Below are 71,685 nucleotides of genomic sequence, written 5' to 3'. Positions count from 1 at the left end.
CAAACTAAGGCAAACACAACTAAAATAGTTGGAACGTAGTTGGATGTTTATATTATTACACATTATGGCATATCTTATATATCAAAAAAACATTTTGAAAATATTAAGTCCTAAAACATTATTTGGAGAATATGCACATAGTTTCCTTGCTAATATTATAATTTATTATGATCGTTGCAATGCAATGGCTATATCTCCCCGGAGTATGCATTAGAAGGAATTTTTTCAATCAAATCTGATGTTTTTAGTTTTGGTGGTGTTCTACTTGAGATTATAAGTGGAAAAAAGAACACAAGTTTTTATCAGTCAAAACAAGCAATGAGCCTTCTAGGTTATGTAAGTGTGCATAATTTTTCTTAATTATTGGATCTTGTTTTTTTCACTTCATTATATTAGCTAGATTGTGTACCAGCTACGCTTTGGTCATTTTTTTATTCATACCAATTTTATTGTCACAGGCATGGAGACTGTGGACAGAAAAAGGTTTTGGATTTAATGGACGAGACCCTACAAGATACTTGTATTGCAAATCAATTTGTAAAGTGCCTAAATATTGGTCTATTATGTGTACAAGAGAATCCAGGTGATCGCCCTACTATGATGAAGGTTATCAAGATGTTTGATATTGAAACTGTGAACCTGCCAACTACCAAAGGACCAGCCTTTTCATAAGGAGAGACCAGTCCAAGGCAACTTCTTCTAATCAAACAGAATCAAATGATGAATTAACGAATACTCTAGAAGGACGATGATGCATGGTAAAGATTCTCATGAGTCTTGTAAATCTCTTAATTACTTATGCAAATTTTTTTGTGCACCCACAAATAGAAATATAATGTTTTCTTATTAACATTTCTTGAAAAGTTTGGGGGTCATAGCCCCCAGGCTTGTATATACCTTTGCCCCTGATTTGACTTGTAAGTAATTTTATTTTTGTTGTCTTATAATCTCTCTATGGTATAAATTTTTAATTATTTTTCTATTCAAAGTAAAATTAATAAATTTAACATTTTCCTTTTAGAAATAAGGAAAATATGGACCTTGAAACGATGACATTGACATGTACATGTGGCCCTACTCATTCATGGGAAGCTGAAAATACTATTGAAATTTTATGACTCTTAACTCATAGATGCCTTTTTTTCATATTATTTAGCTATAAACAAATCAAGTTGCTTGGGTTTGGCTAATTTAAAACTCAATTCATTATTTTTATCGAACTGATGAGTTGAGTCCAAGTCTTGCTTTCAAAATTGTTTGTCAAACATGCCAACTAAAATAAAAAAATAAAAATTAGCTTTTCAACAGTAAATAAATAAATAACTTGGCTGAATCAATTTATAATAAGAACCTTGACCATTATAGTAATGGGATAGGTGACATCATTGGATTGGGCCATGTGAAAGTAAATTTTTTTTTCACTATTTTTGTGGGCAAGAATTAGATGTGGGAGGAAAGAAACGTAGATCATATGTCAAAAACGTGCTTGTGTTGATGTGATGGTATTGAAGGTGCAATTATATGTCACTTGGGATCACTTGCATGGCAATGATGTAGCAGTTGATTTGGTAGATACTTTTGTGTCAATTATATGAGCGTTTGGGGAGTGCTTATTCTTGCGTTTTCAATTCCACGTTTTTTTTTTTTTTTTTCTGCAGGTGAAAAGTAATCTCACATGGGTTGACTGTTCATGTACTGTTTATGTACTGTTCATGTACTGTTCACGCATTAAAAATATTAAAAATGGGTCTCATGATACTATTCACACGTTTAAAAATTATTTTGCTACAGTACTTTCAGTTTTCAGTTTCAGCAACAATAAACTCAATCCAAACGGACTCATGGCTGACGTGGCTAAGCAAGTGATCCCAAGTGAGCAACGTTGTGTCTTAACGAGCGGTGGCTATATGAATAACCAGCATGGGTGGGTGTGTGACTAAAGTTGGGGCATGGTACGACAAGCAAAATCTTCTGAAGGGTTGTAAGAATGGGAGATCCTCAAAATTGACTTTGGTTTGATCGAGCTGATTGCTCACTCTACCTTTTGGACAAAAGTTGATCAATTATGATGAGTAAGGTGCTGGAAAGGGTCGATCTCATTGAAAAATGTACAGGAATGGTCCTTGAGACTTGAGTAGCTAGGTTTGGTGTGTTGCTAGAGTAGAGCAGAGAAAAACACCAAAGCATGCTCTGAGTATAGGAATTTGGAACAACTGAAGAAACACTACTAATTAAAAGCTACAAAAACGTAATTCTAATATACCATCTTTAAAAAATCCAAAACAAAAAAGAAAGTTCTGAATAAAACCTATGTATTTTCAATGTATTGTTTGTATGGTGTAGGTTTATATTTATATACTAAAGAATTAATCCATGGAAACCTTAGTAAGATTTGATTCAAGAATGGTTGGTATGTCTTGATTCAAGCCACAATCAAGTGGATGAAAAGGCAATAGAAAAACGTGAAATATACCGCTGATAAGATCATAAGGCAACACAAAGTTCTAAATAATTGTCAGAAACCCCATTAACCCAACGTTTTCAACACTATTTCCTGCTGAATATATAGTGTCCAGTATATACATGTACAATAGCAACAGTGTCTAACTATGAAAAAGCTACTAGACATCTAATTGCGATTTGCGAGCAACAACAAATTATTGTAATTTCTTTGCAAAATAGGAAACATTTTATTGTAGCAAGCCAGCCAAAGAGGAACCTGTCATTGATGAACTGAACAGTCTCGAGGTAAATGTGGGGCAGCTGGACTACGAGCAGGTGGCTTGTAAAGAGATTCTTTTTCGTTTATGTTATTCTCTTCCACATTTGCCTTCTGCAATCCTGCTGCTTCAAATACATAATCCTTCACCTCTTGAAACCTTGCTTCTGATAAAGAAACCTCAGCAAGAAGTCTCCATGCATACGCCTCTGATGCATCATCAAAATCCTTCCTTCTTTTCAACACTATGTGTCCGCTGATCTCCCATACTGCCGGGTTTACTTGAGTGTCCAATATCTCCTGGCTTACTTCTCCAAGTGCTTGTTTCTCAGCAAAACACTGAACATACACGTGAAGCAACAATATCAGTTCTTTCGCCAAAAAAAAAAAAAAAACACAAGTATTAATATTATTATGTAATTCAGTTGTTATAACTAGTGGGGAGGGGGATTACAAATCCTGCTTCTCCTTTTAAGAAAGACCAAAAATTGACACTTGAGTTATAAGAGTCTTGACAAAAGCACAAATATTATTGAGAAACACTCAACAAAGTATCACCTTTGGGCATGTCGTGGGCCTCGTGGCACAAAACATACAGAACCCAAGTAATTTTAACAATAAATTTAGGTACACAATGTTTTTCAAAATGATTAACATGAAATGTTGTGATAGGTGTATAATAAAAACAACATCAATGATTATATCAAGTAAAAAGAATGTTGTTCCAATCACAACAAATTATTTCAAAATTTGTGAAAAAATGTTATATCCTTAACATTAGTCTAATTTTAATGAGTCACAAATGAGCGTTTCAATAAAAGGAGAAGCCTGAACTGAAGTCTGATTTAAACCCCACAAAGCCACTAAGAACATACACGAAGTCAGCAAATGTGGTTATAAGAAAGAAATAACAATACCTGAGGAAACAAAAAGATCCTTTTCCCACAATCAGAGATGAGCACATTGAAAGGGACATTTTTTTTCTGCAGGCAAATGCAAGAACTAGCAGCTACATCAGATAAATCGCTTATCGTATTTCCACCCTCAAAAACAAGACCTCGTGTTGGATAATTCCACAGCTCTGAAACAACCACTCCTTTATCGCACGGCCCTTTCTCCCCACCTACTCTTCGGTTTGAAGCTTTCTCAACTGGTAAGGGCACTGCCAAGTAATATGCCTGTAATCAAGTAGAACAATAACAAAATTTGAATCTATTTGATCTTGTATCAGAAATTAATAAATAGGCCAATTGGATAGGAAAAGATAGATATATACTTGGTAGTGCAGGTGGTTAATAGTGGCAAAAGCACCCAAGCTGTTGTAACCCACTCTAAACAAGGGATCTGCTGCTTCTCTAGCCATATGAACTGCAAATAAGAAGCTCTTATGGTCGATCCTCTGTGGCAAGTAGTCGAGAAGCCGAGGTATCATTAGAACATGTCCATACTCAATAGGGCTCACCTGAAAAACAAATTAAGTTCATACCCCAGTTAGTCAAGACAAGTACTAAAAGAATTCGTTCAAACACAAAGTAAAGATCCAAGTAGAACATTAAAAAGCATATAAATAAGGTCATATATATCTGCGCTAGGGAAGAAGTGGCTCTTGTTGTCATTGCTTGGTTCAAACCTGAACAGCACTTCTTCTTGGCCAACTTTGGTGAAGTTGAATTTACTGTCATTAAAGGGCTGAAGAACCTGGTCGACCCGAAATTCAGTGAGCCGTTTCTTCAGGTGGCGACCTTCGTTTAGCTGGGCAATAAATCCGTATTTCCCAGGGATAACCTTTGTCTCACAATTGGTTACGTCGTAGCGAAAAAGACCACGCCTCATTCGATCCTCCCACTGTCCAAGCAACAAATTGTGAAGGAAAAATACCTGAGGTAGCTCTTCAGACGAATTCACATTCACATTTCCATCTTCAATAGGATGCTCTCTGTCTATCTTGAACGTATATAGAGGAAGCTTTGAGACTGAAAACCAGAAATAATTAAGACCCAATAAACAAACAATTTGCTAAGAAAAAATTAACATAACAATGAACATGGTATATGCTTGTTTCGCCAAAAACGTAATTTTAAAAATGTCTTTTGCAATCATTTTCAGTATGTTCTTTTGCTTGCTTATCATATTTAACTTATTATTCATAAATAAAAATTTATTGGAAATAACCCTTCCATATTTCCAATTTAATTAAATGGATAACATCACTAAATTCAATTTTATTTTTCTAATTTTTTCCTCGGATACCAAACAACCAGACCCTTAGCTTAGTTTATGTACAAATATATGGTTTTCCTGAAAGAAGTTTAAACATAAGTTAAGCTAAAAGTCTCTTTGGCATGCTGACTAGTCAAATTTGAAAAATAAGTAAATGCTTAATCAGTAATAGCTTTATTTTCATTTAAATTTTTAGTTTATTTGTTAATGTTATTTTTTTCCTTAATTAGCTATAAGTCTATAACTATATATACTTTAACATTTTCAACAAATCAATAATAATTTTTCCAAAAAATAAAAACCTTCAAATGGACTTTATATTATTATAATAGTAATAATAAAAATTTTACAATAAAAAAAAATAAAATTAACAATAAAATTAAAAGCTTCCTTAAAATCCAATTAAATGATAAATCTTTCTCCACCTAAGTTTTCTCTTCCTCTTAGACTTTTTTCTTTAAGAGCAAGACTCATATTTAAAAAACTAAAAAAAAAAAAAAAAATACTAACAATTAATCAAATAACTTATTTTGAGGGCAGCAAACAAATAACTTAATCCAGAAGTGACTTTGCTCCAAAAAAATCAAAGAGAAATAACTTATACAATAAAATTAAAAAGCACATGCAATCATGCATTATTTTATACATACATACCAGGTAAGCAGCACTTTCCCAGACAATTCCTTGTGCACCCTAAGGCTCTCTCAGAATTATTATCTTCATTATTACTGTCCTCCTGGTAATTCGAAACCACTGTTGGAACCCTCTTGATAGTCAGCACCCTCGTCATCATCTTGAACCCTTCTCAATTACACACACCAAAACCAAGACTTCCGACTCTCCCTCTTCTTGTGTGTATATATTTGTAATATAACACAAAAAATAAGTACATGTATATATGGATATTTGTGAACAAAACGAGTAGGCACTAAAAAGAAAGATGCCCAAAGAGGAAAAAAAAAAAAAAGTTTCACAGTTTCTACTACTTAAAAACAAGAGAAGGGTCTCTTGTGCCTAATGGGAAGGGTTTCTTTTTCTGGGTTTCTGTGAGTTATTAGAGTTCTTTTCTCCCTGCGGCTGCGAGCAACCAAGTCTCTGCTATTTTCTCAAAGTCTCTTAGCGCCTGCCTTTCCGTGTCTTTCTCTGCTTCTCTTCTTCTTCTTGGTCTTTCAATGGTTTGTGTGGCGGTGCGGTTGCCCTCCTTTTTTTTATAGAGTACCACAAGTCCCGAAGAAAATTACTACTTCATATTTATAGTCTTTGGGATGGGAAAGTATTAGAATGGGTTAGGGAGCACTTTAACTTAAGATGTCAACTACGTGTTTCGTAATCGCCAGAGATCATCCAGCGTTTGTTGGACCTTTGATCTTCATTTTTTTTTTTTTTTTTTTTTTTTTTTTTTTGAGAAAAACCTTTGATCTTTCTTTAAGCGGTGGACAGGCATATGAGTTGCTGTTTCTTTCTTTTTCTTTTCTTTTTTTTTTTTTTATTTTTTTAAAGAGAATTTCAACTTATGGCATCTGCTCTACTTCTTTATCATCAAACCAAAACATCAATTAGTTTTTGATATAGGTGGGGATTGAACCCAAATTTCTTATTCAACCATCAGAGAATTTATTAATTGCTTTTTATTTCAATTATTATTATTTTCTCTCCTATACCTCACATTATATCATATCATATACAGTATTTACTATATAATAAAAATTGAACTTAAAAGTTATGGTTGCACCAAATGACTACTCTCATTAATTAGTAAATTAATTTTATAAATAAAAAAACAGCTCACCTTTTAACTAAGGTTTTAAATTTAAATTCTATTTAAACTAAAAGTCTATTATTAAAAATTTCTAAACTTAAATCCCACACAACCCATGTTTTTGTTTTTGTTTATGTTTTTTCCTCAAGTATAATAAAAGTTGGGTTTAGAAGGCCAAGTGGCTACTCTCACTAATTAGTAAATTAATTTTATAAAATATATATATATATATATATATATAAAACCCACGTTTTGACTAAGGAATAATATTTAACAATAATTTTAAACAAATTTAAATTCTATTCAAACTAAAAGTCTATTATCAAAATTTTTTAAACTTAAATCCTACACAACCCATGTTTTTGTTTTTGGTTTTTTTCCCCTCAAGTTGCATGATTTATTAATAATTAAAAAAATTAAAATTCTATTCGAAATAGAAGTCTATTATAAAAAATTTCTAAACAATAAATCTCACACAACCTATGATTTTTTTTCCCCTCAAGTTGCATCTTATTATGCTACAAAGCTGTTGACTAAAGGATAAGATTTAACAATAATTTAATTTAAATAAAGTTTTATCACCTAATTAACAGCATCCTACTTCCATGTGACTAATTAATTAAAATTGTGGTTTTTGAGTTTGGGGTTTCATGTTTAGAGTTTAGAGTTTGAGGCTTAAGATCTTGTGTTTAACCATTTTAAGGTTTAGGATTTGGGTTTTACATGTTTGCTTTTCAAGTTTGTGGTTTTGATTTTACGTATGGGATTTACGGTGGTTTTTTTTTTTTTTTTGTTTTTTTCTTTTTTTAAGGGTTGTGGGTTTTGTGCTTATATTTTCATTTATGGTTCAACAAGTTTTGGGTTTTGCATTTTTGGGTTCAGACTTGGGTTTTAGGGTTTTATGTTTTCATGTTAAGGTTTGATTTTGAGTTTTGGATTCAATGTCTTTGTGTTAGGGATTTTTTTATTTTGCATTTTTGTGTTTAGAATTTTGGGTATTGTGGCTTAATTTTTGTGTTTAATATTTGAGGTAGAATTTGAGGGTTTTGTATTTAGTGCAAGGTTTTTGGATTTCACCCTTTCATGTTTACGGGGGAAAAGTATTAGTGCCTTATTCTAAAGATAAAGAGTAATTATTATAGAATGAAGGTCTATCTTATGGTTTTTTTTTTTTTTTTTCTATTAACTTTATTCAACCATCAGGTAGGCTAATAACTAAGATCGGTAATCCTTATTTTCTTTTGCTTTTTGCTAAGTTCGTAATTTTTTTAATCATATTGTTTTTTTTAATTAAAAAAAAAGGGTTTTATATCATATTGTATCATGGAAGAAAGAGGGGGAAAATAATATATATATATATATATATATATAAAGTTTTCACTAAATTAATTGGTTGAGTCTATAGGCTACCTCACCTGGGTCCATTTGTGTAGATTAATATTGTAGATTAATATTAAAAGTATCTGATAAAATGCATTTTACACCCTATTTTAATCAAGTCATTTTAATCTACAATTTTAAAAATTGTTATTTTAGTCCATTAACTTTGATAACGCACACTCTCAAAAAAAAAAACTTTTATAACACAATCACTTTATTTTTTTGATCTACTACCACTAATAATTTTCAGTTAACACCCTTAAAACAACGTTATTTCACATTGTTAACAATAAAAAAATTGAAGGGGTATGAGATCACACGACATTGGGTCTGACGAATTCAGGCCCATGGGCCGACTTTGAGGAAGGGCCCAGGGCTTAGCATCACTTGAAATACTTGGTATACACGTTTGAAATCTGAAGGGATCCTAGGGAAATCAAAATGTCCGCACAAGGATAATTCTAGAAGAACCCACTCTACAAGGAAATGTTTGTCCATCACGTTTGGGATTGCTCGAAGTAGAGTGCCATAAGGAAAAGACTTCTAGTCCAAGGAGGAGAAGTTGACTTTCTTCTACTATAAAAACTTCAGTACCCTCGCAAATCAAGGTACGCATAATTTACCCTCTCTAACACTCTAGAGTTGTGAGAATAATTCTAACTTGACCTTCGGAGGGTATTTGGCCGGCACCACACTGGTGCTCTCTAAGGTCTTCTGTTATTTTGTTGTGCAGGTTCGCTTTGAGTCGCGAGTGCTGTGTACCTATTGGTGATATTTTCGGCATCATCAAAAATCATTTCAAAGATTATTTTATTAGGTTATTCTATGGACTAAAATGACAATTTTTTAAACTTAGCAAAATAAAATGATAGTTGTTAAAAGTTAAAGGACTAAAATGACAATTTATCTAAGTTAATAAACTAAAATGATAATTTTTAAACACAATGGACTAATAAAATGATATTTGATCAAAGCTATAGGGCCTAAAGTGTATTTTTAACCCAGAATAATGAGGCAGAGCATGATCTAGCCCAATAATGCTAGGATCACAACAAAACCCAAAACTCGTTTGTATAACAAGTCGTGAGTATTGAAGTTATAGACCTACCATTTTTACTTCATCACTTAGAGCATCCATATTGGTAGTTTAAAATAACTATATTGTTATTTTTAGCGCCACCAAATACCAAAATGTGCCCTACAATGATGGAACCAAAACTATATTTTTTGGCATCCACATTGATTGCTAAAAGTAGCTGTGCACTGTAACTAAAGATTAAAAAAATATATATATTTGTGTTCACATTACTTTTGATTATTTTACTCATTTTATTTTTTTTCATTTATTCTTATTTCTCTTTTTCTACGTTCACACTATCGTTTGTGCATTCACACTTCTTTTACTCATTTTTATTTCTTTTTTTATATAGCGTTCACACTGTTATATATGGTTTGTACGTTCACACTATTGTTATTTTTTCTTATATTTTTTTCTTTTCTTATATATTTTTTTTATTTGTGTGTTCACACTGCTATAGAGTAATAGATATATTATTTTATTGTGATATTTATATTATTTTATTGTATTGAAACTTAAAATAAATCTACTGATATTAGATGTTTTGTAAAGTAAATAGGTAAAATAGATAAAATAATGTTTTATAAAGTAAGTAAATAAAATAGATAAAATAGTTTGTTATGATACCAAATAGTTAAAAAAATGGTTTCACCAATGTTGATGCTTTTACGACTTATCACGTGCTGAAATCGTGGGTTTTGCTGTGCTACTAGGAATTTGTGTGGGCTACTGCGGTAAAGTTTCAACTGGGTCAGGACAATAGATGGCAGATCGGGCCGAGGCCCATGTCCAACAAGACAACTGATTCGTGTCTCAGAATCGAAGAAACCAGAAGGAGACACACACACGTACACACATAAACGAAAATGGGGGAAGTGTTATTGGGAGTGGGTGTTTGTCAGAGTCAGTCCTCTTTACTAGTGGTGCGACCCAAGGTTGGATTTCGATCACTGCGTAAAACCCACAACAACAGTGTTAGCAGAAGTACCATTCGTTGTTCAACCCCAACCCAGCTCTCGAAATCGCCATCTTCCTGTGGATTTGGTGGTGTCAGATTGGATCTTCAACGACACTGCGTTTTGGCTTCTGGGGCTGTCTCTTCTGACCCTCTTCAAGCGTCCACTGTCTTTACTGTCGACTCCATACAACCTGACATCGGTGGTGGCGGAGACAGAGGCGGTTTTGGTGACAAAGGCGGTGGCGGTGGCGGTGGTGGAGGCGACGGTGACAACAACAGCAAGGGCGACGACGAAGGCGAAGAACAAAACAGCAAGAAAATGGGGTCCATGTCCATGTCTCAGAAATTAACTCTTGGATATGCTGCACTTGTTGGAGGTACAAATAAAATTTTATGTATTTGTATTTCAAAATTTCCCTAGCAGTTGATACATGAGATATCTGTTTATATTAGGATTGAGTTGGAAATGGAATTAGTTTCCTAAAGTTGTTAGATTACTCGATTGCATAAAGGTTTACTGCTTTGTACCATTTCGGACCGCCAAATTTGGTCTTGGGTTGATCACTGATCTTTTTGATAGGTACTATAGGATTTGAACTTATGGTGTCTACTCTATGATGATTACCTTTTATTATTTGGGTGAGGCATGACTTGGTTTTTGGTGTGGGCGAGATTTGAACCCGAGACACTTATTCAAGCTAAGGGGAACTCACCATGCAGGATTGATCTTGATCATCATGGCCTTTGTAGATTATTTTTGAGGCATATCTCACTTATGGAATAATTTATGTAGTCGTATATCTCTTTCGTTATAGTCTGTTTGCCTTGATTATATGTTCAGCTATCGAGGTAAAAATAAAATTTTAAAAAATAAAGATTGTGTGTGCATGTAATTGAATGGGGGAAGATAGGGGTGGATGGTGTACAAAAGTTGGTCGAGGGAGCATGGGTTTAGTTTATGGTGGAGTATCAGAGCATGGTGGGATAGTTTTTTTTCTGGCATATGGCTTTTAAGGCAGGCGAGGGAAATCAAATAATATTTTGGTATGATCTTTAGAGTGGACACCTTTTTCCAGAGGATTTATACCCTGATCTGTTCGAGTGTGCAGTCGACAAGGAAGCTTTAGTAGCTGATGTGTTGGATTCTCTGTTGAACAAGGAGGTTAGGAGTTGGAATTTGCAGTTCCATAGTGACTTTCATGATCAGGACAGCGTATTCCTTTCTTGATCACATTAATTCCCCTGATCTGTTCGAGTGTGCAGTCGACAAGGAAGCTTTAGTTGCTGATGTGTTGGATTCTCTGTTGAACAAGGAGGTTAGGAGTTGGAATTTGCAGTTCCATAGTGACTTTCATGATCAGGACAGTGTATTCCTTTCTTGATCACATTAATTCCCCTGGTGCCTAGGGAAGAAGGAGATGATAGAATGACATGGATGTTGAATGGGAGTGGGAAGAAGAAGAAGAAGCCTTTGATCGGTTTATGGGGTTGGTCTATTCTTCGACAGTGCGGGGGTTTGGCCCAGATAAGGTTTGTTGGAAGCCTGCTAGGAACAGAGGTTTTGAGGTTAGAGGATATTATAGCTATTTCTACCCTCCTACCCTTGTTTCATTCCCATGGAGAATGATATGGAAATCAAAGGTTCCTCCAAGGGTGGCTTTCTTTTCTTGGTCGGCTTCCTTAGGTAAGATCTTAACAACAGACAACCTTCGTAAAAGACGTGTGATAGTGCTTGACTGGTGCTATATGTGTAAGAGATGTGGGGAGTCGGTAGATCATCTTCTACTTCATTGCCCCGTAGCTTGGGAGTTGTGGTCTTTGGTTTTCTGCTTGTTTGGTGTCCAATGGGTTATGCCTCATACTGTTCTTGAGTTGTTTGAGGCTTGGCAAGGAAAGTTTGCACGACATCGTCACATTGATGTTTGGAGATTAGTGCCTCACTGCTTGATTTGGTGCATTTGGCGTGAAAGGAATGCTAGAAGTTTTGAGGGCTGTGAACGTTCTTTGTTGGAGATTAAGTCTTTTTTCTTGCGCACTCTCTTTGAATGGAGTGTGGTTTTTTCTCATTTTTCTTGTTCTTCTTTTCCTATTTTTCTTGATCGTTGTACTTTTGTTTCTTAATTTGTGCCCCCATAGTACATCCCCAATGTACTCGGCTTGGCACTTTTTCTATTATTAATAATATTCTTACGTTACTTATCAAAAAAAAAAGAATGGGAGTGGCAATTTTGCTGTTCTGTCTTGCTACAAGATCATTCGTGGCATCCGCAATCATTCTTTTCCCTGTAAGAGTATTTCGTGTGTTAAGCCCCAAAAGAGTCTTGTTCTTCTTGTGGAGAGCGTTTCTCATTAGTAAGTTTGTGTTGTATATGCCAGTGTAGTGGGGAAACGTTGAACCATCTTTTACTTCAATGTGATGTGGCAAATGCTTTGTGAAGTGAAATGTTTCGGATGCTTTGGATTTAGTGGTTGATGCAGATGAATTTTGCAAATCTATTATTTGGTTGGAGAAATTGGTTTGGGAAACATTCTTTGGATGTAAGGAATTTGATGCTGGCATGCATGAGGTGGATAGCGTGAAGAGAGCAAAATAGTCGTATGTTTAAGGATGTTGAGAGATTTCTTGATCACTTGAAGTCCTTGTTGATGCGTACTTTGTTTGATTGGTCTCAGTCTTGGGGTTTTACACATTGTTCTTCTATTCTTGAGTTCTAAAACCCTTTAAGATCTTCTATTTGATATCCATGTAATTTATTAAGATATTTTGTGTTCACCATTGCGACCATAAAGTATTTTTCATTTTCAACAAAACTCTTATTACTTATCAAAAAAATGTGCATGTAATAGAATTTTGGTTTACATTTCGACAGTGGGTGGTGTTATGGGCTATTTGAAGAGTGGCAGCCAGAAGTCACTGTTGGCAGGAGGAATATCTGCCTCACTGCTATATTATGTTTTTTCTCAGCTTCCTGTGAGACCTGTTCTTGCATCATCCGTGGGGCTTGGTAAGACACAATTATACTCTTCTTAGTTATCTTAAATTTTCTATATTCGATAGTTCAACAGATGATGCTATGAATTAATGGATAAGACCTGCTTATTGGTGTTTTTCACCAGCATTTTCCTTTTAATCTTCTTATAAATAATGCACAATTAGTCCCCAGTGTACCAGAGCTTTACCTCCTTCTCTGTTCTATAAATTAACTATTACTTTTCGGGAAAAAGAGTGCACAATTAGTGACTTCACTTTGATTAGAATTTTGATGTAAGACTCTTGAGAACAAATATCAACGCATTCACTTTCAAAAAAAAAAAAAAAAAAGAGAAAGAGGTGTAATGGCTATTATTGGTTATTTTACTTTTTAATGGTTCTGTTAGTCCCTATAAACATCTGTTATAATATCTTATTAATTATAAGTAAATAATGCTTTTCTCTTGCAAAAAAAGTATCATTATTCATTAATTCCCCTTATTTAGACCTGAAGAAACTGCATACTTAATAACTGATCACTTAAAAAATAGAAATTAAAGAAAAGGACCTAAAATTTAAATATTAAAAAGATAAGAAGTTAGTGAATATATAGGCAAATACAATGAAGAGATGCCATTTGGTTCAAAGACCATTGGCACATTCTGAATTGAAATATTTAATATGCCTAGCGAAGCATGGAACTTTTGGGCAAACTACCATTTAACAAATAAGGTACAATCTTCTAGAGACACATTTTGTTACATGTAAAAAAATTAGTAACTCCACTACACAGTACACACATATTTCTATAATCCCCTTATGCATCAAACAATAGGTCATTCATTTAATGATCCAAGCTCGAGCAACATAGCTATAGAACCCATTTAGGAAGGACTCCAAAGTCAAACAGAGTGTAATTTCATCACATCATCATACACGGAATAAGCAACAAGTTATCAAGATATGCAGTGCTAATGCAATGGCTGTGTAAAACCCATCACCAATGCTCATTAGCAAAAGCAATACCAATTTACAGAGTGTTGTATTGCATTGTACCCCATTTTTTTATATACTTATTAACAAATCTGTTAAAACAAGAAAGCATAGGGTTTTACCCTAGTACATGGGATTTATGCTAAAATAAAACTGAAAATTCAAATTCAATGTAAACTTCCAAAAATTTAACAAATTTATAAATTCATGAAAACTTGATGAAAAATCTGAGGTCAGTCGGTCACGGCCTGCATCCACTCAAAGACAGTCTTAGGAATAGATGCTTCAAATTCTCTATTGTTGTCTCCTTTTCCTCAAAGGTACACCCATTTCTCTCTTTCCAAATATGCAACTTCAAACATTTATGAATAACTTTTGGACTTTACAAATCTTGATGCATTCCCCAACATCCTTTCCAAAATGCCAGCAATTCAATCACCATTTGTGGCATAACCCAATTAATTCCAACCAAACAGAAGACCGTACTCCATTACAAATTAGCTATTAGGCAATGTAGGAACAGATAATAAATCAATTTCCCATCCTCCTTTTTTTTTTTTATAGGAAATAAAAGTTTTATTGATAGCAAAATTGCAATGTGTTTACGATTGTAAACTCACAGCAATGAAAAAAATACATTCAAATCAAAAGGAAAATCTAACAGAAATAATGAAATCAAACAAGGAAATACAATGTGTGAGACTCTAAATACGAGACCACTCAAATAAAGTCCTAGCTAGCAAAGTCTTCAACAAATCAATAGGTCTCTCAATGTCCTCAAAAGTTCGGCATTGTGTTCCTTCCATACTAACTGCATTAGACATACTGGTACCTTATTCCAAACATTTGAAAAATAATTCCCCAAACATTTGAAAAATAATTCCCCAACCAATTCCTCCAAGCGAAAAGAAGAGAGACAACTGTTCATTCAATATTTACAAGTACAACGAGAGAGGGGAGATTTGAGTCTTCGATGTCTCTATTGGAAACACCAAAAGGTGCCCAATCAGTTGAGCTACAAGGCTCTTTGGCTTTAATTAGCAATTATTAACTTTACTAACCAGAGAGATTATTTTGGTGTAATGAGGTAGTTTGAGAAGTAGCATTTGGTATTATGTCACAACCCCTACTAAAATACAATTGTGTTGATTGACATGCATTTGGTGAGATATAACGGTTGAGATAGGTAAATTCGTGAGAGGAAGATGGGGGAGGAACTTGAGAGAAGAAAGAGGAGAAGAGTCGTTGGTTTACCTCATGGAATTTATTTGTGGGTCTAGAGGTTGAAACAAAATAATTAACAAGGATGAGAAGCTTTTTATTTTAATTGAGAATGAAAGATTTGAAAATTATCTAATCCTGGCTTATTTGTAGAGGTTATAGAGAACTTATTTGATGAATTTAGTACAAAGTGTAATTAACAAACAAGGGGAAAAATGCATTATGCATTCTCACGCCTCAAAAACAGACTGTACATTTTTTTTTAGAGTTGCCAAACATAGATTCAACACACTCAAAAAATTCAAAGAATTGATTAATAGAAAATCTTAGCATTTTGAGTATTGAGGTATATTGTCTTTACTGTGTTCTTTTCTCCCTTTCTAACCAACCAAACCCCCCCCCCCCCCCCCCCCCCAAAAGAAAACCCCTGTTCTTCTTCGGCATTCTGTCATTATTCACTGTATTGTTTACATCACTGTTCAGATGCATTGTTCACACTACACTACAGTTCATAACCTGTGAACAAATTCAATCTCGGTCTCTTCTCACATCTTTTATAACCATAAATCAAATCTTTACCTTGTCTTTTCTCGACCAAAATTCTATTCATTCTTTTAATCCTAGCCCTTTTTTCTAAATTTTTAAAGCCTAAATCCACAAATTCTCCTAACCCCTAAGCCCTACCACAAACACACGTAGATGAATTCCCCAAATTTTCCTACGTCACATTCATGGGTTGATTTTTATTTTTTAGTATCAAATATATTTATCAAAAAATTTAGGATTAGTAATCCTTTTTAGAAATTGAATGGCAATGGAGCACTTATAGTAGGTGAATTGCAATTTGTTAACTACAGAGTGATAAATTGCAGAGGAAGTAAATTTGTGGTTGCACCATGATAATCATATAATTGTACCTTTTTTATTTCTTGATGTGAGGCCTAACCAGAAGTGCTTTTCTGAAAGGGAACTTTGCTTCATTTTCAATCTGCTTTTTGCTTAAGCTAATCTCTATGGTTTTCTCCAAATTTGCAGGCATTTCTGCTGCTCTTCTGGGAGTGATGGGTGCTCGTTTTAAGAAATCAGGGAAGATATTTCCAGCAGGTGTTGTATCTTTAGTTTCACTTATTATGACCGGTGGTTACTTACATGGAATTATGCGAAGTCTACACTAAAAGGTACACGAGTGAGATTCCTGAAGCTATATGGTAGTCGCCAAGATCTCTAACATATCTCATTTGGTAAAAAGGATCAGTCGTTTGGCATGTAGACCAGTGCTATAAGAGCAGTTTGAAGTTTTTGTTTGGACCATTGTTCATCTTTTTATGATGTGTGATATCATCTTTAGGCGTGACAAAATAAAGTTTGGACCTTGATTTTTAGGCGGCTTTTGATAACTCTGCTCACAGAATGCATTCCCGTTCTAATAATGTGTTATGATAGAATGCATTTTTATTTTTTGTTTTTAAAGAAATTGCATTTGGTATTATGTTGACTTTTAATGAAATGTAATTATTTGGAATGGTATTGTGTTATGATAAAATATTTTGTTCCCTTGACCATACTGAAACGAATCCTAGTACTGTATTGAGTCCTTTAGTTTAAAGGAAGTTTAGTAGTTAGAGGTCCGCCCTAGCATGTTTGTTGATGAGCTTATTGCCTCTTAATGCAAAGGAGCAAGAACTAAGTGCTAGAATATTGGAGCATTGTTAGGTCTTTCAATGAATCCTTCTACGGTTAGAATATAGATGCAAATTTGAAAATCCAACATGGCAAGGATTCTTGTCCTTAAGGAAGGCAGCTCGAAGGCATTACTTAGACATACAACCGGTGTTCTCTCTCTCTCTCTCTCTCTCTCTCTCTCTCTCTCTCTCTCTCTCTCTCTCTCTCTCTCATATATCTATATTGTTAATAAGAGGATTTTCTGTTTGGTTTTCAACATTTTACATACTAAAATATTTTCACACAAATTCTTAAACTTTCTAAAATACTCCTATCTTTTAGTTAAATAATTTTAATTAAAAAAAATAACTGATTAAAGAGTAATTTACTATTTTTAAAAGAGTTCCTAACTAAAGGCTTTCAAACTTTTATCAAAATCCTAAAAATTAAAACATTATCTCTATCTCACTTTTAAACATTATTTCACTAAACTTAAAATATAAAATATAAAATAGTCTTATTGCACGCGCAGAACGCATGTAATGAGTCTAGTATATATATAAAACATTGAAATGATATGCTAGTAATTACTGGAATTAGAATTTTTTGTTCTCCTGATCAAACCAAAACGGTCTCTGATATTGTATTGTCTACTTTGGTTTAAAGGAAGTTAAAGTAATGGGAGTAGCCCTAAGTCTATTACACCTTATGTGTGCCGATGAGCTTCTTATTATACTCTTAATGCAAAAGAGAAAGAACTAATTACTATGTTAAAATCCTTGAGCATTGATAGGTCTTTTATAAATTTGTTATTTTCTTAGGTTCAAATGTAGATGCAAATTTGTAAATCCAACATGGCAAGGATTCTTATCCTCAAGGAAGGCAGCTCGAAAGCCAAATAATAAGGCATTCAACTAGTGTATTAGAATGGCAGATTAAAAAAGCAGTTTTTGAAGAAGTCTTGTCCAAAATCAAAGGCAAAACAGAAGGGTGGAAAGCTTTACAGGAGAATAGCCCAAGATCCGGACCTCCTCATTTCCGAAACCTTAAAACAAAGATACTCCCCTCATACAAGGCTAAACCAAATGCCTCATGGCCATGGGTCTGGAGAAATATAAGTACAGTTTAAAGACTTGTCCATTTATCATGCTAAGTGGAGGGACATCCCACTTGATCACCTCCTCTAGTTCCCAGAGTCAGCAATGATGGAACTAACCTTGTTGGACAGTTTAACAAGGTGACTAACCTCATTGACATCAAAACCACAAGCTCTAAAGTCTGGAGAACTAACGTGATCTCTCTCTTGTACAACCAAGAACAGGCCACACAGATCCAACAAATCCAGCTTGGTAAGGTTTCAGATGGGCCAGATCAACTCATATGGCCATGCTGAAACTCTGGTCAAGAATGAGTAAAAGCAGGGGCAGCTTGATGTATTTGGAAGCATAAGGTTAAAACTTTGAGGCCTTATATAAAATTTAAGGAAAAGTAAATGACAAAAACAGTACCAACCAACACAAAAGACAAAACATGAATAGTGTTGCAGCTACGCTATTCTTTTCAGATTTCCGTTTACTTTCATGTGGAAAATGTTTTCAATCTCAAGAAAAGCAAACTACCCCTAGAATTTCAGGAATCAATTTCAGGAATTTTCAGAGGATCCTAAGCTCCTCCCAGTATATATATATATAACTTAAAAAATTAAATATTACTTAAACTCTATTATCATGTTTTATATGCAAAATTATTACTAATTAGTAATTAACATGAATCACGTAAAAAAAATTTAGAAAATCTATAGACAAAAAAATTTGACAAAACTTTTCACAATTATTGATGTGGTAGATTAATAATGGTAAGTAAAAGAATGATGTTAGTAGTGAACCTAAGTGAGAACTAATAAAAATTTGTCAACTCAACTATTGTGAAAAATATTGTGAACTTTTTTTTGTGTATTGCTCTATTTTTTTATTTTTTGAGAAGTATTACATTTATAATATTTTTCACAACAAATTCTAAGTGTTAAATTGTTATTGATTTTAATTTGAACCTACTACTAGAATTATTTTTTTTTTGCCATCAATAACAGCCTGTAACAATTTGCTACTGACGATTTTTTGTAAAAATATTGTGAAAAATGTTGTAAGCGTAGCATTTTTCTCTTTTTTTTTTCTTATTTTTCATTTAATAAAAAAAATTATTTTATTTGTTAGCTAATATTTAGGTTTAATTAATTAAAAAAAGTTATCCTATTGATTAAAATTTGGGCTTCTTTTTTCTACTTGGAGCTTTACACGACCGTATCAACTGCATCTATAGGGCCGGCACTGAGTTAAAAGTTAGAGGAATCCAGTGTGATGACACTTGTGTCATATGTAGAGGAGCTGGAGAATTTTTTTGAAGCAAACCTTTTACAATTTGCATCTCTACAAAGAAATCTAAAAATGAATTGGCTCTACAAGCGATATGAGCCTGAATGGAGCCATTTTACAAATAATCTCTAGTGGCTTTATTGGCGCTGCAATGCATGAACAAAACAAAAGGAAGCCAATGCAATATACACCTTACTAACAACAAAATCTTTGATTGACAGGTACTAACAATATACACCTTACAAATAAATATTAGGATAATTCATACGACCTCTTTTAAGGTTACATAAAATGACACTAGCTCCCAAACATTTCTATCAAATGATAATATCTCATTTATGTTTGAACAAATGTAATAGACAAGTTAATGCATCTAACATTGAGATTTTTTTTTAAAAGAATAATTCAGTTTTGAAAAATATTCCTATCTAAACTATAGATGAAATAAGTAATAATACTCTCCTTTTTTAAGGTTTAGGGGACAAATGGCATTCCCCCTTTAAGGTTTGTATGAATTAGTATGAATTTTTTTTTTTTTAAATATAATGTTTTAATAAGGAAGTCGTGTTGTGAGAGGGAATTTATTTATTTGTTGCTTAGTGTTATTTTCTGAAACTTTTGAGGGTGGGTGCCATTTTATGAAATGCCAAGGAAGGTTGGTGTAATTTACCCTAATTTTATTTATCATAGGGCAAATTTCACCCTTAAAAATTTGAAGTAATTTTGATATTAATGACCTTAAATTTAATATATATTTTTTAGTATCTAACATTTTTATGAATGATTGGAATATTTTTAAAAGAATAGAATATTCTGTAATAGAAGTCGCAGTGTACGGTAATTTTTTTTTTTTTTTTTTGAGAAATGTGTAGGGTAATTTTGATATTAATGACCTTAAAGTTTAATATTTTCTATTTTAGTTCCTAATATTTTTATGATTGATTTGAATATCTTTTAAAAAAATATAATATTCCATGAGGGAAGTCACGGTGTGAGAACTGAGAAGGCAAGTACGCATCCATTGCTTTGTGTCATTTTGTGAAACATTTAGGGGTAATTGTCATGAAATTTCAAGAAAGTTTGGTCTAATTTACCCTAAATTTGATTCATCATAGTGCAAATCACTCTTTTAAGTTTAGGGTAATTCTGTTTCTCAAAAAAAGTTTAGGGTAATTGTGATTTGTCTCTAATTGAGTTTATGACATGACACTTAAACGTTATTAAGTGGATATGTTAGGGAACTTATAGTTAAGACTTAAGAAGAGGACATTTAAAAAATTTAAAAGAGAGAGAGAGAGATATCACTTTTATTTTGTTTATATTTTTTGTTTCTTTATTAAAGTACACTTAAGGCCTTCTTCCCTTAAAACTTGGGACTTTTTCTTTTCACATTAGCCATTCATATTTTATTTCTTTTTACGTTTTCTTAATTTATTAAAGAGATATCACTTTATATATATATACACACACATACTAGACTTATCACACATGTTTTACGCGTGCAATATTACTCTTTTTTATTTATTTGTTTGTTTGGTTCAGTGTTTGTTTGGTTTAGTGTTATAATGCTTAAAAGTGATAATAACCATATGTATTTTTTTTTTTTTTTAAATGAGGTAAGATAATGTGGAATAATATTTAAAAATGAGATAGAGAACTGTAAGAAGTTGAAAGCTAATGGGACATTTGAATTTATTGATTGGGATAAAAATTGTAATAAGTAAAAAAAAAATTGAGATTTGAATAAAAGAAAGATGATATACGTTAGTGTGGATGGATAGAGATTTATGATAACTGTATAAAATTTGGATAATAAAAATTTTAAAATGTTTTAACGAATTTAAAAAAAAAAAAAAAACCATAGAAATTTCAGGATAAGAATGAGTAGTTTTTACTTGAGGTAGTGGGTTTATTTTTTAGAAGAAATAATTTTGTATATTTTTTTTATAAGGATAATTGAAATACTTGAATTCAAATAGATAGCAAATGCAAATAGGAATCAAACATCTGAATACAAATGGGTGATGACAATAACGGTTTTTTTTCCCTTTTGTAAGTGAGATAATATTACTGTTTTAACATTTTTCTCTTTTTTGTAGGAAAAAAATTAAAGGGTATGTTGTTTTAGAATTTGTATGAGGATATTTTGGTATGCCAAAAATTGAAGACGATAGGATTCTCTTCATTCAACTTGACTTTTATGTGGTTAAAAAATACCCTTATTAATGAATCATAACTTCATTTAAAAAGAAGGTTATAAATGTTAAATAACAAATTTCATTTTGAATTCAACAAGAGAATTCCTAAAATTTAGGATTTTTTCCCTTCACCTTTAAAAAAGAAATTACAGTTACTGCTTATCTTTAAAGTTTATCATTTTTATTTATTTGAAAAATAAAAAATATATATTTCTAAATTATAATAGATTAAATTATTAACCTTCACCCAAAAAAATAGAAGAACTTTTGAGCACGTGTATTAATATAAATTATTAACCTTTTATAATTTGCATCTCTACAGAGAAATCTGAAAATGAATTGGCTCTATAAGCCATATGGGCCTGAATGGAGCCATTATTGATTATACACATAATCTCTAATGGCTTTATTGGCGCTGCACTTCATGAACAAAACAAAAGGAAGCCAATGCAATTTACACCTTACTAACAACAAAACCTTTGATTGACAAGTACTAACAATATACACCTCACAAATAATCTCCCATGGCTTTACTGAATTCCTGTTAGAAAATAAATATCAGGATAATTCATACGACCCCTTTTAAGGTTTCATAAAATGACACTATCTCCCAAACATTTCTATCAAATGATAATATCTCATTTATGTTTGTACAAATGTAATAGACAAGTTAGAGCATCTAACATTGAGAATTTTTTTAAAAAAATATTTCAGTTTTGAAAAATATCCCTATCTAAACTTTGGATGAAATAAGTAATAATATTCCCCCCTTTAAGGTTTGTATGAATTAGTATGAATGTTTTTTTTAAAAAAATATATAATGTTTTAATAAGGAAGTCTTGGTGTGAGAGCGCATTTACTTATTTGTCGCTTAGTGTTATTTTGTGAAACGTTTGTGGGTGGGTGCCATTTTATGAAATCCCAAGAAAGGTTTGTGTAATTTACCTTAATTTTATTTATCATAGTGCAAATTTCACCCTTAAAAATTTGAAGTAATTTTGATATTAATGACCTTAAATTTTAATATATATATTTTTAGTATCTAACGTTCTTATGAATGATTGGAATTTTTTTAAAAGAATAGAATATTCCGTTATAGAAGTCGCAATGTAGGGTAATTTTGATATTAATGACCTTAAAGTTTAATTTTTCGTATTTTTGTCTCTAATATTTTTATGATTGATTTGAATTTTTTTTTTAATAAATATAATATAATATCATTAGGGAAGTCGAAGGCAAGTACGCATCCATTGCTTTGTGTCATTTTGTGAAACATTTAGGGGTAATTGTCATGAAATTTCAACAAAGCTTGGTTTAATTTACCCTAAATTTGATTCATCATTGAGCAAATCACTCTTCTAAGTTTAGGGTAATTGTGATTTGTCTCCAATTGCGTTTATGACATGACACTTAAGCGTTATTAAATGGATATGTTAGGGAAGTTATAGTTAAGACTTAAGAGGACATTTTTTTAAAAAAAATTAAAGAGAGAGAGACTTTTATTTTGTTTATATTTTTTGTTTCTTTATTGAAGTACACTTACGGCCTTCTTCCCTTAAAACTTAGGACTTTTTTTTTTTCATATTAGCCATTCATATTTTATTTCATTTTTACGTTTTTTTTTTTTAATTTTATTAAAGAGATATCACTTTTTATCCAATCTATATACACACACACTTTACGCGTGCAATATTACTCTTTTTTATTTATTTGTTTTAGTGTTATAATACTTAAAAGTGATATATAATAACCGTGTGTTTTTTTATATAAAAAAAAAAAGAAAAAAAAAAAAGAGGTAAGGTAATGTGGAATAATGTTTAAAAATAAGATAGAGAACCGTAAGAAGTTGAAAGCCAATGGGACATTTGAATTTATTGATTGGGATAAAAATTGTAATAAGTAAAAATAAAAAATAAAAAATTTGAGATTTGAACAAAAGAAAGATGATATACATTAGTGTGGATGGATAGAGATTTATTTTAACTGTATAAAATTTGGATAACAAAAATTTTGGAATGTTTTAAAGAATTTAAAAAAAAATAGAAATTTCGGGATAAAAATGAGTAGTTTTTACCAGAGGTAGTGGGTTTTTTTTTTGGAAGAAGTAATTTTGTTCTTTTTTTTTTATAAAGATAATTGAAGTATTTGATTTCAAATAGATAGCAAATGCATATAGGAATCAGACTTTTGAATATAAATGGGTGGTGAGAATAACGGTTTTTTTCCCCTTTTGTACTTAAGATAGTATTATTGTTTTAACATTTTTCTCTTTTTTATAGGAAAAAACTAAAAAAAAAAAATGGTATGTTATTTCAGAATTTGTATGGGGATATTTTGATACGCAAAAAATTGAAGACGAAATAGGAGAATCCTATTATTAATAGTGTGTGTATATATATATATTAATAGGTAAAGCTGAAAGAAAATCCAATTAAATTTCAAATTGGAATTCAATTAGAGTTTAATTTTGCGTCATGTGTCCCATATAATCTAAGTTTTTAAATTTTTGTGATTAATTCAGTCTAAAAATTGGAATTCAATTAGAGTTTAATTTTGCACTACATGTCTCATCTAATGTAAGGTTTTTTTTTTTTTTTTTTTTTTTTTATAATAATTTTTGTGCCAAGTGAGTTAATTCAATATAGAAAATGAGGAGTTCAATATACATAAACCATAAAAAAATCTAATCATATATATATATTCAATACTTAGAGATTATTTAATTAGATTCAAAATTAAATTTTGGTTTTGTTAGCTTTCCATTTTTAGTGTTATTTTTTATCTAAACTAATGAGCATATTTTTTATACTATTTCTATTTAGGTATTTTGTATCCCAGGATCTTGAACATAACAAATTGTAATTGAGTTGAACGATCTCATGCACCTATTCCCATTCAATTTAGAAGATACTATTGGATCAATGTATTCTTTTTATTTTTATGTTGTATTTAGTAAAATTTCACAAACAATGACTATGAATTGATATTGTATATGTTGTATCCAATAGTGATTTTCAAAATTATATATGTAATAGCAGTGTAATGAAAAACTTGGCATAAGCAATACCATGAAAATTGCAAGAAAAAACTATTTTAGTACCTCTAAATGTTTTGGTCGAATTTATAATCTATATGTTTTATAACTCAAGTTAACAACAATAGCACCAATACAATTCATCATTCTCATGCATGAGCATGGGTAAAGTTGAGAGAAAATCAAATTAGGTTTTAAATTGAATTCCAATTGTTGTCTAATTTTGCGCTACATGTCATATTTAAGTTTTATAATTTTTGTTCTAGGTGAGTTAATGAGGTGCAAAAAAATGAAGAGCATAATATAAATAAATCATCAAAACCCAATATTATAATAATAATAATAATAAAAGAGTAAACTCATGTGTGAATCTAAAAGAAATTAAAATAAAAAAATAAAGAGAAAAGGAGTATAATTTGAATCTATATATGTGTGTAGTTGTAATTGTTTTTTTAATTGTACCGTGCATATGCTCGGATTATACACTAGTTTATATTAATAAGCAAAACTCAGAGAAAGTTAAATTAGAATCCAGTTTTGCACCATGTGTTTAAATTTATGTGGAGACCACATCATAATTATGCGTGTCATGTGTCCATTTAAATTTTTTAATCTTTGTGTCAAGTGAGTTAATGAGTATAAAATACTAAAAATCTAATATTAATGAACTATAAAATTAAAAAAAAAAAACTAATCACATATACTCAATAAAAATTACCACACAATAAAGATCACCACACATTCTATCTTATTAAAAATTAGAGAAAAAAATGATTAAAAGTAGTATTAAATCTAGGTAAGAATTTTAAATGTCACTAATTACGTTTACTTTAAAAAAATTGACTAATTATTTATATTTTTATGATAAAAATTGTGTTTAATTTTAAATGTATCCATGTGTTACATGGTATTTTCATAAAAATAATTTGGCAAATTATTTATATTTTTATAATAAAAATTGTGTTTAATTTTAAATGCACTGATGCATTTGCATAGGTTACATACTAGTTCTATTAATAGTTTTATCTTTTGTGTAAGATAAATATAGCCCACACATCACTATATTTTTGTTTGTTTGTTTGTTAGAGCATTTAGATCAACTTATGCAAAAGTCATCGTCTATTTAAAAATATAAACCAACTTTTTCTATTTTTAGCTAACAAATTTTCAAAATATATACATCTAATTATCTAATTTTCTTTATTTTTACATCTAAAATGTCAATCCTTATTTATTTTTAAATTGTTTATTTTTCTTCACACACAATAACCACTGTCTACTAAGAATCAATTCATGATTTGTAGCAAAATCCGATCTTGTATAACTAATTTATAATCCGATGATTTTTGGGCTTCATTAACTATATTTTAGGGCTTTATGTTATTTTAGCATACCTAATGCAAAATGCCTAGATTACTAAATTGAAACGGAAATGCATAACTGGGAAAAAATAAAAATTTGGAAACTTAAGGACTTGCTTGGTAGCAAAATTTAAATACATTTTTTTTTTTGAAACCAAAAAATATTGAGTACCACACTTGAATTTATTGTTTTCTATTTTTCCAATTCAAAACAAGATTTTGAAAAAATGAGATGTTTCTTAAATTAAGCCGCTTATCTTTATCACAAAAAAAATTCTCACACTTCAAATTTGAAACTTATCGTTAAAAAAAAGTACATGAGTTTTATTCCTTTATCATTATCCACAAAAAAAAAAAAAAAAAAAAATCTACATATTACTTTTTATAAAAAAAAAATTTAAAAACTCAAAAATAGATATGATCTCCTAATCATTTTTTTTCTTCAGTATTTTAAAAATCTACATATTACTTATGATGTAAAAATTATTTAGTTTCAATTCAATTTTTTGAAAATTGTTAAAAACAAAAAACAAAATTCTTTCTACCATACATAACCTTAAAATAAATGAATAAATAAATAAAACCCTTAAATTTTAGAGTAAAAAGTATACTTTATACAAGTCAGGAGTGCGCCTAGTAACTTTTATTTTCCACTTTTTCTTTCTTAATCGTACAGTTGGAATTCTGGATCGCTTTCAAGCTTTGAGGAGAAGAACGACAAATGAGGTTGGAGGTGAATCTCTGAAACAATTCGAAACAAAGATCGGTTGGGAATTGGAACTAAGAATAATATCAGCAAGAAATCAAAGATTTCTATCTCAACAGTATTACTATTATGTCATTGGAGCCTCCCCCTTTCCAGGAAGCAGCGCGCTGCGACGTCTGCAAATGCAGCTTCAACACTTTCCGGCGAAGGGTAAATCTCTTTTTTATTAGATTTTTGTGATTTTGATTTTACATGCAATTCATGTAATCCATTATTATAATATTCATCGATCTCTAATCCTATTTAGAATTAGGAATTTACTTTTTTTGCATAGTAATTATTTAGTGGATGGAGGCTTGGGATGAGTTGTAGACCCAGACGTCTCGGGTTTGATCCCCATTAGGAGTTTCCATGGGGAGAATACAACCGATACGTCGCGTATCGGTTGTATTCTTAAAGGGCCCTGTCTTGGTGAGGTACCATGTCGTCTATATAATAAGAGAAAATGGGGAATTACATGGACAAAATGATTCATTTAGCTCAATTGGTAAAGTCTAATAATTATTTGGTGGATGGAGGGTTGGGATGAGTTGTAGATTCTGACGTCCCGGGTTCGATCCCCATTAGGAGTTTCCATGGGGAGAATACAACCGATACATTCCCCATGGGTGGGATTAAGGGGTCCTGTCTTGGTGAGGTTCCATGTTGTCTATATAATAAGAGAAAATGGGGAATTAGATAGATAAAATGATTCATTTAGTTCAACTGGTAAAGTTTCTTATAGTTAAATAAGGGATCTGGAGTCAAAAACTGATTGATATCTTAGTCTGATGATAAAGAGTTATTATTAAGAGCGGATGCCATAAGTTGAAAATATCTGCAGAAAAAATGAAGAAAAAAGATCAACATATTGACCAATTGTCTTTGTCTATGCTAATTATGTTTTAAATATCAATTGACAGCATCACTGCCGTTGTTGTGGGAGGACATTGTGTCATGAACATTCGTCAGATCAATTGGTATGATTTTTTTTTTTTTTTCTAGTGTTTTGTTCTGTGCTGAAAGTGGTATTGTTTTAAGGAGAAATTTAACCGATAGCAGATTGATTGACTGTTGTTTTGAACAAATGCAGGCGTTACCGCAATTTGGCATTTACACGCCTGTTAGAGTTTGCGCTGAATGTTTTAATGACCGCTCTCGGTAAATCACTGAATTATTGATTTTCGCTAATGAAATTTGGGTGGAAATTGAATCCCATATGTTTAAATGGAAAATGAGGCATAAGTTGTGATGTGTTGTGTTAGCAAATTCACTGTGATAAAATACCGATTGTCCCAAATGCTTAAACGTTTAGAAAATTGTGAATGCAATCATTTAATTAATATTCTAACACATTGCAACATGACTACTTTCAAGTTTTTCTTCTATGTTTTCTTTTTTAATTTTTTTGCCAATATGTACTTTCTAGTCAATTATACTCGTTTGAGTTAAGATATAGCTTACTGATGTATCATGGAGAGTGTTAAGATTGCTAGAACTCTAATGTGGAATTCATAGTTAAGGTTCACCTCATGAATATCTATTGTCAATGGGAGTTTTCTTGATCTGGTGATTGAGCACAAAGATTTTGGGTTATTATGTGGGCAATTACTTAGGGTATGACTGTTATTCAGATTTTACTGTTGTGTTTGTGGGCCTAATGGAGATCAATTGTATACCAACAAGGATAGTAACGTTATCCTTGTTCCTATAGATTCATAATGAGAGCAGTTGCCATATTATTTTATTTTTAAAGGGGATGCTATGTGTGCAAGAGGATTTGTTCTATACGCTCTTATCTCTGTTATATGCATATGGATCCTTTTGATTTGGGGCTTGCCAAAATGTTGATCCTAGGTTTTCTGTCGGAGTGGAGAGGTTAATATATAGTGGTTATAGCATGCAGATTTTATATTTTCAATTTTGGAGATTTTTTTGATAAGTTGAGAAATGAGTCTCATTTTTGTGGGATTTATGTCTCATCGGAGCATAAAACAGGAGCGATGGGATTCCCCTCTATCACCGAAATTTATGTCTCATTCTGCAAAATGTTGATCTCAAGAGAAATGTGCTTTAGGATATGTACTTGGTTAATGTAACCTAGTCTAGGGGTACAACTTTCTTCAAATACAATGGTGTATAGCCTAGTCCCATATATGCAGTGCAGAAATCTCAGGGAATTGAGCATAAAAAAAAGATAGAAATATAAAGTAAACCAAGGTATAGGTACCAAGGGTTGCCTGGAATCAACACCAAGACATTGGAAAAATTCCAATAGAAATTTATTCATCATAAACGTATTTCCATTAAATCCCAATCTCCAGTAGTGTGGCTCACTATTTGGAAAAATTGCAGCGGGGCATTTTGTTACCAGGGGGAGGGGGCTGGGTATTGGGAGTTTCACTCATTTTAACACTGCATTATTGGCTAAGTGGTTATGGCGGTTTGCTGTGGAGATGAATGCTATGTGGAGAATTGTAATAGCTTACAAGTATGATTTGATTTTTGGGAGGAGAAGGGGGGGTGGGGAACCCATGTGATTTCTTTGTGGAAGTATATTAGAGGTGGTTCGTGGTTGGGGGACTTTTTCTCAAAATATCAGATTTGAGGTGGGAAGGGGTTTTTTGATCCATTTTTGGGATGTGTGGTGTGGGGAACTACCTCTTAAGGAAGCGTTTTAGCTTCTGTATCGCATTGTAAGGAATAAGGATGCATCTGTGGCTGAGCATTTGTGTTGGCAAAATGGAAATTGCCCATTGGAATGTGCTTTTTGTTAGACTGATATAAGATTGGGAATTGGAGAGCTTGGAATTTTTTTTGCTCCTCTACTCTACTGAGGTGGGTCATAATGAGGAAGATAAAGTGCTGTGGTTAGTTGCCCAGAGAGGTTCTTTTGAAGTTAAGTTGTATTATACAACTCTGTTGAGTAGAGGTAGTCATTCCTTCACTTGGATAGGCATTTGGAAGGTGAAAGCTTCTTCTAAGGTAGCTTTTTTTCACTTGGACAACTGCAAAGGGGAAGATTCTCACATTGGATAATTTGAGGAAGAGGAATATTTGTGTTATTAACAGGTTACATGTGTAAGAATGATCGGGAATCAGTGGACCACCTACTCCTCTGATGTTCCTATACCTCTAACTAGTGGTCTTTTTTGTTTAGTTTGTTTGGTATTTCTTGGGTTATGCCCAAACAATTGCTTCAGTTGCTAGCTTGTTGGCATGGAGGTGTTGGGCAACAGAGCAGCTTCTGTTTGGGGTTCCATTCCACAGTGGATTATGTGGATTGGAGGAAGCAGAACAACTGAAGTTTTGAAGGGAAGGAGTATTCTATCTTTGTGTTGAAGCACATTTTCATTCTGTCCTTTTTTGATTGGATGACTGCTTTGAGTGGTCTTGCCATACCTTCTTAGCTGGATTTTCTAGATTTATGTAGTTTTGGGTAGTTTTTTGTTTCCCTTGTACACTTCCGGTGTACCAGGGTAATGTTTTTTTGCTGTACTATTATTTATTTTTTCAATAATTGACTTCAGTCAAAGCGCAATTATTGAATTACAAAAAATAGCATCGACTCTAGGAAATTAACTAAACTACTAATAACATAATTAGCTAATAGGACATAAAATGAAATCCGAAAAAGTAATAGTTAATATACAATTTCCTTCTAAACTTAAATCAAGATAAAATTATTTTCATGCTCCCTATGTCTTTTGCTTATGTAGGGGATTAATACTTTGAATATGCCTCAGCATAACAGCTCATAAAGCTTCTATGTTTTATTTTCTAGAGGCATGTAATTAAGTTTGGCATTCATTTTGGCACAGGTCTGGGAAAGATGATCCACAAGCTTCTTTAAATGGTATTGGTCGTGTAACAGATAAAGTTTCTAAATTAGACATAGATGCAGATGTAGATTTGAAGGATGGACCAACTGCAGAGCATCAATCTGTGTCAGTCATTCCAGAGTGCAAGTGTGGAATGCCTCTATGTATTTGTGAAGCAGCCCCTTCCACTGATGCACTTCCTCTTCAGGTATAAATTCTTTAATCTTCAAATGCAATCTCCTATGTTGTCCTTGCATCTCATAAATTTGATTCCCTTTTGTGGCAGAGAGAAAATACTTCAACCTTCACTCAGACAAACCCAAAACCAAAGAAGCAGGACCCTATTCCAAGAAATAAAGGCACCACATCTAATAACAAGTTGAGGTATGTGCCTTAACGTTTAAATATCCAATCTCTGTTCTTCCTTACACAGTGGATGCTTTTAAACTTTGGTTTTATGCATGAGCTCTCTGTAAATAGTTTAAGATATGAAGTAGCAGTTGTCCTCTGCAGTTCAGAGTTTGGACTTTAACCTTTCTAATTGCTACTATAGTATTCAGGTGTGAGTTGTTTGAAACCTAATTTCAGTTCAGGAAACTTTATCCGTGGTTTACCCCCCAGGGGGTGGGTCCAATGGACTGCCTTGGTGAGGTTCCATGTAGCACCAGAAGAGAAATTTTACTCTTATATTAATTGTTCTCTCAGCTGGATGGTGTTTAGTATGCTCTGGATACTCAGGTCTCAATTATGAAGCACCAATGAGCTATAGCTCAACTGACACTTCCTCCTCCCGTTATAATGGGATGGTGAGGGTTCAAAACTAATGGTGTGGATGTGTAACCTTTTCTGATAAGTAATGGTTTTTATTAAGAGTATATTTTTTTCATGGTCACAATGATAAACACAAAGTAACTAAAACAATTACAAAGAATTATGCAAAACAATTAAGTGATTATTTGAAATCTAACATGGAACTGTTATGTGTAAGTCCCCATGCACGATACCAATCAAACATAGTTAGAATCAACAAAGATTCCAACTGAGCCTTTAATCTTTCAGTATCTCCATAAGTGCAACTGCTCCATTCCCTCTATAATATCCACATCAAACACGACAAAACGAGGTTCCAAATATCTCGAGTGCTTCCCTAACCAATTCCTCCACTTATACAAGAGGTCTGCTACCCTCCTTGGCAACATCCATTGAATCCCTAACGCTACCTCCCACAATACAAATACCTCATCACAGTGGACAACAAATGATCCATTGGCACATACAACAACAATCAACTAAGAGAAACCTCTCTTGATAAGATTATCATAGGTAAGAATCTTCCCCCAAGTAGCTGTCCAGACACTCTTCCAAGGGAAGCAATTAACATTGGTACCTCGGATAACATCATGGTAAGAGCGAATGTCAAAGATACCACTCCCATTCAATCTCCATCTCATCTTCTCATCATCAAAGCATCTATGAAACCTCACATTCCAACTTTGTTCCTCCCCATTTAAATGGCTATTCAAGACTGTGTGAACTGAGGAGTCTTTGTCAACTGAGCATGCATACAGGTCAGGATACAAACCCTTTAAAGAATGGTTTCAGTGCCATTTTTCATGCCAAAATCATACTTGTGTAACTTATTTAAAAATTAAAAAAAAAGGTTTCCATCTCTGTAGGGTATAAAAACCGTTCCTGCTGCATGTCTGTTTTGACTTTGACACTAGTGGAAGTCCAATTTATTCAATCTAGTTTTAGGAACTTGATGTCTTAATACAGCGTATGCCTTTCTAGTTTTCAAGTGACTTGTTTTCTTTAATATAGTCACATGATGATTTTTTTTTTTTTTTTTTTTTTTTTTTTTTTTCTGCAAAATGTATTTTGTTTAAATTTAAGTGCTGAATGATGGTTTTTCTTCCTTTTTGTCAATCAATGGATCTTCTCTTTACAACCTTTATTTAGCTTGTCTCTTTAGTTCTCCCAAATTTTTACAACCCTCAATTAATGCAAATTTATTAAAATGTGAACTTCTAGTGGGAACATGCATGTCTTTCTAGTTGGCTAGAACTGGAAAGACTAATTGGGTATCACAATTAAAATAAGGGAAAAAAATGTCAATATGCATTGAGGATGTTTTGATTCTTTTCCTATATTGCTATTGCCTGTTCCATTGTACAAGAACTACTTACCACATCTCCGTTAGGTATTTATTATTTGTTTCTCTTATTTATATTTATGGGACTAAGACTTAGTTGTTATTCTCTTATCTATATATTAGATACTTCTAAATGCTTTTGAGGAAGCCATCATGTTTCTCAGTTTCTCATTATATGTAGATGATAAACTGGTAATTTTTTAACACATTGCCATTGTTCTCTCCTAAATTTTATGTTATTAATTGGTAGTTGTTTTGCAGTTCTGTTTTTAATCTTGGTCAAGCAACCAGCGATACTTTGAATAAGCCTCAGATGGATTATGAACCCAATGGGGAGGTATATATTCTGGATCATCTATTTAAAGTCCAACTATGCAGAAGGATATATATATATATATATATATATTGTTGCTGTAGATTACTTACTTATTCAGCATGAGCTTTTGTTAGGGTTTAAGAGAAGCTATAAAGAATGGTGACACTGCTGCAGTCAAGAAACTTCTGAGTGAGGTATTCAACATTTTAATGCAGAGCTAAAATTTGAAATGGATTTAAGCTTTGTCACATTTGCAGGGTGTGGATGCAAATTACCACGATAAGCAAGGATTATCTTTGCTACATTTGGTACTGATCTCTCTCTCTCTCTCTCTCTCTCTCTCTCACACACACACACACATACACATACACATAAAATAAGTAAATTGCCATTGTTTAAGATGTTTGATTCTAACATCAGGATTTATTGGGTGCAGGCAGCACTCTTTAATCGAACTGATATAGTCTTCATCCTCATGGAATCTGGAGCAAGCATGGATTACAAGAATGCACAGGGTAATTAATCCTTGGCCAACTTACAAAATTTGTTTGACTTACTGACTAGTGGAAGTGCGTACTAAAGATATTGAAGGCATTGCCTGGTTTGTTCAGATGAAACGGTTTCTGTACATCTGTGAAATGAAGCTAATTATAGAATTGCCAGATAATATTTAAAGGTGTTTAAAGTTCTGAGTGTGTTTGGATTTGTCTGGGTCAAAACAATCTGGGAGGGCAGTGTTGTTGAATTTGTCTGGTACATTTCAATAAAACCCTCCTAAACATTTGCCAAAATGAGGAAGAAGAGAGAAAAGGGTTCATATATCAAGAAAAATATACCTTGTACCCTACATGCTCACCTTGCATATTGGTGCTTGTCCCTTGTGCAGCCATTTCAGAATGAGGTGCATATCTGGTGTAAAAATAATAATAATAATGATTCTGTTATAACTTATAACAGAATGCTCTCCTTTGCTTTGTTCCTTTCTATCTTTTTCACCATGTGGGGGTGGATATTATCATGATTATGATTATGTAGCCAAGAATACTGCTAGTTACAAATTTTTGTTAGCAGCCAATCTTAGTTTTCAATTCTAACTGCCTGCTTCTTCTTCAGGAGAAACACCATTGGATTGTGCTCCTGCTACTTTGCAACACAAGATGCGAAAGAAGCTGGAAGAAGGTGAGGCTCTGCATGAGCACATTCCAGAGTAGTATATTCATTTTATCTTTAAGCTGTGTTCAAGTTGTCTGTAACTCAAGAAAGCGTTTGATAAACTACTCAATGGTTTTGTACTAAATATACTGTATGAATGGTGGCAATCAAGGCTACAATTCAAGAATGTTAATAAGATTTCCTTTCCACGGTGTTTGATGTTTATGAGTTAGAGTTCAAAGTTCAAACTATAAATTCATCTCCTGTATGTAAAGGCCCGCTTGGATGCACAGATAAGATGGAACTAAGAAGAGATTGACCCATATTGTGCATCTTGTTTCTGATCATGCGATACATTTTAGTGTGGATAAAGGAATAGCATGGGAGCAGCTTAGTTACCTGCTAGTTCTGTTAAGCCAAACTATAAATTCAGCTACTGTTTGCAAGGGCCCATTATTTTTTTTTTTGGGGATGGATGCAAAGGCCCACTTGGATGCACAGAAAAGAAGAGGTTGACCCATTCCCCGGTGGTTGAGGTCCAAGCATCAAAATACGTCTCACAAGATTGATAACGAAGGAAGAAAAGAAAGGAGCCTTTGGACACTAAGTTTATTCAAAAGATTTTTCAATCTATTAACCACTAATGTGTTGTGTACTAGACCGTTTATTATCTCTGGTGTATACAACAAAATTGCCTCTGTTCACCACAGAAGATTGCAAAACCACATCATTTCTTGGACATGAAACCCTCTTACGCTTATTAGTCATCCATTCCTCACCACTTCTTTGCCATTGCGACGAGCCTTCTTGGGTTGATCATGGTTGTAGATTAGAGTGAGGATTCAGAACAACCAACAAGTAGGAGGAAGCTCCAGTGATGGTTCTCAAAACCTGGATCTTGTGCTGTGTAGAAAGCCATAGATGGTTATGACTTCTGACTTACGAGCTATATCTATTCACAAGGTTAGACAGGATCACACTTTGTCGTTTTCATTTTATTTTTTATTTTTGTTAAGTGGATATAATGCATAGCGATGGGATTATGAAACCAAACGGATTGTTGGGATTTTGGACATGTATGGTTTCTGTCGAGCATTTCCTTTAAGGTTCCTTTAATGTTTCTTGTTGCTTAAGTTGTTTGCTTCTACCAAATGCATGTAACATTTTGGCCCACCAATATGCTATCACCAATTCGTCACCACTTTTACATTATTGTAATTAGCATACCACCGTGGGGGTGACTTGATGATAAGAGTATAGTTATAAAAACCATATCGGAAGTTGACCCGGTTGAAGAATTGGTTCACTTGTTCATTGGTTCAACTAGTGATTCATTAGTTAATTTGTAGGTTTATTAATTAATTAAATAATATATTTTATAATTATAAAAAGCAGCTAAAGTAAATAAAACCACTCAATTTAGGTATATTAATAAATAATAATAATTACATCATATGACATAAAGTTAGAAAAAAAAAATACATCATTCACATAAATCATCCAATAACCAAGTTATATAGTCCCAAAGTATAGAAACAACGTATCTCATAGAAATTCAAAATAAAATTTTAGTTTAATAATTAAATCCTAGGGATTTTACATTGGTGAGATGTTGGAGTAGGCCGTAGGATTGCTTTCTAACTTTTTAGTATGACAAATTTTGACTTTGTTAGTGCAAAAGTTCTTCCATTTTTGTCTCAATTTTCTTTTTAAGTTCATCACTTTATCACCTACATCTATAATTTTATCACTATCTCTTTATTTCTTTTGGTCTCATCACTATCTTTTAGTCTCTTTAATCTCAACTCTCATCTCATGACTTAACTCTTACTTTATCTGTTTAGTCCTTTAGTCTTTAATCTTTATCACTTTATATCTTTATCAGATTATCTTTTCAATCCTCAGTGGTTAGTAAATACACTTTAAAAAAAAAAAAAGTTTTATTTGCAAGTTAAAAAGATTAATTCATGCAATCCGTCAGTTTACCCAATTTGATAATGGGTCATTGCATATTTGGTATTTTATGCCAAACTATTCCGGATAATTTTTTGGTTCACAGTTTAACTAGTCATTTTTATACTTTTTATAACTACGGGTAAGAATTCTCTTATCATTTTACATGATGCTTGGCATGAGTTAAGTAGTGGCACTTCAACGAATGTCTTGTGCCCACAACGATAGTATCATCAAGGCCTCAATGGTTCACATGGTATTACCTTTACTATCATAAGAGTGGGATCAATGAGTTCACACTGAAAACCTTTCCTTCTTCTTCTTCTTCTTCTTCTTTCCTTTTTTTTCTTCTTCTTCTTTTTTTTTTTTTTTTTTTTTTTTTTTTAACATTCAGCAAAATATATATAACATATCTGTTAACAATATCATATCATAGGCAACATTTTTCAATATTAAATTGTTAAAAAGCCAAAAAGGGGCATTAAATTTTTTTTTTCTAGATCTTGTTCCTATTTTTAGAAAAAGAAACAACTATATTTTTATTTTCCCTAGTTTATTATGTAGACTAATTACAGGGACAGGCTCATTCTCACATCCAATTATGCATTCTTATGTGCTATTATTAATGGATACTTTCTATCCACTCCTATTTGCATGAACCCACCAATTCTAATCAATCACTCACAATCATAAAAGTCAACAAACTAACTATATTGATTTTGATAATTGTATTCTTATATATAATGACATTGAGTCAAGTTAAAATATTATTGTACAACAGTAGTATGAGAAATGTTTAATTCATTATTATACATTCAATTATAAAAAATGTGTCTTTTTAAAAAAAAAGAAAAAGGGAAAATGCTCTAATTAGTTACTATCAATAATTTCACTACAAAATACTTATAAATTGACGTGAAAGTAAACATAATTGGTAATAATTTAATAACATAATTAATGAATATATCTAAACTTCTTTTATATGATTGGCGTCATAATATAGTGAGATTTTTATTTAGACCCCATTTATTCTAGTCTAGTGAGATAAGAAAAAAGAGAGAGAATCTGAGCGAGAGAGAATAGTAACGGTCAATAACAAAATGCTCAAAACGATGTCGTTGCCTCAACAGTATTTTATACAAGCCCTAAAACGACGTCACACCATCTTAGATAGAGACGCACAAACACACCCGCGTGTTAATGCTCGCTCAACTAGAGAACGATGCCGTTTCATACTTATCCAAGACGCCACCACCGTTAACAGAATTTGTGAAAATCGGTTATAAAATTAGTTAGTTAAGAGTTTTCCCGCCTCTTTGGAGTTTCGCTTTACTCTGTTTCTTTGTATATAAAAGGAAAAGGCTCATCTTCTCTTCTTATTGTACTGTACACAGATTGCTCATTTTGATAATCCAGTTTCAAAGTTACGTTTTGCGGCAATGTTCTCTTCTCCCGAGAATAGTGGTGATTTTGATAATTCACCACCACCGCCGCCGCCACCACCACCACCACCTCCGTACACAACAAGTCCATTTTATCATGATGATCATGATGAGGAAAAAGAACCTGCATACCAAGAAGGGTACGCATCAAATTCATTTTATCATGATGAGGACAAAGAAGCTGACCAAGAAGAACGAGAAAAAGAAGAAGAAGAAGATCCGGAAGAGCAACATTATTTAGCAGAGTTCCTCGATGATTTGCTGATGGAGCTGCAAGATGATGAGGATGATGAGGATGATGAGGATGATGAGGAACCAGCACAGAAGCAGCAGAACTGCAACTTCGGGTATAAGTTTCACCCCACTGACTACGACCTCATCGTGCATTATTTGATCAAGAAAATCTTGGATCAACCCTTGCCTTGTAATCGGGTTGTGGATGATGAAGATGACCTACTCTATCGCCGCCCCCCCGAAAGGATTGCAGGTTCTTCTTCTTCTTCTTCTTCTTCTTATTATTATTATTATTATTATGTAGTCACTATATATATAGTTTAGTTTACATACATGCATGCTTTATTGGGTTTGTTTTTAGCTTCTTTTGCTAATTGTAATTAATCTGAAAGAAAGAAAGAAAGAAAGAATCAATGACAGGACATTTCATGTAGTAACTAGTTTACTTGCATGTATGTTTTGCTAGGATGAATGGAAACTTCATTTAGGATGTTGTACCCGTGTAGTACTTGTCGTTCCATGTGGTAATTTTTCAAAAATTGCTCATGTTGGATCCGTACCCGTGTCCATGCATCCCAGATGTTTTACCGGGTTTCTTTTCATTAATCTTTGATTGTTTTCAGTGGATTGGACCAGTTTGATATTTTTACGTGATGTTAAAGTAACTTTTGTTAAATTATTTATTAATCTGAACGAAAGAATCATGGGCTTGCCACATTATGTACTTACTAATTTATATACGTGCTTGGAAGTTGGAACCTCCTTTAATTTTCAGTGTATACCATCTCTTTTTTAAATTTCTCTTAAAGTCGCATATAAAAAAGATTTTTCATACAAGTTTCATGAGCAATTTCTTAAGCTTGCTTTTCTAACTTCTTTTTACATATATAAAAAACCAAGTAAAATCTAACATTCTGGATGATCTAACAGAAAACAACAGCAATTATGGAGAAACTGCATGGTACTTTTTTACTCGAAGGAAACAACAGTATCGAAAAGGAAAACGTCCAATTCTAGCATCTGGTGATGGATATTGGAAGGCCATGGGAGATGACAAGGAAATCAAATCCAAAGAAATTGTAGTTGGGTATAAGAAGAAATTTGTCTTCTATAGGGGAAATCCTCTAAGCGGTGACAAGACAAATTGGATCATGAAAGAATATAGAATTACTCATCCTTCTATAGAAAGAAATCCAAGAATTAAAAATGGCAAGAGGGTAAGTAGATTTTTTTTATAATCTTATTTGAATTTCTGTATTTTTTACCCCAAACATCATTGTTGTCATCTGTTGTAGATCTAATTATTATTGATTTTTTGTTCTTCCAGATTGATAAATGGATTTTGTGTAAGCTTTATAAGAGAAAGGAGGGAATATCAAGGAAGAATCGTACTCAAAAGGCATGTTCCAAATCTCATGCTAATGAAATGATAGAACTGAGTCCATGACAAATGTTGTTCCAAAAACAGAGAAAGTTGATATTGTCAAAAATAAGTGTCAGAAGCTTTCAGATGACGATAAGCCAATAAGCCATATGAATGATTACTAGCAAGTAGCAACTTAGTGGCTCTTTGAATGTTTAGCATGAACCAAAGTTTTTTAGTTTTAATGATTACCCATTTACTACATTGTCATCAGCTTGTGAAACATAGCTTCTAAACTGTTTCACCATATCTAGTTACATTGGCTGAAGATACTGTTTGGAAGTTTGCAAAAGAGAAGGTGAATGGTCCTCGCAGTGGAGTGTAGAATGCTATGGTTTGCTGTAATTGATGACCAGAAGACTCTCTCATCTAATGCTCTAGTTTACAGTAGGTGCTCTGTAGTGATGTAATGGTCTCTGTCATTGGCGTTTGTTTGTCTTTTTTGTTTCAATCAGTAAGCTTGGCTGTACCGGAGTTGTTTTGCTGTGTCAGGGCTGAATAGCTCTGTTGTTTAGTTTGGATTCTTTACCTGTTGATCCTGTGTTTGGTCTGTATTGGCCTGTTGTGTACTTTTGCTGTAATTGATCCCAAAAAAAAATAATAATAATAAAAAATTGGTGATTGGTCCTCTCTACTTCTCAACAAGTCCTGCAGCAATTGTGATTTTGAACTTAATGAACAATATCTGTTCTTTGCTGAAGTTTTTTACAGATTGTAAATCCTTGTTTTTGATTCATCTCAATAAGTATTTTGAACGATAACATTTTAGTAATTGAGACTTTAAAATGGTAACAAGACCTGTATTTGATATTTCATTTAAAGGTTTAACAGTTTAATCCTTAAGTCTATTATTGAATCAGGATGTTAACCAAGCAGTGCTCTGTTTCATGACTTGAATTTTCAATTTGTAGGATTCTGTTTCTTTGAGTTGTGGTCTGGGCTTGTATAGTTTGATTGACCACTTTGGGTTCCTTTTATCCTGTTCTGTAGTTTGGCCCTGTTTTGTCCTGTCTGTTTTGCTATATGGCCTGTTTCTTTTAATAAATATCTTACTATTTCATCCAAAATTTAAAGATATACATAAATTTTCATTTCTGGAAATTATGTATCCTTTTTTTGAAATCTGTTCACATTTTTTTTTTGCTAGGTATGTTTTGAAATATCTTTATTTCTTTATTTGATGTGTCATGTGTGATTGGGATAATAAAATAATGCTTCTCTTTTTCCCCCTTATATATAAGATGTTAAATCACAAAATCTTTCCCATTATATATGTAAAAAGAAAATAGGTAAAAACTGACATATGATATCATTAAATAAAAGGGAAGAAAACTTGGTGTTCAGCGTTTCACTTTAGCTCAGACATCTTTATGAATATTTACTTTAGAATATATATAAACCAAATTGATGTAATTTAGTTTGGTTTGGTTTACTAGTTTACTTTCTAAGGTGCGAAGATACCAATGTCACAACGACACTGGCATTTGGCTGGATAATCATACATGTCACAGCACAAGAGTAAAACCAACATAAAGAACTCATAGGTCAATATATTCAATTTCATAACACAATTCCCTGTAGTTTCAGAAAAATCTAAAATGACCAAAATTGTTACAAAGTTCTCAAGGTTTTCAAAACCTTTACTTGTCAATAAGGTTTTCTGCCGATGTCCCAAATATCACTAGTCAAGTTAAAAACATCTTTAGAAATTGCAACAATACAATAATTTCCTGAAATCTATCATCAAAGGATCAAATCAACAATGCTTATATTTTCTATGCCAACAATTCATGCACTTTCCCATATGCAATATAAAACATGATGCACTTTTTATAAATAATCATATACATTAAGATTACAACACAACACTTTTTAGGAAAATATTGTTTCCCTACAAAATTTCTCAAAATGTATTTAACCCAAAAACAATGTTTTATGCAATATGACTATTTTCAAAAGTTGTATTAAATAGCTACTTACCCTGCAATCCACAAAAAGCCTAACTTCCAATGCTCCAAAGGCGGTCAACTAGAACCTAAATAATGTCAAGTAGAGACGGCAATTTTGCCCTACTCCGCTTAACTCGCCCCTCTCCACTTCATCCCGCGCGAGTTTTCCCCACCCCGCAAAGATGGTGGGGCAGGGTGGGGCGGGGATGGGTTTCGACTTTTTAGACCCACCCCACCCCTCCCCATCCCCGCCTCGCATTACTAAGGGTTATAATTGTAAATTTTCCTACTCTAAAACCCTATTATTTAAACTAACATATTAATATTAACTTATTTTATTTTACCTAATGTGGTTCTCTATCTTTATTTTGTTATGTGTTATACTATTAGTTTTTTTTTTTTTTTTTGGTGATTGTCTTATTAAACACTTGGATATATTATTCAATTTTTTCTAAAAATTGATTTGATTTGATGGGATAAATTTAGTTGTCATTTCAAGTATATTTTTATTAATAAAATAGGTTTCATTATAAAAATTGTACTAGTTGTAGGGTAAATTAATAAAAAAAATAGAGTTTTACGGGTGGGGCGGGGCTTCGCAAGGCCCCAAGTGGCAGGGATGGGGTGAGAAAGTTTTCCCCGTCATATGAGCGGGATGGGGATGGGGCAAGACAAAATCATGCGTGGCGGGGACGAAGACCCCATCCTTCTGCCCCACCCCGCCCCATTGCCATCCCTAATGTCAAGCAAACCTATCAAAATTAGTATCAAGTTTGAATTTGTGTTTAGCTATTAAATAGAAAGTACTAATTAAGCAACTATTTTAGGCAAGCTTATATATTTAAAAATTTGGAATTCCATCCTATAAACTCATTTAAAATAAATTTCAACACCTTATAAGTTGCTCCCATATACAACATATTCAAGAGAGACTCAAGACATGAGATATATCACAATATCCACCAAAATAAAGCCAATCTAAACTCTTCACTAGCTCCAAATAAACTCAATAGAAACAAAATTTAGATTTACCAATCATTTAATGTTAGAAATCCTAAATCCTAAATTTTCACCATAAGTAAATCTCAAATGGCCTCCATTTGTAGAAACCATAAACCACTTATCACATAAGTCTACCAAATCAAAACCCATATACTTAATCACAAGAGTATCGCTTCAAAAGTTTAGATTAGAAGAACCTTTAGCACAATATGAATACCCACCAATATAATAAGAGTTTTTACCTTAAATAAAAGAGATAAGAAGCTTTAGAGGTTCCATGGAGTTTTCCAATAAAACTAGCCTTGATGGTGAAGGTGATGGTGGAGTGGTGCGTTGGTGGGAGAGTGAGAGAAAGGAGGAGTGTGTGTGTGTGTGAAAAAGAAAAGAAGGAGCCTTATGGCCGGCCAAAAGAGAGAGCGAGAGACATTTTAAGATGAGAAGTGATATCAACAATATTTTCACAACAATTTCACAGCAAATTATAAGTGGTAAGTTGTTATTAGTTCTAATTTGAATCTAGTACTAAAATTGTTTTTTTTTTTTTTTTTTTCCTTTCAACTTAGTATTTGTTGTGAAAATGTTGTAGATATAACATTTCTCATTGTAAGATTATGGGGGAGTGGGGTCACATGGTGCTTCTAAAAAATCTTACTCATATATATATATATATATATATTTTCAAGTAGGCTGGGGTTTTACAATAGGGTAAGAATTTTTTGCAAACTAAGTTGTAGCAACTCCTACAAAATATACACATGCATGTCAATACTTGAGATAGACACCTGTCTAAAGCTTTTGCTTAAAGAAAACTGTTGTTAACCCACTTAACCTTAACCTCAATGTTAACACCTCTCTTCTTTCACGCTCTCTCTCTCTACCGACAGTGGCAATCCAAATAAACCCATAGAAAAATCCCTCTCTCTCTCTCTCAATATTTCAAAAACAAAAATCACTCTAATTTTATCTTACTTTACACCATCTTCTTTTTTAGGAAAATCTTTTTTTAATTCACTTTTAAAACATTCATCACTCTCCTAGAATTTTGGTGAAAAATTTTATCCTACAAATAAATAAATAAATAAGCCTTTAAGTACACGCTCGTAAGTAGAGGCTAATGTTAATATATTTAAGTTCTACTTTTATTAAATTGAGAATAGTATAAGTTTTTTAATAACAACCCTTGAAAAAATTCTTCACTGACTCCCTTCCCATATCTTTTCTCTTGGAGAATTACCCAGGAATTAATAGGTGTATAATCTTATATCGGATTTATTTGAGATCCGTTTATTTTACTGAAACTGAAACGTTTTGTTGAAAGTACCATAGATAAAGGTAAAAGTTAATTGAAATAGTATAATGAGACCCATAAATAATACAAAAAAGTATAGTAGAATTCATGAATAGTAGCAAAAATAAATTGAATAGTAAAATAAGTTGGCAAAATTAATCACGCCAAACTAACCCATTATATGTCTAAAAAATGAGAATCCTACCGACTAGAGAACAACAAACGTATATGTTGGAGAGTTGCTTTAGCTTTAACCTAACTATAATTTATCATTGTTCCAAAAAAAAAAAAAAAAAAAACTATAATTTATCATAAAGATTCATATATTAAAAAAAATTATCATAAAGATAACAAAAAAGTTTCAATGATAGATCCACCGCCCTTGTGGATTACACCTAATGCATACACGCGGAAGTGACTCAATGACTAGGCGGCGACACTTTCGCTTTATTCTTTGTTCCTTGCAGATAGAAAACGAAAAAGAGAAGAAAAGTAAAGTAGTAAAAGCAAGCAAATGACTCCACTCCACACCAGTACCTATCTAATCTATCAACTTTATACGTCTTTATAAAGAAGCTTCAAGCCATTTGTGAACTTCCCCCTCTTCTTTCTTCTCTCTTCTCTCTTCTTCTCCTTGAAATTAATCCTGTTTTGGCATTTTTTTTGCTGGCTTATTCTCTGTTTCAAATGGGTTCCTTTTTGGAAGAGTCCTCGGGTTTGCTAGTAACTCATCTACTATACAAGGCAGCTCTTATAATTGCAGTGGTGAGATGGGTCTTCTTGTACTGTTGGGCTTTCAGAGTCAGAAACAGGTCCTCTGATGAAGCTGAGGCAGAGGCAGAGGCAGAGGCTTCCTCTCAGATGATAAAAGACAATCTCATACTGACCACCTTTGGTGATATCACAGAGAGATTGGCAGAGGAGAGTAAAAGTTGTGACACTTGTGCTGTATGCTTGAACAAGTTAAGAGTGCAAGATGAGGTAAGAGAGCTCAGGAACTGTTGCCATGTGTTCCACAGGGAATGCATTGATAGATGGGTAGATCATGATCATCAGAATCAGACCACTTGTCCACTTTGCAGAGCCCCTTTACTGACTTCTTCACAATTGCAGAACAGCTTGAATAGTTGTGGATCCTGCAGAGCCCAGCAGCCCAGCTGGGCAGTTGAAAGAATTCTATACCTCTTTGGGGACGATCTGCTCTAAAGTTTTAGCTTGATTTGTATAAGAGCTCAGCCCAAAACAAAAAGGCCCTTGATGAGTTGATATAGAGAATAGCACTAAATTGATGGATACCAAAGATCATGTGAATGAGTTTTTATTTTACTGTGTTGATAGAAAAGGGAAAAAAAGTGAAAAACAAGATAGGGAAATTCATTGTAGTCCAACCATCCTTGGGATTTCTGTATATACATGTTCTTTTTACAGTCAATACCTATTTTGTACATTCTGATAGAGAAAAAATAAAACCTCTTTGTATTCTCTCTCTCTCTCTCTCTTTTTCTTTTCTTTTTTTTTTTTTTTTTTTTTTAATTTTTTTTTTTTTTTTTTAAGTTGAAACATGAACAAAGATATGTCTTTTAAGAAACATTAAAAAAAAAAAAAAAAGATTTACTATTGCATCAACGCATTTATGAGGTCCCCGTTGTATTTAACTCAATTTTAAAGGATTCGGCTTCTATCCAGTGGCCAGTGCCATTGGACACGTTGGATTGCAGACACATGTCTAGTCTTGGACACGTGTCCATATCCTGACGAGTCCAGTGGTCACTAGCCACTGGACAGAAGCTGAACCCAATTTTTAATTACATTACTAGCCATTTAAGAAAATTTCAGATTGACCACCACATATCCTTAGCATGATGATCATTTTTACAGGTATAAAGTTTGTGTGACATGGAGGATAAGGGCAGGGGTTTAAGTCTTCAAGAAAGAGCTTTGCACATATATATATATATACACTTAATTAGATTAGAGTGTAATTTTTATCTTTTATAAAATAAAAAACATACATATACACTTAGATCATACTAGAGTATAGTTTTTATCTTGAATAAAATAAAATAAAATTTTCAACTGAGAATTGTTACATTTACAATATTTTTACAATAAATTATAAGTGGTAAATTGTTATTAGTTATAATTTGAACTTGTGGCAGGCAAAGTTTAGCCATGTGAACTTTTTACTTCACACAATTAATTTATAGAGATGAGATGTCAATCAACCTTTGTTGCCCTTGTTTAAGTGTGTTAAGCTTGAAATAAAAGGATAAGTGCTAAGAATGAGAATGAGACAAGGAAATTGATTAACAATAGTCTCGGAGGGCTTGTATTATGTTCCTCGGGCTTGGTCCATGTACAAATTTTACACTTGTTCTTAGATTACAATAATGATCCTTTCGTTTTCTCTTTCTTTTTGTTTTTTCTTCACAGAGGCCTCTTTGCCTTATATAGTCACCCAAATTGTATCTTGGCCTTCCATTTGGAGGGCTAGGGTTCAGTCTTCTTGATACTTATCACATTAGGGCCTTACTAGAAGGTTTCTACATTAGGCTATAAGCTGTAATGACACTGTTCAAGTGTCATTTTCATATTAATGCGGCTAGCTAAGTGGGTTTAAAGTATTGAATGTGGAGGTGATGGATGCTTTATTTGCATTCCTCCTTTTCTTACTTAATGACAAATCTTCCTTCTCTTCCTCGATTTGTGCCCGATAGTTTTCAAAATTGGGCCTCAGCCCTCCCTAGGACATGTCGGTATCCTCGAGGTCCTCGAGTATTATAGTTTCCTCGTGCTTGTGGTGAGTTATTATATTCACCTAGAGGGTTTACTGTCAGTACTTTCCGAAGTTTTCTCTTTTGACATTGGCCTCCTGTCACTTGTCCCTGTTCTTGGATTCTTGTCCTCCCACAAAACCCATTGCTAAAATTACTTTTTGTTTATTGGTAACAACTAATAACAACCTGCTACTCAAAATTTGTTGTGAAAGTGGGTTCGAAGGTGATGGATGCTTTATTTGCATTCCTTCTTTTCTTACTTAATGATAAATCTTCCTTCTCTTCCTTGGTTTGTGCTCGATAGTTTTAAAAATTGGGCCTCGACCCTCACGAGGACATGTCGGTATCCTCGAGTTCCTTGAGTATTATAGTCTCCTCGTGCTTGTGGTGAGTTATTATATTCACCTGGAGGGTTCACTGTCAGTACTTTTTGAAGTCTGCTCTTCTGACGTTGGCCTCCTATCACTTGTCCCGTTTCTTGGATTCTCGTCTTCCCACAGAACCCATTGTTGAAATTACTTTTTTGTCTATCGGTAACAACTAATAACAACTTGCTACTTAAAATTTGTTATGAAAGTTGTTTTCGGAGGTGATGGATGAATTATTTGCATTCCTCATCTTCTTACTTAGTGTGCGTTTGTTTGCACTTTTAGGAGCTCAAAACGCGCATATTAGAAAAAACGGTAGAAAAATTGCGTTTGGCTCAGCCCAAAACGCAACTTTTTGATAAAAGCTGCGTTTTGGATTCAGGCAAAAACAACGACCAAAACACGCATTTTTTATGGACCTCCTGAGGTCCATAAATCAAAACGTGAATGGAGCGTTTTGATATATCCGTTGGCCTCACAGGAGATTACCAAATTACCCTCTATTAAACAACAAATCTAAAATCAAAACAACAACAGCAACAAATCAAGAACAGAAAAAAAAAATTAGAACAACAACACTTTCGGAAACAGTAGATCAAGAACAGAAAAAAAGAAAATAGAACAACAACTTTTTCGAAAACAGCAGATCAAGAACAGGAAAAAAAAAAAAATTAGACCAACAACTCTTTCGGATCAACAGTAGATCAACAACAAGAACAAGAAAATTAGAACAACAACAGATCAAGACCCTCTGGCGGATCAAGAAGACTGACGAAAAAAAGGGGGGGGGGGAGAGATTTACCAACCATCCAATCTTCCCGATCATCCAAGAACAAGAAAAAAAAAATAGAAAAAGAAGAAGGATGAGTTCTGGAGTTGGATGAGTTGGGTGAGTTTGGTTCCTTCGTTTGTTTGAAGTGCTAAGAGGAAAAAAAAAAAAAAAAAAGAAGAAGCAGAGCTGTGTTCTGGATCGAAGTGCTAAGAGGAAAAAAAGAAAAAAGAAAAGAAAAGAAAGAGAGCTGGGAATGTTTTAGACTGAAGATGGTAGAGGAAAGAAAGAAAAAGGAAAAGAAAAGACTGTGGTTACATGGGTGGATGAGAAAAAAAGAGGGGAAAAAAAAAAGAAAAAAAAGGGAAGTAGAGCCACGTGTGTGGAGAGAAAAAAAAGAGAGAAAAAAGAAAATATATCACAATATTTTCACAATAAAATTTAAGGTAGGTTATTATTAGCTAATATTTGTGAGAAAAAAATAATTTTTTTAGAAAGAGAAAAAAAAATAATTTTAATAGTATGTTAAAATTAAAATTAGTATCAGTTTTTATCACAATATTTTTACAATACTTTCACAATAAATCTTAAGTGGTAGGTTATTATTAATTAATATTGGTAAGAAAAAAAAATTTTTTTTAGAAAGAGAAAAATTGATTTAAGTATGATGAAGTAATTGATTTAAGTATGAAACAAACTCACATAAAAAAAAAAGTATGAAATAAATTCTCTTATATATACATTGTCCTTTTTGGTAATTTATCCCTCAAACTGCCACTTTTATAAGTGCTAGCCAAACACTCAGTTTTTTCATTATGCACTTTTTAACAGTTTTTACCAAACACTCAGTTTTTTGAAACTCCAGTTTTTCATTATGCACTTTTAACAAAACTTCACTTTTTCATTATGCACTTTTACAAAAAGCTGAACCAAACTCACCCTTAATGACAAATCTTCTTTCTCTTCCTCGATTTATGCCCGATAGTCTTCAAAATTGGGCCTCGTCCCTCCTGAAGACATGTTGGTATCCTTGAGGTCCTCAGGTATTATAGTCTCCTCATGCTTGTGGTGAGTTATTATATTCACTTGGAGGGTTCACTGTCAGTACTTTCCGAAGTCTACTCTTTTGACGTTGGCCTTTTGTCACTTGCCCCTTGCCCCTGTTCTTGGATTCTCATCCTCTCACAGAACCCATTGCTGAAATTACTTTTTTGTTTATCGGTAACAACTAATAACAACCTTACTTAAAATTTATTGTGAAAGTATTGTAAAATTGTTTTGGACATAACCTTTTATATATATGTGTATCTATAATTATTTGATAATTTTATTAGATGTTTGTGTATCTTATAATACACAATTTGATACGATATACAATACAAAAAAAAAAAAAAATTGATGGACGATTTGACAACTATTCTCTCAATCCTTACAATTTTCCCAACAACTAAATATGTTTAACTAAAAAAAAAAATTAAAAATACCCCCTGTCCACTCTATTTTTTATTTATTTTTCCTTCGTAAAAGAAAACTACTCATTCTTTTTCCAATCCGTACCATTATCATGACAATTATGTCTTCTTAACTATAAAAAGAAAATTTTAAAACTCCACAACCGCACATCTTCACGGTCTCTCCCACCTTCCTCACCTTTTTTTTTTTTTTTATAGCTAAAACGGCCCCTGTTTATACATTGTGCATAAACAGTAGCCGAAATTTTTGACTTTTCAGTCCATATGTGGATCCGTATACTGTTTATGAGACTCACAAACTTCACTTTTTTATAACTTTTTTTATTAAAAATGAGTCTCACGGTATTATTTACATATTTAAAAATTATTTTGTTATAGTGAGCTTGTTTGGATCCACGGCTGTGTTTTTGGATCTGCGTTTTTGTTCTTTTTTTTTTTTCTTTTTTTTTTTTTGTTTTCACGCGTTTTTGGAGTATTGCGGTTACTGTTCATTGAACAGTAACTGCAAATCTTGACTTTCTGCAGTGAACAATGTATATGTGCACTGTTCACGGACCCAAACATTTCATTTTTTATCAATTTTTTCATTAAAAATGGGTCCCACAGCACTATTCACACATTTAAAAATTATTTTATTACATTGTTTTCAGTTTCAACAAAATAAGTTCTATCTAAAACACACACAGTATTTTCAGTTTCAGTAAAATAAGTTCCATCTAAACAAACTCCTAGTGGGATAGTTTTATAAGTTTTTTTTTTTTTTGGAGAAGCGGTAGTTTTATAAGTTATAACATTTTCTTACCAAAAAAAAAAAAGTTTTAACATTTGCAGGCGCCAAATCAAATTAAAATAAAATAAAAAGGAAAAATAAAATTACATTACACTCTCCTTCTCTTTTAAAAAAGAAAGGAAAAAAAACTTCTCTTTTGTCACTTCTCACTTTCCCGAGAAAATGCCGAAGAAAAGGCGGGTACCGGAGGTACTATGGCGACTATTCCGCCACCGCGCGCGGACGCTCGCTTCCACAATCGTGTCGCTCGTTTCTCCTCCTCCGCCGTCCTCGTGCTCGTGCTCGCGCACAGGTTCACAATGCCTCAGTTGTAGTGGCTCCGAAGCGATGTCGTTTTTGGTGAGAAAAGAGGATCCTCAAGAGTACGTGAAGCTCTTGAATAAGTGCTTCGTTGTGGCCTCTGAAAACGCTCCTCCTCTCTCTCCTTTCCAATCTCACTCTCGCTGGCCCCAATCTCAGGTACATATATATATATATATATATATGAGTATGAGCGCGCGTGTACGTGTGTGTGTTTAAAGTTAAAAGACGAGAGCTTTTGGTCCCTAAAGTTTAAAAACTGAGCGTATTTGGTCCCTGAGTAGTTGAAATATCAAAAGCTCTAATTTTTTAAACTTCAGGTGACCAAATAGCACTCGCCAGAAACTTCAGGTGACCAAAAACACTCATTTTATTTGAAACTTTAAGAACCAATAGCACTAAACTTTACTTGATAAAAAAAATGCTCATTTTTTTATTTTATTTTTTAACTTTTGTTCCTTGAAGTTTAAAAAATTATAAATCTTTTGAAATTGGATACGATACAGTTACATGAGCAATTTTTTTGAAAAATTATAAGTAATATGAGATGGCTGGTATAACATAGCAGATACGGTATGAAACTCTAAACGAAGTATCCATGCTTCCTAGCTCGCGAGAAACTTTGGGGACCAAAAAAACGCTTATTTTTTAAACTTTAAAGACTAATAGCGCATGTTAAACTTCAGGATCAAAAACGCTAAGCAAGTAAACTATATATAGTTTAAACTTTAGGGACAACGCTTGCTATGTAAACAAACTATATAGTTATGGATTATGGTAATACTTAGTGTAACTTCATGGTAGTGAGTGAGCTTAAAATATTTTAAGTTTCTCTTTATATATTATATGGATTGCTGGTGGTGGTGCTGAATGTTTTGTAGGTAGTGTTTCCATTTCTGGGTCAGTTGTGTCGTACTCTCATTGATTAAATAAAGTCTTGAGAAGGGAATCACATTGCACATCTAATATGTAAACTACTGCTCATTATGTTTTCAGATTGTGCAAAGGACCATTGAAATCATGATGCATGAGCAATTCAACTCTATCAATGTAATTTGCAAGGCTTATGATAAGGTAAGCATTTGTTTGTTTATTTATTGTGCAAACTTCATATACAATGTTCAATTTGGCTATCAACATTGTCAATATCGTCCATTTCATTCTGGAAATGGGGTTGGCAGTGTTTTGTTTTTTCTGGGTATCCTCATTTATTTATTTTTCTAGGAGTAGTTTGTTAACATTTCATATTTGCCTTATTTCTTGTTTGAAAATATTCGTCAATATATAACAGATTAATCGTGCAAGTCCCATTGTAGAACTTCTATCTTCTTCAGCTTGGTGTCTTCTTTCACAAAGGGTATGGTTTGCTAACTTCTTCTCTGTTGTTTCTTGAACTACATCACCAAAATTAAGGTTAAAATTGCCTTTATGCAGGTTGGGGATGATGTCATGGTTTATCTTTTAAAGTATACATCAATATTTTTGCCAGTTTCTTCTAAGAAGCACCAACAAGTAACAGGTCCTCCTATAAGTGATTTATGCCCCAAGCAGTCAAAAAAGCGAACATTGGAGTCTCAGCATCAACATACTTCACTTGATAAATGTGGTAATGAGTCTAATGACTAATGAAGACTTTGTAAACACTTGTAGTTGTTCTGTCAACATTGTCAGTTGAATCAAAATCCCCTTTTATGGTACCTAGGAAAAAAATGTTACATAAATATTTATTTTATTTTTTGTATGTATGTCTATATATAAATGTGTACAAATGCAGGCACAGGCACACATATCAGCATTAGCTTATATATATATGTGTGTGTGTGTGTATGTATGTGTGTATGTATGTACGCACACATGCAGACACAGGCACGCAAATCAGCATTAGGGCCATAAATTTGCAAAATTCATTGTTAATATTTTAGCCTTATGCGTAAAATTAAGTTCAATGAAATTTTCTATTCAGAACGAATGATTGGTGAATAAAAATTATTTTAGATTTAAATAATATATTAATGCAACCATTTTGACATTAAAACTTTAATGCTATTAGATCACTATACACAGCCACATCAATTTTACAATTTGAATAAATTATAAATAGAATCTGATGGTACATATTGCCTTTCTTTTTAATATTTAACAACCTCTGTTTTTTGGGATAAAACGTAATTGCCGTAGTCTCTTTCTGACCTTAGGCCAGTTCTTTCTTGGTCTTTTCTTACCTGACTTGTTCTGACTTTAGGCCAGTTCTTTCTTGGTCTTTTCTTACCTGACTTGTTCCCATCTATTTGTGGATGTTCTTTTTTAATAGATCCTTCCATTTTCTTATTGTCCTTAATTCCTTTTGCTTTGTGGCTATTGTGTTTGCATTAGATTGTTCAGTCATATATAACATATCATTTCTTAAAGATTAAGAGGAGTCCAGATGATGATTTAGTCCAAACTTTTCTCAGGATCCAAAAAGAAGAGGGCTTTAGTTGACAATGTTAACCCAGTGCTAGAGATACAGAAATGCAGTAATTCTTCTAGTGTTGATGATCCATCAACTTCATTAGATCATGTTGGCTCCAATGTTAGGAGTTCTTCAAGTCCAAGATCATTTAGTCGGCTTCATGGAAACAAGCGTTCTCAAGCGAGTTCATCAGAAGTAGCTATACCAATTTCTGGAACTGTTACCAATAATACTGAAGGGGATTTAAATGAGAAACTTCAAGAAAGCTCAAATCACACAGCTGCAAAGTTTGGAAAGCGTTCAAGGCCATTTAGTTGGCAGCGTCGCAGAAATAGAAGGCGTTTAAATTTTGAAGAAACCAGCTCTTTTGCAACAATTCATATGGATAAAGATGGCGTATCTGGGAGGCTCCAGCATGATGCAAATTCTAGCTTAAATAGTTCTGAAAAGGTGATTGATTTCCTATGAAGGATCCTTCAGTCAAGTTCAACGTTGGTTTGATATATTGGAGGGTTTCAATTTTTCCCAAAATAATGGGATGAAGGGTGAGTTTGTGGGTTCAAGACTCACTAAATGCGTGTGTAACTCACCAATAGAATAAAAAAAAGATTTTTAGTACATGAAACCTAATTACTATTTGTTGCCTAACCTAGAAGGCTTTAAGATATATGCTGTGTGCCACCCTTAGTATGGATACAGTTTTATATAATTTATCCCCACATAAATTGATAAGTAATTCGTACCTTTATTTCAACACATTATGGAATTCTTTTAAACATCAAACTTTTGTTATTATTGTAATTAAAGATTATAGGAGCGTGAGTGACATAACATCTGGATTAATAGTGATGTGGTTTGCCTTCTTATTATCAGAATAAAGGGGTTATATGCAGAAATAGTAATCTCCAAGTGAACAGAAGACATACAGCCAAACAATCTCAGCAGGTAGTTGTGGCTTTGTACTCATGGTGCCTGCTTGAGCATGAGAACAAGATGCAGTATGTCACAGCTTACTCTTCTGGTAGATGAGAATCTTAAAGAAAGTAAAAGAAGTTGGAAGTAAAACACCAATTAGGAGATATCAGTACCCTACTTAATATTAACACATACATGGCTAGAACAGTGTTTGTTGGCATGGAGATTCTAAGATAGATAAGATTGTCAATTACAAAAGAACCCTGAATCTCAAAAGGGTTAGAAAGATTAATGTTTGGTTGATATATACCCATATCAAGAAGATTGAATGACTTAATGCCACCTCCTAGTGAACATTTGGATTCTTCCAATGCAATGAAAATGTAAAGACTTTTCTCCCGCTATTACAGTTTATTATTATTATTTTAACTTTTAACCTTTTCCTTTTGGATATGATCTATTCTGCAGATGCCTTGTTTTTCAGTATCACAAGCTCCCAAGCCCCTGGTAGTTGCCAAAGGGGCTCGTATTAACAGGAAATTCATGTTTTATAACAGGGAATGTTCTTCATCAGTTTTTCCAGCAAAGCGTATCCTTCAGTTTAATTTTAAATGTACATGTACTTAATTTGTCTCTTTGTTATAAAATTGCTTGTATTTCCATTTTTTTCACCCGACTTCATAGACTGAATGATCAGTGACAAACGGATAATATGTTATCTTTTTATGTTGTGCAATTATGCTTTCTTATTTTTGGAAAAGAAACATAGTTTGAGCTTAAATTTGTGATGTTAAGAGCTTCTGTCATGCCTTTTCTTTGGTGTAAAAGAACACAGTACCTTAATAACCTTCAGATATACTAAATTCTCTGAAGCCCAATTTTTCTGGTGCAAATTTTCTTATTGGCGATATCTTTGGCTTAAATGCAACTCAGGAAATGCTGTGCAAATCAGCATGCCTGTAAGTGCAAATTCATATACTGTGATTGCAGAACCTTTTTAATTGTATGATACCCTTACAGGGCTTTTCTGATTTGTCATGGCAAAATTATTGTTTTATTTTTATTTTTATGTGGCATGCATGTTGATTTCAGTTTGATTTCTAGAATCCAAACTTTTTCTTACTGTGGAATATTGATCCCATAGTTCTTATAATCTTTTACATAAGGAATCATGAAAAGCTCCTTTGCTGGATATAACAGGAAATTTATGCATGATGTTGTTCCAAACTTCAAGTTATGAAATAATGAAAATGAGTTCCTCAATCAGTATCAGGATTGCAATTAAAAGCTCTTGAATGGATTAAGGTTAAAAGGGACACTAATGGCACAGTGAAGTCTCTTTGTGCTAAAATCTTACGACCAATGTCAACTAATTCGCTCTTTAGACTAGGGCCTGGAATCTATGATGATTACCATTACAATGAGTTTCTTTGGATGGAAGCCGTACTGTGTCTTAGAGCACAGATACATGAAAACTTTTTCTGAAGTATAAATGTGGGACATGTTTATGAGAATATTAGGGAAATAAATAATTGCAGTTATAGCCAATATATCAGGTTTTTAATTTAATTTAATTTAATTTGGATGGCACTGCTTTAACTGCTTGTTTTTGGTTTTGAAGGTACCGCTCACTCGTTAAGTTGCTTAAGAAGCTCATACGCAAGGCACAGCGTTGCCAACGTCTGAGATTATTGGATAAGCATTGCGCTGTTCCAACATTGGATGCTACTGTAAAATCTGGCACTAACTTTGAGGTAAACTGTGTGAAGGCATATTTAGCATTCACAATTTCACATTCTGAGGTTACACCTTGCTCAGTTTCATATGCGTTTTGAATGCATTGGTGCATAGTATGCACACCTTGATAGTTGTGCAAATTGAAATTATGTATGTGATTTTTTTTGAGTGGTGGGTGGTTTTTATTTTTATTTTTTTGTGGGGGGGTGGGGGGGGGGGGGAATTTGTTATATGGGAGAGCTCATTATAGAATTGCACTGTGTAATGTACATCCCTTAAGCTATCTCACTAATTTAAGCACTTCTTGCTTCCTCTAAGAAAAATATAATTCTTGCGAAATTGTTATTTTAGGGGAATGAATCAGAGAAAAATGTTCCTGAGAACTCTCATGGATCTAATACTTCGTATTATGTGGATATTGAACCTCAGTTTGAAGCAAATAAGTCTTATTGCTTGAGAAGTCAGGTAGAGTCATTTATATGGGCAGTTATTAGGAGTGTAGTTCCCAGAGAATTGCTAGGTTCCTGTCATAACTGGAGAATGTTTAGGAGGAATATTGCCAAGTTTATTAAACTTCGAAGATTTGAGAAGTTCTCATTAAAGCAATGCATGCATAAATTAAAAGCATCAAGTTTCCTGTTTCTATCAACTGAACAATTTTCCTGTTGCTTGAGTAATCAAGTGCTAAAATGTACAACGGGGGAGAGTATAGACATGCATAAGGGATCCAGAATATTGGACAACGCCACACATGTTTTGAGACATAAACTTCTGGAGAGCTGGATCTTTTGGCTCTTTTCATCTCTAGTGGTGCCACTGGTGCAAGCAAACTTCTATGTCACTGAAATTGAGCATGGGAATCAAGATCTATATTATTATAGGAAATCAGTTTGGGAGAAGTTGATAAATAAGTCTGTCACTTGCTTGAAAGATCAGGGCTATAATGACTTGGATGCTGCGACTGTTAGACATATTATAAAAAAAAGATTATTTGGTTTCTCGAAGCTAAGATTTCGTCCAAAAGAAGATGGAATGAGGATGCTGTCAAATCTAAAAGCATCATCAAGAATGCCATTACGAAAGTCCTCTTTGGAAGATAAATCTTGTGGAATGCATGGAAAAGGAAAATTTTGTTCCAAGAAAGTTGAATTTAATTATTTCAAGTCTGTAAATCTTGTTCTTCGTGATACACATGCTGTTTTAAAAGGTATACAGTTGGAAGAACCTGAGAAGCTGGGAGCATCAGTTTTTGATTACAATGATGTCTACAGAAAGTTATGTCCGTTTCTAATTGGTCTGAAAAATAGGTTGGTAACCGTGCCTGGTGCATTTGTTGTTGTTTCTGATGTGCTGAAAGCATTTGATTCTATTGATCAGGATAAGCTTCTTAGTGTATTGAAAGATGTCATACAGAAAGATGAATATCTTCTTAAACAGTCCCATCAAGTAGTCTGCACGGATAAATCTTTGTGGGTTCATAAGAACCTTGTATTGATGGATCAAAATATGAGCACTGCGAAAGTCACATCTTCTATTCCCTTTTGTTCACTGCATACTGTCTTCGTTAACCAGGTAGCTATTTCAAGTCACTCTTCAAGGAAAGTTGTTGATATTTATTCTTATAGATCTTTCCTATTTCCATTGAATATTTTAATGATTACTGCTTTTCTTTTTAATGAGATTAGTAACTTAGTATCAGCTTTCACTACCTGTCTAACTACTACCTTCATGCATAATGCTTGTGTATGTCATATGTTACCTGCAAGATACAAATAGTCTATAGAATCCTGTAAGCACCATAAGCAATTTTTTGAGTTGGATCTTATTTTTTATATCCTTCTTGTGTGACTGGTTTTGCAAATCAGCGGAAATGTTTACCTTTTTTTCTTGATCAATCTGGCTTTTAGTTTGGGGTACTAGAAGTTTTGATGTTCAAATAAAGCTCTACTAAAAGAAAATAGATTTGGTACTTACAGAGATATCTTTATGTGGTTCCCAGCTGAGTGTGCTACCCATTGGGTAATTTTGGTAAGATTGGTGGGTGCTCATTTGGTTTTAGTACCAAATGACAAGGGTATTCTAGTCATTTTTGTTATGGCCTGGGAACTGGTTAGTTGGTAGGGACTCTGTTTAGTTGTCTACTCAGATAAGTGTATTTAAGTAGCCAATGAGCTCTAGCTCAAATGACATCTCTTTCTTTGTGACTGTAAGGTGTGGAGGGTGTGGTCGTGGGTTCAAGATCCATGGGGTACATATGTTACTTAGCAATAATTGAAAAGAGAAAAAGAAAAAAAGAGACTAAAGTATACTTTTGGCCCTTAAAGTTTGGGTTGTTTTCATTTTTGCCTTAAATGTTTAATTCAGTTTTCATATTGGCCCTGCCATCCATTTCTTTAGTAATATGATTGTTAAGTGTCGTTTATTTTTAACTGTTGCATCAAATACTAGCTCTTAAATGTTGTCGAATTCAGGAATTTTATTTTTTAGGCAGAAAAACATATTATGGATGGTCTCATTACCAATGGAAATGGACAACAGGGTCAATATGAAAGCAAAATTAAAAATGAAGGGCCAAAATGAAAATTTTGAAACATAAAGGGCCAAAATGAAAACAATCCCTAAATTTAAGGGCTAAAAGTGTACTTTAGTCTTTAAAAAATGTATTTGGGTCATTGAGATTTAATCTTAGATTTTCCTTGGTCCCCTACTGTGCTCATTTACCAAGCATATGCAGCCTATGTCAAGATATCCATTGATGTACATTGCATGGGATGGAGAATAAAGTAATTTTAGCCCCATGTGGAGTATCTGTGTGGTGCAATAAGATATTTGGATGATCAATGCGTCAATGCTGTGATGAATAGGTTTGACCCTTTCCTCTTCCTTGTTACTCCCATCATCAAGCTTTCATCCTAACTGATGTAGGATCACTAATTTGTATTCTTGATGATTTCTTGAATGGTTGACAGCTGTTTGGTATTAAAACAATGAAAAGTGCATGAAATAAAGAAAGATAAAATATTAGGCAATTTTGCTGGTTTTTTTTTTATTCCTTAGTACACTGCCTGTGTGCTTTGGTTTCCTTTATTGTTTTCTTTTTTCAATGAATTTATATTTCTTATAAAAAATATTAAAAAAAAAAGAATAAAATATTAGGCAATCACACCTAGGTTTTCCCAAGCAATCACACTTAGGTAGGAGACTTTTGAAGTAAAAAAATGAAATGCCTCTTTTCTGAATTTTTCATACTTGTAAATAAATAATCTCTTTTGAGGAAGCTAAGTTTTGTTTAATATTTTTTATTCTTACAGGAGTGGAGCAGGCATGTGAAAAAAGAAGAGTTATTTTTCAATTTAAAGGAACATGTTAAGTACAACGTACTGCAATTAGATAAGAAGTTTTTCATTCTAGGTGTAGGTATTCCTCAAGGAAGTATTGTGTCATCTCTGCTTTGCTCATTTTACTATGGACATCTGGAAAGAAATTTGATCATTCCGTATCTTGAGAAGGCTGGTGAAGCTGCTGCTAAAGATATATCTAGAAGACATATTTCTAATGATGTTTCTGCAGAGGAAAGTAGCGGGGATGGATATATACTTCTTAGATTTGTTGATGACTTCCTTCTCATTTCAACCTCAAAGAAGCTGGCTGCTAGCTTCTTTTCCAGGTTGCGAAGAGGATTTCATGCGTACAACTGCTACATGAATGATGACAAATTTTCTATCAATTTTGATATTGGAGACTTATCAGGGATTCCATCAAGCAGGGTTTATGTGGGTGAAGATGGTATTTCATTTATTCGATGGAGTGGATTGCTTATCAATTGTTTCACTTTAGAAGTTCAGGCAGACTACTCAAAGTTAATTTTCGTATATAATTTTACTTCTTGTCATTCTACTTGCTAGATGTATCTTATAATGTTCTGTTTTGGATTTTGGCCTCAGATGTCAAGATTAGGACCCAATCATTTGAACCTTTGAAATCATTCCATATCATTGTCATGCTACTCATTAAGCGTATATTTGATACTCTCGAAATTGTTACATAGCATTCTTAATTGGTTTTATATCTCTTTCTTCCAAACAATTATGCTTGAGAGTTTCCTTTTGCTTGATTTCTTTTTTATTTATCATTATTGGACCTAATTCTTATCAAATTTCCAGCCACAAATTATCAATATCACATCCTTAACAACTTCTTCAATATGTTGTGTGAGTTAAATGTTTAAATTGCAAGCAGTAGTCAAGTAGTGTCCAGTCCTCTTTGGAGTACTTTTGTGATTTTTGTTTAATAGGATTCATTTAAGATAAGTTTGTGGTTGGGATCTTAGAATGAAGCTAGGTCTAATAGTTTGCCTCACAGTTTTGGGCTCATTTAAAAAAAAAAAAAAATTATATTTCATTGTCTTGTTATTGAAGCTCTACATGTTGCAGTTAGATTTGCTTTTTGGTTTATCTAATGTAAACTTTGAATCTCAGTTATATGAAAGTTCAATTTCTTCCCCAACTAACTTGTTCCCTATACTAAACAGGTATCTGAATAACCATTTAAGTTCGACTCTTACTGTCAGCTGGCAAGGTAAACCAGGTCACCATTTGAAGACAAAGCTATGTGGCTTTATGAGACCTAAATGCCATCCTATATTCTTCTGTTCAAATATTAATTCTGCAGATGTTGTCAGATTAAATATATATCAGGCTTTTCTGGTATGTGCAATGAAATTTCATTGCTATGTTTGTGACTTAACGTACATATGCAAACTTCGCAAGGGATTCTATCTAAAAATGATTCAAAAATCTGTGAGGTATGGATGTAATCCTTGTTTATCTTACAGTGTATGTGGTTGTTAAACTTGGTTTATTGAGATACAGTTTTCCTGTGCTGATTTTAGTTGATATTTTAGCATTTGTGAAGCCCCATGTGCAATGGTCACGTAAAGTAATTGAATGGCTGTCAACTATAGAATTTAATTTTCAACATTTAATGATACTTCTTTTCTACTATTTTTTTTCAGTTCATTGGCTTTGTTGATTGTCTTGTTAGGTATATGTACAAGCTCATAAAGAAACGGATACGTTCTGCATACTGCTATTCTGATATCCAGCCTATACTTCAGTTGGAGGAAGAAGAAGTTGGATGGCTTGGATTATATGCGTATATCCAGGTACTGAAGAGAAAAGAATCACGGCATAAACAGTTGCTATCTTCATTAAGGTGTGAGTTGGCACATAAAATACATACAAGTGAGCCACTGCCTTCTCAACTAAAGTATGCAGTTGATGCCTCACATTCGTCCTTAATTTGGAAAATTAAGTATTAAATTCTTGAAGGTATGTGACTAGTATAATGATGGAACTTTTTTCTTTTCATTTTCCACGTTAGCTGTCAACAACTTTGGGGACTGTATTCAAGCTTATTTGGTTATTCTTTTTCCTAATGCTTAGTAAAAAGTAGAAAGTCATGCTAGAGACTTAACAAAAAAAAAAAAAAAAGAATGTTATGTTTATTTGCATGGAATAAAGCTAGGATGCATAGACAGTCCAATGTAGTAGTCATAACCGCATTTGTTGCAACAGACAGAGAAATATAAGGGAGATATTTTTATTTTTATTTTGGAAAATTCTGCTTATAAATCTGTTCAACGATAATTTGCATTCTACACCCAACAATTTGTTATTGAATATTTTTTAAGTTATATACTTATTTATGATATATTGTCGACTAAGTACCATATGTTAAATTGTCAATAACGCACTGATCTAAAATTTATAAATTCTTCTAATCCCTTAATCCCATCTTCAATCTGAATAGAATCAATAGATGCATGTATATGTTGGTAAAGTCTGAAACATGTTTTCATTTTTGTAGACTTAAGACTCATTGTTTTCTGTTATACCTTCTTTTCACATAAAGATGGACTCCACATGACAATCCTCCACTTAGAAGTTAGAACTCATTTTTGTGAGAGGGGGAGGCATACAAATGGAACTTCAATTTTTTCTTACCCAAAAAAGAAACAAGAAAAAAGAGATCCAATGTATATTTTCCTATTATAGGAAATGTAGGAATGTCTTCGCATCTTTTTTTTTTTTTTTTTTTTCAAAAGTAAACTCTTTGCATCTTCATTGAGTACCTATTATTATTTTGGATTGCAGGTCTCTCCTAACTAGAACATGGCAAGTGAATGTAAAGACGCATCTGGCGAGAAGCAGATTTTTGTACGGATAGATTGGCAAAACAGGGAGCTTCTCAAAGGGATAGAGAGATCTTTTATGATACATGCCCTACATATTTGCTAACCTTTCTTTTTTTGGACTTGATGGGATTCGACACAGCCTGTGTATGTCGCTAATGAAGATGCTGTTTTGTAATTTACCTGTGTTTTGTGGTCTGTAATATACTAGTCTGTGTATGGTAGTAGTATGGTTGTAAGGCTGTCATCCCTTTCTGCTGTTTGTGATGGTTTGCTCTGTATATAAGTGATGGTTTTATTTATATTTCCCTTTTGTTCAACAAAAAAAGAAAAAAGAAAAAAGAAAAAAGGACCAATTTAGGGGGTGGAAGAAGAATAAATGGAACATGGCATCTCCACATGTTATCTATATACATCATTTATTTTTACCTTGCTTTAGGAAAAATTATAAATTATTAGACATGGTTGTGAAGTGGGACTCTTTTTTTCTTTTTGGTAAACGTCTTTTGGGGATTCATTCCTGGGTAGAATGTTATTGGACTACTAATTTATCAATCTTTTATACACATTCTAATGGACAGAAACTACGTTGGGATTACACAAATCGCAAGATTTGATTTCTCTTAATTATATATATATTCTAAAGCAAATATTTCAAGGGCTTTGATCGGTAATAAGAGGAAAAAGAGAAAAAAGTATTTGCATTGTTTAGCGGTGTGGAAGATGAGGGAATTAAAAAAAAAAAAGTGCAAATTTGATAATGATGTAGTGTAAAAGGTCTTATTAATTTACACTCTTCAATCAAATATTAATACATCAGATTTTTCACATTAAAACTCACAATAACAACCCATTAAAAACAAGTATAATTCAATATTTACTATTAAAAAAACAGATAAAAAAGAAAAAAAACTATTGCCCTACTGACAGTGAGACTGAAATGATTTTATTAATTTTTAATTATTATTTATTTTATAACAAAGCCCAAACGAGAAGTTGGTGAAAAAAAAGGACCCTCTGTTCATGAACCACCTTTGGAAGTACAACATTACTGATCAAAATCCGATTAGATAAATTGGACAATCTTGAAATTCTTTGTTTCAATATTTAGGTGCCTATTCCAGTATACAAGGTGAATAAAGAAAGAACAAGACACATTGGATAGAGGTGAAAAAAAAAATGTATATATAAAATGAAACAAACAACCAGAAACACAAAAAAACAAAATCATCCATTGATTGATCCTCATATCCTTATCTTTATAGCATCAGCAGCCTTTGCATTGGTCAACACTCAAAAAGCTTCTTAGCCACATCAAGATGATCAAACACTTGCAGGGCAGGCTCCACAATTACACAATCGTCATCATCAAGAGGAGTTTCATTGAGATCAAACGCTGGGGCAGACTTCACAATTACACAATCCTCATCAAGAGTAGTACTGTCCACATTGAGATCAAGAGGGACATTGAGATCAGGGATACCAAGTAGTGGAGCCATGCAAGAACTCATCAAATCTTCTTCTTGTTTTCTTAATTCTTTCAACTTCTCATTATTTTGAGTCTTCACATTGGCTATCTCCTTCTTAAACGACTCTATACGTTTAGTGAACTGGTTGATAATGTCAAACAAGAAGTCATCTCTTTTCCTTTTCAAATTCTTTGGCTTCTTGTGGGGCAAGCAATAAGAAACTGGGGTTTCACTTTCACTTTCACTTTCAGTTCTTGAAGTCTTGTCAATGCATGCTGGCACTGAAGAAGGTAATGTGGACCTTGGTTTGGTGCAACCCCAGGTGACTTTGAATGTGTAGCGGCTAAACTTCTTAGATTGCAAGATTACCGAAGGAAGTTGAAGCAAGATTTCACAGACCTCAAGTTCTTTGTTGGTAAACAAAGAGGAAGTAGTAGGATTGCCATTGTCGCTGCTGCCTTTGTCTTCCATTGTTTTCTCTGCTCTATGTAACAATGTAATTTGGAAACCAAAGAAAATGGCCAATTTTTTTTTTTTTTTGGTGGGTTTAATTCAGAAATATATTTTATATAGACCCAATTCATTGATATTATCCTTCAACAATTAGGAGAAGTAGGGAAATTTATATTTTGAATCTTATTGCTAGTCGGTTTATTATTACTATTCCGCATTCTATTTGGAAAAACACTAGAAAATTAAGACCCTATTATTCTTCTCTTTTTGAAATTTGAATGCTTTCTTTTTCAAATCATCATACGTACAGTGCCGGAATGCGATAATTTTAAGTAGAATTTATTTAAATAAAATTAATTTATTCCATAAAAAGTATTTATTCAACCTTATTTTATTTTGTAACTTGGAAAAGAAAATATTCTTCTTCTGTTTAAATGCAAACTCACTAATTAGAATTTTGTATTTAGGTTTTATTAAACATCTCTTTTACTATTAATAATAGATAATCCACTCAATGAGCTTTAACTTTTTTTATTGAACAATTTAAGGATTTCAATTGGGTTGAATTTATATTAGTCTAATATTTTGGTGGTCCTTCTAGGGTGGGAGAGAGAAACTCACTTATATATTTTCATTTAAAAATTAATTATTATTACTTTCAAGATTTGTTATAAAATTTTGGTTTTTTTTTTTTCAATGGGAGACATTGGGACCCTTTTGAAAATGTTTGGGGGATAAAATAATTATATTACATTTTTTTATGCATTGTGTTGGTTTGCGACTGATCTATGTCTATATATTATTAAAAGTTGAATCGTAGCATTTAATGTTGCTACGCTCACGTTAAGCCATGTTAGCAACCATGTTATTATCACTTTTTTTTCCAAATTTTCATACAATTTTTAAACATTTAAAGTGAATTAAAAACTCTATTATAGTACAATCAAAATATCATATTTAATTTATCTTATTATTAACTATTCTTATTTATTATTAAATTTTCAATTCCATTTTAACTTTTCATATCCCCACTACTCTCTACCTTAATCTTTTTCAACCTTTCTCATTCCATTTTAACTTTTCATATCACCACTACTCTCAATATTACTATTATTCTATCTTTTTATCTTCCTTTATTTTTAACTCTTCTTATTCTTATCCTCATACTATAAAATTGTCATTCCCTCTCTTATTCCATGCATAATTTCTATTTTTTCACACACAAAACCCTCCCTCTCTCTCTCTCTCTCTCTCTCTCTCTATATATATATATATATATATATAATTTTTTTTTCTTCAGTTTTTGGTATATATATTTTTTATTTTAGTGTTACAGGTTGACCATCAAAACATACTGATGCAATATTGAAAGCTCGACCAAATGCATCGCAGAAATCAGTCTTAGACTACTAGAAGTCAATCAGTTTGCTAAAATTGGAATTGACTGGTAATCTAGCTTGATACAATTTAGTTTTGTGTTTTATGTTGTTATTTTTTTTTTTTTTTATTCTCATTGGTTTTTAAATGTTATATTATTGCATTATAAAGATAGTATATAAAAATATAATATTATTTTATTACATAGCATAACCAAAATAATATGGTGTTTATTGCTATTATTTTATTTTAGTGTTACATTTCATTTTTGCTATTTTTCTTCTCATCTTATTTTATTCAATATTTAACTTTAGCAACATCCTCCATATCATAATTATTTATATTCTGTCTTTTTAAAAAAAAAAATTAAACATATAATATTTTTTTTAAATTCAATAAATAAAAATTGTTCTTATAAAGTCTTCCCATGAAATGTTACAATGCATCAATGGAAAAATGAAATACAAAAAAAATATCAATTTAGAAACACTTAATTAAAAAAAATAGAATAAAAAAATTTCTTATAAAGTAGTCCCATAAAACGTTACAATGCATCAATAGAAAAAGAGAATACAAAACACATGCTATAGAAACACTAAATTTATAATAATAATAATAATAATGAATCATCAATCATTGCAAATGATGCTACAGTTAAAGACATGGAGGTAATCTTTTAATTTTTTCCTATTCCTGAATTATCTTTATGGTAAAAATTAAATTAAGTGAGGCATCCATGCTAACCCATACAAAGTTTGATGTTCATCATCTCTTCCACAATAGGATTATGTTCTAGGCCCCATACCAGCTCCCACTCCAAAATTTTCAAATTCACAAATAATAATAAAAATTTCCAACCAAAATCAAAATTCTAAAATCTACAGGGCATTCAATAATCAAATAGAAAATAACAAACTAAATTTGAGTTTCCAGCCAGTTATTCAACTTCTTAATTGGATGCTTACATAATAATTTAGCCAAAATAAAGAAAAATGGACTTGCCTTTAAAAGTCTTGACAGTCAAATATGTAGCTATTATGATAAAAGAGCCTGGATTTTCAGTAAAGAAGCTCTCCTCAACTTGATTTGCAACTGATCCCCAAAGTGTAAGCTTTATTTCATTTCCTCTGTTCAAATTTTCCAAAGTTATAGTGTAAGTTCATATAATATAAGTGCATGTATTGGCTTATCAAAAAAATAAAAAAAAATAAAAAACACATGTATTGAAAATAATAATTTTTTTTTTAAAAAAAAAAGACATACTCTATAGTCATGACATTTATGCTTCTCTTCGAGACATTTGATCCTTTGATGCAAGGTTGCTCAATCGGTCCAACACCAATCACATTTGCAACGATATCTAGGCATTACAAAGATGTGTATGTAATTATTTTCATATATAACAATAATATAATGCATAATTATTAAAAAATTTAATATAACACATAATATATATAGAGATACCTGATAGCTAGACATGTTTATTAACGCGTTCATGTATTTTATTGTAGTCAACAAATTCAAATTTATGATGCAGTATATCAACATCAGTCTCCTTTATTTCCTTAATGCTAGTTTTCAATGTGAACATGATCTTGAAGTCATTGCCTACTGGTCTATACAATGCATTGCCATCAACCACTTGAAAATAAGAGTTCATACAATTTTCCTTCTTGCAGAAGAGGCTTGAACTTTTTGGCAATATTATTTCGAATGATTGCATGTATTGCATTATTCTGCAAGTAAAGTGCATCAATTTTATATAGATAGAGTTCATGGTTTATATAATGATTGAACAATATTAAAAGCTATAGAAGAAAAACAAACCTGCTCATCGATTAAAATCATATCTAAACTAATAATATCATTATTTTTTGAGTTGATTACATTCCACATCCTTGATATTTTGATCTTGACTTTCCAATTTTCTTTGTATTTGTCGATACAAAGCTAATTAAGGAGAGAATATTGCATCATCTTGGATCCCTACCTGTATAGATTAATAAATTTGAAAGTTTATAAAAAAAATTCAAACTTTCATTTAGATACTTTATAGAATAAAACAAAACAAAGCAGTATAACAAAGACACCAAAAAGTAATTAGCTGTTGAAGATAGAAAATAGTAATTAGCTTGTATTCGATTATCTTATAGACATGAAATTTAACAAAATAGTAAGCATATATGAAGTGGCTAAATCAATTTGGAGGAGATAATCTGAAAAATAAATAATATATAAAATTATGTTACCTCTATTAGTTGGTGTCTTGAGTCAAAGATTGGTAAAAACTTCTTTATACACAATATTTTTTGTTTTAGTCTTGTTTTCAGTCTCATCGTTAATGATGAGGAATTTTAATCCATTTCTACTTGTAACTCTAGACATTGCAACGTACAATTACCCATGACTAAAAACAAGTTTTGGCAAATACACTCCAACATGTTGTAATGATTGTCCCTGGCTTTTATTTATAGTCATTGCAAAGCACACTAAAATTGGAAATTGTTGTCTCTTTAAAACGAATGGCCATTTTGAATAGACAAGATCCTATATTAAGGATGCGATTTTAATGATGTGGACATATTAACAATCCCTCCTGAAACCATCCACTAGTATGTTCATTCTTAATGACCGATTACCCTGCAGCAACAAGGTTGAAAGGTTAGGATACCTTGGTGATACATTAGGAGGGATTGTTAATATGTCCTTGTACATCAAAGAAGCTTTTACAAGATCCTTTCTCCATTTTCCTTCATCTGAAAAATTGTCCAATCCTAAGCAACCTTCTACCATAAATTGAGGACTTGCAACGTCAAGACCCATGTCTCTTACCAAATCATCCATCTTCACAAACATTCCCACATAAGAATCATTTCCACCTTCCAATAAGCAAGCATTTTCAAGTATCCTCAATATTGAATAGCCCCTATCAAACTCTGCTTGCCTACTCTTCATTCTTTCGATAATTCCCTCATCAATCAAATGTTCTATCAACTCTTGTTTGCCAATCTTAAAGTCTTTAGGGAATAGTGCACAATGCAAGAGACACTGTTTTAGTTTCTCATCTTTCAATCGTACATAACTAAATTTAAGCATCTGAAGTACCTGCTTCTCTGAATTGTTGGTCCTTACTACTGATTCCCTCAACTCTCTCAATGCATCTCTCCACTCAAAATCTTCTATTAAAGGTTTGAAACTTGCAACTATTGTAACAATTGCAAGAGGCAATTGGGCACATCTTTCAAGAAGCTCTTCTGCCATTAGTTTTAAATTTGGAATATTAAAAACATCACGCTCTATTTTATCCAAAAACAACTTTCGTACCTCCTCCTTTGAAAGAAGCTCCATTTTGATATCCTTACAACTCATTCCTCGACAAACGTTAAGAAGATGAGTTGTCAATACTAATTTGCATCCATAGGCTCTGGAATTCCTACTTCCTCAAGAGCAAATATTTCCCACATATCATCTAAGATTAGCACATATCTATCATTATCTTCCAATTTTGCCATTAACTTGGCAGCCCTTGCTCCTACATCCTCAATTTTTGTGAGATTTAAATCTAACTTGTGTGCAATATCATGTTGTAGTTGGATAACATTTAAAGACTTTGATACAATGACCCAAATGACACTGTCAAATTTGTTTTTCTCCTTCAATAGACGATTATTGATGTGCTTCATGACAGTCGATTTACCTATACCTCCCATTCCATAAAGGCCAATCTTTCTAACATCATCGTCCAACACGCATGCCCAAATTTCTTCCTTTACTCTTTCAGCTGTGCTTTCCCCAATCAATGTTGGTTCTGACATTTTTTCTCCATTGCTTAGGTATGGATCAATGACCAAACTATCAGTGAAAGCACCCATTTGGTAAAATTCTTCCACCTCTCATATCTTCTTAAAAGCAAGTTTTCCTATGCATGCACGTGAAAAACACCCCTTCTCCAACTTCACGTTCAAGGGCTTCTATTTCATCATTCATCATATCTACATCTTGGATCCATCGTTCAACTTCTTGCATTGGTATCTTTCCTGGATGAAGTTGTGCTCTCATTCTTGAGACCGTGTTTGACCTCTGATGTTTTAAATCCCACCATTTGTCCCTAAGAATTCTCCTATATTTATTAGTGTCTTTATAATACTTGCAGTATTTGCCATTTGGATGAGAAACTATCTTTTTTGCAATATAATGCTTGCAAGATTTGCAAATTGGAGCATATAACATTTTTTCAATCTCGAAAATTGGACCCACAGTTTCCTTTTTTTTTTTTTTTTTTTTTTGCCTGTGTATGTACCCAAATATAAACTAAAAATTAAAAACAAAATGGAAGAACCCAAACCCATACCAAGGATTTAGATTATTTAGATTAATCCTTGGTAATTATTTATTTATTTATTTATAATTGTGTTATTATTTGAAATATTTTTTAATGTATTACTACTTAAGCTACATTATATATGTATAAACAATATATTGTAGGATTCATGATGATAGAAGGTATTGTCTTGGAATTAGATCTGGAAAGGATACAACTATACTTGGCCTTGTAATCAGTCCAGAGCTGATCAACCGTCTTTCGGAGTTAGTAAAATTTAATTAACTTGAAATTAGATAGAAATGATTTTATAAATTTGAAGTTAGTGTCATGCTAGGTGAAAACTTTAGAAGACTGTAATTAAGTTGTTGTAAGTCTTTTAAAAAAAATATTAATAATAAAAAAAGATCTATTCCTTTAAAGATAGAGATTAGTATTATAAATCGGATAAGGAAATTTTATTGTATTATGTTTTTTGGAAACATAATTTCTACTAAACTCGGTTGGCTAATTTGTACATTTCCAAGTCAATTGAGCACATTTTGCATGTTACATGTACTTCTTCATTTCCATACGGGTAAGGGTATTCACAATCCCAATGACTCACTCCATTTTTCTTGCATGCTTGGTTTTTTGGGATGCGAAATGTGTTTGTTCCAAAAACTGTATGTCGAAGGATTTGTCAATAGTTTTGCAGCAATTGTTTTCCATTTGGTTGGTTTAGAATTAATAATAGTATTTGTATTCCTTCATCATTTGATTCGCATAACAACACAATTGCTAGTCATACTTTGCATTTTAGTGGTACACTCTTGCTTTCAGCTAAGGCTTATAAATAAATCATTAAATTCACTTAATTAAATCATATAATCAACAATTAATTACCATCGTACAAAATTTAAACTTGAAACTAATCAAACTCTAATCTAGAAAATCATATTTATTATCAAAACTAAAAGGAAGACGTTCTTCAGTAATAATAGAAATATATAAGAAATAAAGATGAAAATTTTTGAAATCCTTTTTTTGACATTTCATTTAACAATATTTATAAATAATAAAACATTAAAAAAATCCTTAAATGCTTATACTCTTCACACACCACGACTTTTAAAACCTAATGAAAGGTTCTAAGAATTTAAATCTCATTTAATGCCTCTATTATGAAAATCACCAGCCTGTAAAATATGATAATAGTAAGAAACGTTATAAATGAGATCATGAAAAAACTAATTAGCCACTATTATTATGGAATAAATGTCTTTTTTTATGCATCTAAGAAAATAAAATGTATAGAGTTTACTTATTAAGGTATATGTAAAGATTCACGTTAAAAAAACATTTAAAGGTTTTTTTGAAAAAAAAAGTATATGTTGAAACACAACCATCGCTACTCTATAAATCACACACAACACTATATTTAATTACATAAACTACAGAGTTAGACCATTATAGATATATACTACCAAGTTATTATTAGGAGTGGATGCCATAGGTTGAAACTCTCTAAAAAAAACAAAAAAAAAAATACACCACCATATTCAACTTATAAATTACAACCCAAATCAATCATAAAATTACACAATCAAAGCTTGAACATGTAACATGAATTACCTTCTGAATTATTGCTTAGAATTTTCACAATTATTGAAAGAAAATCGCCAAATTTAATTTTTAGAAAACGTCAAGACAAGGTGAATTTTAATTTTTTTTAACTTCTATAGAAAAAAATATTACCTGCATTATTTCAACCCTTATGGGAAAGAAGGTTTACATGTAGCATGGAAAATGTGTTTAATTGACTTAGAGATGTAAAAATTAGTCAATCAGCTATGATAGAATTAAGTTTTCAAATTTTAAATAAAACAATTCTACAATAATAAAAAATTATCTTGTGATAAATATGATTATGAAATGCACCTTTTTTTTTGGCAAAGAAATGCATTACTTTTCATTAAATTAGTTCAAATTACAAAATAATAATAATAATAATGAGACCACCTTAAAAAATAATTTGCGCAGGTCCACGACTAGTAATATCTAAAAGGTAAAGCATAACATTTATTGTTACTATGCTCATTTAGAGCCACATCAACTAGCATTTCAGTCCACATCCACATCAGCTCTTTCTGTCCACTTCAATCTGATTTGGTCCATTTCGGTCTACATTGGTCTATTTAGTCTAATTTAGTCATTTTTGGACCAAAGATTCATTTTTTCAGTTTCGGGCACAAAAATTCATTTTTTTTCTCCTTAATTTTTGGGTAAAAAAGTATGAAATTTAATTCTACTTGGGCCAACCTCTTTAGTTTTGGACTAAAAATACAAGCAAAATTGACATTAAAAATTAGAGATATAGGCCCTAAAAAAACAATAAAAATGATATGTATATTTAAAAGATTATCATAAAATTCGAGTTTCAATAGTATAGATATTATACTTATATTTGGAAAGAAAAAAAAATCTAAAATTCTAAACTTATATGATAATTTAAACTTAATGTAACAAGTTACATGTGTTCCATAGAATGAAGGAGTACATTTTAAAAAAAAAAAAATTTCTTGGATATGTTCAAATTAATCATTATTATGTATTGTTATTGAATACAAAATATATTATATTTTCAATTTCATAAAACTTATAAAAATAGTGGATGAGAAAGATGAGTACGTAGCACCTGTTGTCATGGTGGAGCAGAAAGAGTGGGCAAGACTGAGCTTTTGATTTGGAACTGAAGGTTGTGCAAACGTGCATGTCAAGAAGCTTTGGGTTTGATTAAGAGTGAGTTTTGCATTAATTTTAAGCTTTTAACTTTTATGTATAACTTTTTAAAACCTCATTTTTTTTCCCGCTTTTTCTCACTTTTTCAATTTTTTCAAGGTACAAGTA

The 71,685-nt window shown here is 32.5% G+C and overlaps 6 protein-coding genes across 7 annotated transcripts; 4 read left to right on the top strand and 2 right to left on the bottom strand.

Moving 5' to 3' along the window:
• Positions 1–2,714: 2,714 nt before the first annotated feature.
• On the bottom strand, positions 2,715–5,729 carry LOC126704623 (GDP-L-galactose phosphorylase 2-like). Its single transcript, XM_050403660.1, has 5 exons — positions 5,594–5,729; positions 4,271–4,692; positions 3,996–4,181; positions 3,637–3,897; positions 2,715–3,058 (listed from the first exon to the last, which is right to left on the bottom strand). The coding sequence occupies exons 1-5, from the start codon at positions 5,727–5,729 to the stop codon at positions 2,723–2,725; spliced, it is 1,341 nt and encodes a 446-aa protein (XP_050259617.1). The 3' UTR covers positions 2,715–2,722.
• Positions 5,730–9,924: 4,195 nt separating this feature from the next.
• Positions 9,925–16,869, top strand: LOC126705620 (protein FATTY ACID EXPORT 2, chloroplastic-like). The gene is made up of 3 exons (XM_050404717.1): positions 9,925–10,491; positions 12,985–13,119; positions 16,335–16,869. Exons 1-3 carry the CDS (start codon positions 10,023–10,025, stop codon positions 16,472–16,474), a joined length of 744 nt encoding a protein of 247 aa, XP_050260674.1. The 5' UTR covers positions 9,925–10,022; the 3' UTR covers positions 16,475–16,869.
• A 9,694-nt stretch (positions 16,870–26,563) lies between these two features.
• LOC126706028 (uncharacterized) lies at positions 26,564–34,337 on the top strand. The gene is made up of 10 exons (XM_050405290.1): positions 26,564–26,842; positions 27,595–27,651; positions 27,765–27,832; positions 30,493–30,700; positions 30,779–30,876; positions 32,906–32,981; positions 33,095–33,154; positions 33,218–33,268; positions 33,397–33,475; positions 34,074–34,337. The coding sequence occupies exons 1-10, from the start codon at positions 26,762–26,764 to the stop codon at positions 34,169–34,171; spliced, it is 876 nt and encodes a 291-aa protein (XP_050261247.1). The 5' UTR covers positions 26,564–26,761; the 3' UTR covers positions 34,172–34,337.
• Positions 34,338–43,964: 9,627 nt separating this feature from the next.
• Positions 43,965–44,891, top strand: LOC126706611 (brassinosteroid-responsive RING protein 1-like). The gene has a single exon (XM_050406149.1). It carries the CDS (start codon positions 44,091–44,093, stop codon positions 44,607–44,609), a length of 519 nt encoding a protein of 172 aa, XP_050262106.1. The 5' UTR covers positions 43,965–44,090; the 3' UTR covers positions 44,610–44,891.
• Positions 44,892–49,688: 4,797 nt separating this feature from the next.
• LOC126706662 (telomerase reverse transcriptase-like) lies at positions 49,689–61,587 on the top strand. 2 transcript variants are annotated; one of them, XM_050406195.1, is made up of 13 exons: positions 49,689–50,038; positions 50,876–50,953; positions 51,171–51,236; positions 51,314–51,485; positions 52,333–52,781; positions 53,715–53,835; positions 54,100–54,205; positions 54,868–55,000; positions 55,335–56,555; positions 58,295–58,842; positions 59,515–59,787; positions 60,027–60,313; positions 61,139–61,587. In XM_050406195.1, the coding sequence occupies exons 1-12, from the start codon at positions 49,742–49,744 to the stop codon at positions 60,301–60,303; spliced, it is 3,741 nt and encodes a 1,246-aa protein (XP_050262152.1). In that variant the 5' UTR covers positions 49,689–49,741; the 3' UTR covers positions 60,304–60,313; positions 61,139–61,587. The 2 variants fall into 2 exon arrangements, with proteins under 2 accessions (XP_050262152.1, XP_050262154.1); XM_050406197.1 differs by lacking the exon at positions 55,335–56,555.
• Positions 61,588–67,879: 6,292 nt separating this feature from the next.
• LOC126707181 (probable disease resistance protein At1g61300) lies at positions 67,880–68,347 on the bottom strand. Its single transcript, XM_050406776.1, has one exon. It carries the CDS (start codon positions 68,345–68,347, stop codon positions 67,880–67,882), a length of 468 nt encoding a protein of 155 aa, XP_050262733.1.
• Positions 68,348–71,685: the final 3,338 nt, after the last annotated feature.

The sequence above is a fragment of the Quercus robur genome, chromosome 11 (genome assembly GCF_932294415.1).
Source record: "Quercus robur chromosome 11, dhQueRobu3.1, whole genome shotgun sequence".
Lineage (NCBI taxonomy): Eukaryota > Viridiplantae > Streptophyta > Magnoliopsida > Fagales > Fagaceae > Quercus > Quercus robur.
This window is presented reverse-complemented; position numbering and strand designations above follow the sequence as displayed.

Bases quoted from the DNA above. Each gene is read 5' to 3' on its own strand.
- LOC126706662 (XM_050406195.1), top strand. From the start codon at position 49,742: ATGCCGAAGAAAAGGCGGGTACCGGAGGTACTATGGCGACTATTCCGC. The intron at 50,039-50,875 runs GTACATATATAT...TTATGTTTTCAG, and splicing joins CTCGCTGGCCCCAATCTCAG to ATTGTGCAAAGGACCATTGA. The intron at 54,206-54,867 runs GTAAGTGCAAAT...TTGGTTTTGAAG, and splicing joins CTGTGCAAATCAGCATGCCT to GTACCGCTCACTCGTTAAGT.
- LOC126706611 (XM_050406149.1), top strand. From the start codon at position 44,091: ATGGGTTCCTTTTTGGAAGAGTCCTCGGGTTTGCTAGTAACTCATCTA.
- LOC126705620 (XM_050404717.1), top strand. From the start codon at position 10,023: ATGGGGGAAGTGTTATTGGGAGTGGGTGTTTGTCAGAGTCAGTCCTCT. The intron at 10,492-12,984 runs GTACAAATAAAA...ACATTTCGACAG, and splicing joins ATATGCTGCACTTGTTGGAG to TGGGTGGTGTTATGGGCTAT. The intron at 13,120-16,334 runs GTAAGACACAAT...CCAAATTTGCAG, and splicing joins TGCATCATCCGTGGGGCTTG to GCATTTCTGCTGCTCTTCTG.
- LOC126704623 (XM_050403660.1), bottom strand. From the start codon at position 5,729: ATGACGAGGGTGCTGACTATCAAGAGGGTTCCAACAGTGGTTTCGAAT. The intron at 4,693-5,593 runs GTATGTATGTAT...TCTGGTTTTCAG, and splicing joins GGGAAAGTGCTGCTTACCTG to TCTCAAAGCTTCCTCTATAT. The intron at 3,059-3,636 runs GTATTGTTATTT...GTGTATGTTCAG, and splicing joins GGATCTTTTTGTTTCCTCAG to TGTTTTGCTGAGAAACAAGC.
- LOC126706028 (XM_050405290.1), top strand. From the start codon at position 26,762: ATGTCATTGGAGCCTCCCCCTTTCCAGGAAGCAGCGCGCTGCGACGTC. The intron at 30,701-30,778 runs GTATAAATTCTT...CTTTTGTGGCAG, and splicing joins CTGATGCACTTCCTCTTCAG to AGAGAAAATACTTCAACCTT. The intron at 33,269-33,396 runs GTACTGATCTCT...TATTGGGTGCAG, and splicing joins GATTATCTTTGCTACATTTG to GCAGCACTCTTTAATCGAAC.
- LOC126707181 (XM_050406776.1), bottom strand. From the start codon at position 68,347: ATGGGTGCTTTCACTGATAGTTTGGTCATTGATCCATACCTAAGCAAT.